At 39.0% G+C, this 72089-nt stretch overlaps 6 protein-coding genes and 1 pseudogene across 6 annotated transcripts; all 7 read left to right on the forward strand.

Annotated features, from left to right (window-relative positions):
- The first annotated feature begins 9006 nt into the window (after nucleotides 1-9006).
- On the forward strand, nucleotides 9007-9987 carry LOC102416669 (trace amine-associated receptor 2). The gene has a single exon (XM_006059316.4). The coding sequence runs from the start codon at nucleotides 9067-9069 to the stop codon at nucleotides 9985-9987; it is 921 nt and encodes a 306-aa protein (XP_006059378.3). The 5' UTR covers nucleotides 9007-9066.
- A 12477-nt stretch (nucleotides 9988-22464) lies between these two features.
- Nucleotides 22465-23569, forward strand: LOC102413695 (trace amine-associated receptor 3). Its single transcript, XM_006059310.4, has one exon. The coding sequence runs from the start codon at nucleotides 22538-22540 to the stop codon at nucleotides 23567-23569; it is 1032 nt and encodes a 343-aa protein (XP_006059372.3). The 5' UTR covers nucleotides 22465-22537.
- A 9227-nt stretch (nucleotides 23570-32796) lies between these two features.
- Nucleotides 32797-33912, forward strand: LOC102389223 (trace amine-associated receptor 4). Its single transcript, XM_006059317.4, has one exon. It carries the CDS (start codon nucleotides 32863-32865, stop codon nucleotides 33904-33906), a length of 1044 nt encoding a protein of 347 aa, XP_006059379.4. The 5' UTR covers nucleotides 32797-32862; the 3' UTR covers nucleotides 33907-33912.
- A 9411-nt stretch (nucleotides 33913-43323) lies between these two features.
- TAAR5 (trace amine associated receptor 5) lies at nucleotides 43324-44337 on the forward strand. Its single transcript, XM_006059311.3, has one exon. It carries the CDS (start codon nucleotides 43324-43326, stop codon nucleotides 44335-44337), a length of 1014 nt encoding a protein of 337 aa, XP_006059373.2.
- Nucleotides 44338-52867: 8530 nt separating this feature from the next.
- On the forward strand, nucleotides 52868-54185 carry LOC102389547 (annotated as a pseudogene).
- Nucleotides 54186-58485: 4300 nt separating this feature from the next.
- On the forward strand, nucleotides 58486-59570 carry LOC102399030 (trace amine-associated receptor 7a-like). Its single transcript, XM_006040862.4, has one exon. It carries the CDS (start codon nucleotides 58539-58541, stop codon nucleotides 59568-59570), a length of 1032 nt encoding a protein of 343 aa, XP_006040924.3. The 5' UTR covers nucleotides 58486-58538.
- Nucleotides 59571-64809: 5239 nt separating this feature from the next.
- On the forward strand, nucleotides 64810-65844 carry LOC102414343 (trace amine-associated receptor 6-like). Its single transcript, XM_006059312.4, has one exon. The coding sequence runs from the start codon at nucleotides 64810-64812 to the stop codon at nucleotides 65842-65844; it is 1035 nt and encodes a 344-aa protein (XP_006059374.3).
- Nucleotides 65845-72089: the final 6245 nt, after the last annotated feature.

Consider the following 72089-nt stretch of genomic DNA (forward strand, 5'->3'; position numbering starts at 1 on the left):
GCTTACTACTGACTCTACCCCTTCCCTCATTATCCTCTATGCACAACTTAAGGTATAAAAACTACTTTGGAAAATAAAGTGCGGGCCTTGTTCACCAAAACTTGGTCTCCCCATGTCGTTCTTTCTCTCACCTTCTGGCTGAATTCCCATCTGTAGCATGGAGGCGTCAAGCCTACTAATTATGCCTGGGCTTCTAAGATCTGACCGGGGAGGCCTTAGTGTCTCCTCTCCTTCAGGAGAACGGGAGGATGCCTGCGGCCTACATAGGTGACGCAAATTCCTTATTTTGGAATTTTATTAGCTTTCCACGTAAACCAAGTTATTCAGCCTCTTTTCTCCACTGAATTTTCCTGCTGAGCTATCCTTATTCGATTACTCTTTATATCTCTAATTAATATTTAATTAAAGCTATTGTATCCAGTTCGCTGATGCTGTCCCCACTTCGAATTCCCTGGATCCACCCGGGCTGGACCCCCGCAGGTATGCAAGACACATTTGTAGAATATTAGGAAAGTTTACTTAATAGAGCATTACAGAAGACCAGATAAATGTGGATCTAGCCCATCTCATGGATGAGATATAATAGTGAAGAGATATTAATGTTATTGCCTCAAAATCCAACATAATTTTTATGGATCTTGGAAAGATAATTAACATCTTTGAAGGAAGGAAGAAGAAGAAGGAGGAGGAGGAGGGGAAGAGGAGGGGGAAAGGGCTTATTCTATTAAACATCAAGAGTCATTACAAGCCATGATAACTAAGCCAATGTGGTATTTGTGCATTATTAAATGAATGAGTGGATGGCATTGTATGCAGAGCTCAGAGATATGTGTGGACTTTGATATACGACATCTGCATTGGGGAAGGGAAATTCTACTCAATAACTGGAGCTGGAAAAAGATGTGAAAAAAAATACGTTTTTGCTTACTTCACACCATACACAATTACAGATGGATTAAAAACTTAAATATTAAAAGCAAAATGTTTAAATTTTCACTAGAAAATTTAGATGGCATTTTTTCTGACTTGGAACTAGGGAAGGATTTTTTAAAATAAAGTTACAAAGCATAAATGATTGATAAATTTAGCTATTTGAAAGAACTTTCATTTAACAAAAAACTACCTGAAAGGAAAGGGCAAGTTATCCATGGGGAAAATATATTTGCTACATATATAATAACTGATAAAGGTTATTATTAAGGATATAAAAATAGCTTGTATAAATCAAGAAGAAAAGGAAAATGTAAATAAAAAGAAATGATAGGATTTCACAGAAGGGAAACAATAAACACACAAATAAATGCTGTCGCTCTTTGGAAATCAGGAAAATGCAAATCAAGTCTACAATAAAATACAACTCTTCACTCATTAAATTGTTGAACATTTAAGTGTGTTAATATCATGTGCTGCCTGTATTATAAGTCAATAGAATTTCTACATATTTATTGTGAGAATGTAGTACAGCCACTTTGGAATAAAATTTGTTCAGTGTTGTGAAACTGAATATTCACATTCTTTTACTCCTTAATTATTTTCTCATGTATACTTACAAGAAAATCTTTTGACTATTAGTATCAAGAAACTTACACAAGAATATTCAAAATAGCACCATTCATAATAGCAAAAGAGCTAGAAATAATTCAAATATCTTTTGATAGGAGAAAAGATTATTATATAACAATAAACATGAATGAACTACAGTTATATACAGTATAAAATTCAGTGAAAAAATAAGAGCAAAACAAATTCTAAAAGACAACAAATTGCATGATACCCATTTTATAAGAAATTCAAAAAACAAAACCCATCAATACTTTGATTTAATCATGAACCATAACATGATAAATCTATTAAAGGAATACAAAAACTGATAAACACAAAATTCAGTGTAGTAATCATCTGAGGTGGTAGAAAGCAGAATACAGAAATAAGGACACTATTGTCAAGCTAGTTCACAGTCATGGGTGTTCATTATGTTACAAACAAAGCAAAAAAGCAAGTAAGATGTATGGCATGATTGTGACCCGGGTCGTGTTAAGTTCCTTCAGTCGTGTCCGACTCTGTGCGACCCCATGGGCTGTAGACCGCCAGGCTCCTCTGTCTATGGGATTCTCCAGGCAAGAATACTGGAGTGAATAGCCATTTCCTTCTCCAGGGGATCTTCCGGACCCAGGGATTAAACAGGTGTCACTTATGCCTAAGCTGCACTGGCAGACGAGTTCTTTACCATTAGTGCCACCTGGCAGAGAAGGCAATGGCACCCCACTCCAGTACTCTTGCCTGGCAAATCCCATGGACGGAGGAGCCTGGTAGGCTGCAGTCCATGGGGTCGCTAAGAATTGGACACGACTGAGCGACTTCACTGTCACTTTTCACTTTCATGCATTGGAGAAGGAAATGGCAGCCCACTCCAGTGTTCTTGCCTGGAGAATCTCCGGGACGGGGGAGCCTGGTGGGCTGCCGTCTATGGGGTCGCACAGAGTCGGACACGACTGAAGCGACTTAGCAGCAGCAGCAGCAGCAGCAGCAGCAGTGCCACCTGGGAAGCCCCGTGGCATGATTAATTGTAATTAATTCTGTACTTCTGAGTTTCATTAAAAATGTGAACATATTAGTGATACATCCATTTTCTCCAGCTTGAGGTACAAAATAAGATCATATCCCTTTGTTTTCCTTAAATTAACCATCTTTCTTATATCCTTTCTGATCTTCTGATGCATTCTGTAAGGACTGAATCCGAAGATTCAGTTCTCCCAAGTTGCCACAAGGTGTCACTGTAGAAAGTATCACTAGGGAGCCAGTGTGGTGTCATTCTATCTGCAATGATGTAGATAATGGGGCTGCCAGGGGACAGTATAGATTCCAGGGGCTTAGAAAGGAGAGGACTGAGTTGACACTCGCTACACGTACATTCACCAAAGAGTTCTCTTTCAAATCTTTTCATTGGGATTAAAGAGGCTAGTTCAGAGGAGTTTTCAAAGATCAATTGTCTGTCTGCCCTCTGTCATGGTCAGTCCTGCTCAAGAAAGCCCTAATGTTCTTTCTTGCCAGCTGGTATATTAGGCTTGTTTATTAAGCTCGTGTATATTAAGATGATATACTTTAGTTTATTAGATATATTCTATCACAGTTCAGTTCAGTCACAATTGCACTCATCTCATAAGAGAACAAAACTCATTCCTTTTGCTCCTTAGCTCTTTAAAAGCAACAATTTATATTCTAACCTGCCTCTGCTACATGTCTCCCATCTACATAATTAAAAGAGAATGTTTAACTAATTCTTTACAGAATCAAGAAGATCTATCTAAAATGACTTACTGACTTCCCCCAGAAGACAGAGTAATTGCTGGCAACTTTGGAGTAGTAATGCCTTTTGCTTTTAAAATAAGTGCTACCTTCTTGGCAAGCAACTGTGCTAATATTTGTAAAGTTTTCTTTAAAAAATACCTTAATATACATTTTCTCAACTATCATAAATATGAATAGGCTCTGAAATAAGAGGGTTTTTTTTCTTATTTCTCTTCTTCAAGAAAAGCTCCCAAGAGAGATTGAGCAAGACCAGCTATATAATTTAGGGAACTCACAGCAAACCAAAAATGCCATTTAAAAAAAAAAATTTTATTTGTTCCTTTATTTTTAGTTGTGCTAGGTCTTTGATGCTGCACGTGGGCTTTCTCTGCTTTCAGGGAGGGAGGGATACTCTCTAGTTGTGATGTGCGGGCCTCTCATTGCAGCGGCTTCTCTTGTGGAGCATGTGCTCTGGATGTGTGGGCTCTGTAGGTGCAGGACCGGGGCTCAGTCATTGTGGCACGCACGCTCTAGAGCACAGGCTCAGTAGTTCTGCTACGCAGGCATAGTTGCCACATGACACGGACCTGGGATTGAACTCATCTCCCCTGCATTGTGCTGTGCTAAGTCTCTTCAGTCGTGTCCAACTCTGCAATTCTATGGATCGTAGCCCACCAGGCTCCTCAGTCCATGGGATTCTCCAGGCAAGAATACTGCATTGGCAAGCAGATTCTTGACCCACTGGACCACCAGGGAAGCCCTGCAGTTTCTTTCCTAAAATGTATTAAGCATTTCAAGAGGGCATTAGCGGAGCCATTGAGCCAAGAGTGGACCCTTTGAAGCTCAGGACTTCATGGGACCCCATGTGACTGCACAAGCGGCATATCCAAGCAACAGCCATACGCCAAGCTGACAAATCACAGACCAGATCAGACCAGATCAGTCGCTCAGTCGTGTCCGACTCTTTGCGACCCCATGAATCGCAGCATGCCAGGCCTCCCTGTCCATCACCAACTCCTGGAGTTCACCCAGACTCACGTCCATTGAGTCAGTGATGCCATCCAGCCATCTCATCCTCTGTCGTCCCCTTCTCCTCCTGCCCCCAATCCCTCCCAGCATCAAAGTCTTTTCCAATGAGTCAACTCTTCGCATGAGGTGGCCAAAGTACTGTAGTTTCAGCTTTAGCATCATTCCTTCCAAAGAAATCCCAGGGCTGGTCTCCTTCAGAATGGACTGGTTGGATCTCCTTGCAGTCCAAGGGACTCTCAAGAGTCTTCTCCATCACCACAGTTCAAAAGCATCAATTCTGCGGCGCTCAGCCTTCTTCACAGTCCAACTCTCACATCCATACATGACCACAGGAAAAACCATAGCCTTGACTACACGGACCTTTGTTGGCAAAGTAATGTCTCTGCTTTTCAATATGCTATCTAGGTTGATCATAACTTTCCTTCCAAGGAGTAAGCGTCTTCTAATTTCATGGCTGCAGTCACCATCTGCACTGATTTTGGAGCCCAGAAAAATAAAGTCTGACACTGTTTCCACTGTTTCCCCATCTATTTCCCATGAACTGGTGGGACTGGATGCCATGATCTTCATTTTCTGAATATCTATAATTTTAATTCAGGCAAGCAGACCCTGATTTTTTGTGTGTGTTTTCTTTTGAAGTTTTTATTTTGTATTGAGGTATAGCCAATTAACAATATCATGATAGTTTCAGGTGAACAGTAAAGGGACTCAGCCATACATACATTAATATATGTATCCATTCTCCCTCAAACTCCGCTCTCATCCAGGCTGCCACATAACATTGAGCAGACTTCCAACAAGGACAATAAGTCCTTGTTGACAGACCCTGATGCTTTTTAGTGACCAGTATTATAGTTTCTCTACATCTGGAGTGTGTTGCCTCCCAAAGTTGTCCCCAACAGTGCAAAAGGAGTTTTCACATTTTAAAAGAACAAAACAAAAAGGTAAGTTCTTCAACGTGTGAACAGATTTAAGTTGGTAACATCTGAGATTTTGGCATCATTACTTGAGTTCCTTAAAGAGGTAATAATTATGCTCCATTCCTCCAGATCTAAGAGGGTTGATGAGACTTGCTCTTTTAGTCACATTTAAACAAAGGAAAAAGACAAAAATGGTTAGGAGATAAGAGCCCTTAGTGACTGAAATGTGAGACACACATGGACTGTGACAGTTAGATTTTCCTAAAGAGATGGAGGACATAATACCATTCTTCTCTCAAACTACCAATCTCATTCATGTGTAATTGAATCAGGTTCCTTAGGGTCACCCATAACTGGAGGGTTTAGAGTTATTTTTACATTTGTTGTATAAGAGTGGATTTAAAGCTGTCAGTGCTGGAGGTGATGAAAACTTCGGAAAGCAGAGTCCTGAGAGGATGAAGGAATGGTTTAGGCTCATTTAGCTGTTAAACTTTAGAAAGGCAAGGTTTCGCTTTGCTTTTTTTTTTTTTTTTTCCAGACCCAATTCCCTTGAGACTAATTGTTAAGTTGCAGAACAGCGTAATGTACATAGTTCAGGTTGTTCAGGTCCATAAAAGCATTCACTAGATGGAAAAGAAACAAAGAAGTACAGTTCCTCTAGTAAGGAGTTTAATTAGCAATGTCATCTTCTGCAGTACATCAGGTATGTGGAGAAGAGATTGAGAAGGATGGATCTGCACTTTCTTTTCCTTGGGTTTTCTCAGGAAGCAAAGTGTTACTCTAGTAATACAGTGGTATTGCCGGTAGATTGATTCTCTCTCTCTCTCTCTCTTTTTTTTTTTTTTGCATTTTGGTCCAGTACAAAGAGACATGTAGGAATGCAGAAGATTATAGATGCAGGACTTAATATAAATTTGTAATAAAAGGCAGAGGTTTTTAAATATGCTAACAGGAAAATGTGCTGCCTTTTGGCAGGGCAGCATGTTTCCTAGGAAGAAGATTTAGAATTAGGGAAAGGGTTATTTGTTTATAAGCTGCTGAGCAAATCATTTACCACAAGTGTTCACTTGTGTGAGGCAGAGGATTAAGGCAGTTACCTGGGTTTTTACATACAGTCCCATTCTTTTGCTTTCTTGGGAGACATCTTTTCTGGTCAAATGTATCCTTGAATGTTGAATGCGGTGTTCATCCCAATCAGGAAAGAGGGAAGGAAGGAAAAGAGGAAGAACAAGAGGGCAGTCACCTTTGATAGTGTTCTTTATATATCAGGCATTGTGCTATGACTGTTCATGTGTATTATTTAATATGTTAAGATTCATTAACACAAGTTTTAGATAGAAATTAAGCAACTGAAAGAAACCAATTGCTTGGGTAAGGTCAAAATAATCCAAGGAAAGTAGAAAGAATGATTATCAGAGCAAAGTACTTTTAAAAGCCTCTTAAAATCCTTAAAGAGTGGGTTCTAAAGCAGTGGAATATTTAAAATGGAAGCACAAAAATTTAATGACAAGATAAAAAGAAATGAGATCATATTAGAACAATCAGAAAATTCTTTATTATTATGGTCTGCTCCTACAGCTTAATCACTTTCTAAGGGAATGCAGCAATCACTTTTAATTTAACACTTGAGTAGAAGACAGTTCAGACATAACTGCTTAAATATGAGAACCAAGTGGGAAAGCTCCTTTGACTGAATACAGACTAAGAACAGTGGCTTGAGGGAACTTGCCACTAGAAATTCTCCCTTCTCCATTCCAACCTCTCCTCCACACCCAATTTTCTCTGTCATGTTTCAGAGACCCTGAGAATGACTTTCAAAGGTCTCTGAATAACCTCATGCCACTTCTTCACCCTTCCTGCTTAAAATAGAGTTTTTGCTTTTCTGTTCAAATCTTACTCACCCAGTGAGAACCAGGCAAAAGTCTTATCCTCACTGGGGCATCTTGTTGACCCAGCCTGAAAGCCTCTTGTCCAATTTGATCTTTGAATGCATGTATTGCCTAGACTTTTCTTTGGTCAGTTCATCACCACAGTTGCTTTTAATCTGTGGTCCAAAATCATCTGGGTTTTAAGCGTTGATGTGTTTTGTCTTTTTAGCTGTTTTATAGACTCTCTACCGCCAGGGATTAGTTCATGCTTTCTCGTTCCTTTCGTTGTGTCTCATGGATTGTGGTCATGTATTTGTATTTAGATAGTGATTTTTTTCCCTAATGTACATTTAAAAAAGAAAGTTATCCTGAGACTTCTCTGGTGGTTCAGTGCCTGAGACTCCACAAGTCCAATGCAGGGGGCCCAAGTCGGATCCCTGATGGGGAACTGGATTCCACATGCTGCAACTAAGATCCAGCAAAGCAAAATAAATAAATAATATATTTTAGAAAAAAGACAAAAGTTATCCTTATTCATAAACATGTTCCACCCCTAGTATACATGTAAATGGTAACATGCAGATTTTTATATGCAAAATAAAGACACCAGGTCAATGCATGGAGAGCATGTGCTACTTAGAACTGGCTTTCTTTCCTAGAACTCACTAATGCCCAGCCCCTAGCTCTCTGTGTGACCAGCACACTGAAACTTGCCAGGCTGTTACCATTGCACGGGGCTTGAGGAGAGGTACTGCAGTGGTGCCCTTACTCTTCACAAAGAAGTGGGGGTGGTCGGCTTTGGCCTCTGCGCTCCTCTGATTTAGCTGTTCTGAGGGTGAGATGCTTATCAAAGTTCCATGACCAGCTGAAGAGGATGATTCTTCCAGACTGTTAGACTTCCTTAAGTGATTCTTCCTCTTTCAAATGAGGTTAGCATGAAAAAGATAGAAGCACAGTGAGAGTGATAGAACATATGCAGGAATCAGTTTTTCGCTTAGTAAACTCCTGGTCCCATAGCCAATAGACCCCAATCAAACAAAGTCTGGTTACCTGTTCCTGACTCATTTGAGGAAGAAGTGAGTGTATTGTCTAATAAGTATCAGTATCTATTCTTCCTATGTACACAGGGAAGAACAATTATATTAAGTTCAATAATAAACGTTTCTTCTTCTCCTTCTTTTCCCTCTACCCCCTCCTCTTTTATTTCTCCCCTCAATCTTTTCCCAATTCCCCCCTCCTCCTCCTCCTTCTAATTTCAGGCCCTGGCATAAATTAAGAGCTTACTGAATGTCAGTGGTATAATTTGAGTAAGTGAAAAGTGAAAGTCACTCAGTTGTGCCCGACTCTTTGCAACCCTGTGGACTATACAGTCCATGGAATTCTCCAGGTCAGAACACTCCAAGTCAGCGTGGGTAGCCTTTCCCTTCTTCAGGGGATCTTCCCAACTCAAGGATCGAACCCAGGTCTCCCACATTGCAGGCAGATTCTTTACCTGCTGGGCCACAAGGGAAGCCCAAGAACACTGGAGTGGGTAGCCTATTCCTTCTCCAGCAGATCTTCCCAACCCAGGAATTGAACCAGGGTCTCCTGCATTGCAGGTGGATTCTTCAACCGAGCTATCAGGGAAGCCTTAATTTGAATAAAGGCAAGAGTAAAGTAAATTATGATCACTTAAACTCATTAGGTTAGAATTCTATGAATTGCAAATTTACAGGATAAGATAAAATACAGATTAAGATAAATAATAAAAATTATAATAATTCATCATAAATTATCTTCCTTAAGCCTTCTATGTCTTTTTAAAATTTTTCTATGCAAGTATATAAAAAACGTGATATACTGTCTATTAACTGACACAATCCCATGTGTTCTTGCTTTTTCCTAAGAAACTATTGAATTGCTCTGAATATGGAAGTGGATCTTGCCCAGAAAACGAAAGGCCGGTAGGGGTCCGAGCTGCCATGTATTCCTTTATGGCTGGAGCCATATTCATCACAGTGTTTGGCAATCTTGCCATGATCCTTTCCATTTCCTACTTCAAACAGCTTCACACACCAACCAACTTCCTCATCCTCTCCATGGCGGTCACTGATTTCCTGCTGGGATTCACCATCATGCCATACAGTATGATAAGATCAGTGGAGAACTGCTGGTATTTTGGGCTTACTTTTTGCAAGATTCATTATAGCTTTGATCTGATGCTCAGCATAACATCCATTTTCCATCTTTGCTTGGTGGCCATTGATAGATTTTATGCTATCTGTTACCCTTTACAATATTCAACCAAAATGACGATTCCAGTCATTAAACAGTTGATAATTCTCTGCTGGTCAGTCCCCGGGACGTTTGCCTTTGGAGTGGTCTTCTCTGAGGCCTACGCTGATGGAATAGAAGGCTATGACATCTTGGTTACTTGCTCTAGTTCCTGCCCAGTGATGTTCAACAAGCTATGGGGCACCACGTTGTTCATGGCAGGTTTCTTTGCTCCTGGGTCTGTGATGGTTGGAATTTATGGCAAAATTTTTGCAGTATCCAGAAAGCATGCTCGTGCAATCAATAACTTACCAGAAAATCAAAATAATCAAATGAGGAAAGACAAGAAAGCAGCCAAGACTTTAGGGATAGTGATGGGTGCTTTTTTATTATGCTGGTTTCCCTGCTTTTTCAAGATTTTATTGGATCCCTTTCTGAGCTTCTCTACTCCTGTAGTTTTGTTTGATGCTTTGACATGGTTTGGCTATTTTAACTCCACATGTAATCCTTTAATATATGGTTTCTTTTATCCCTGGTTTCGCAGAGCCCTGAAGTACATTTTCCTGGGTAAAATTTTCAGCTCACATTTCCATAATACTAATTTGTTTACAGAAAAAGAAACTGAATAGAGTTATTTGTATGCGTGGATAGAAGCAAAGGACTGGAATTTAGAAGAATGAAGTTACTTAAACTCTGTGTGTGGTGTGTGTGTGTATGTGTGACTTTGGCTACCATGGAAAGTTTTTAGTTTCTAAAACTTGAGAGGAAAAAAGAATTTTTTCTTTGAACCCCAAATCCTGTCTTTTCAGAATAGTTCTTACTGCTTATAGGTAGAGAACAAAGAAGAAAGTCAGAAAGGTGAAGAGAAGGTAGAAAAAGCCAGGAAGGGGATGAAGGGAACACACACAAAGTTTTGTACTATTTGGAAGGGAGCAAAACACAAGCTGAGCTTGAGTATTGCTCTCCCCATTCTCACCATCACACACATTTTGTGTGATATTTTATTTACATTGTTTTCCTCAGAGTCTGATCAGAGGTATTTTGAAACATCGACTACTAAAAATTATAGGTAAGTAAATATGGAAATAACAATTTCAAGAAGTCATATGCTGTCAAGAATCAATCATTTGATAGCTGAAATGTAAGCCTTTATTAGATTTTACAGTTGTGAGATTGAACCTTTTTTTTTTTTTTAAATAAAATAAGAAGTGGAAACTGTGTAACTGAGGCCCCAGATTCCATCCGCATTTCCGTCCAAGTATCATCTTAATCATGCAGTTTGGCATTTTTTATTATTTCTGTTTTTCTATTTTACTAGCCAGAGAATTCCAGCCAGAGCCTTCCCTTCTTTCTCTGGCTCATTCACACTTCGTATGACTATTGGTGTTCTGATTTTTAATAAATGTGAAGTACATACCAAAAAAAGGTTGCATTTTGACTCAGTCACTCGTTTTTGCTTAATATATATACATATATCTTTGAATAATAGAGTAGCAGCAGGAGGAAGCAAAGAAGAAAGCTTCTATTTATGGTGGTGCTTCTGGGTACAAGAAATTTTATACAGTATGTGCTATTCAATGACTTTTAAACTATAAGTTGTGACCCATTAGTAATTTGTAAAGTCTACTTAGAAGTCTGCAACCAGTGGTGTGCTAGAAAATGTTTAACATCTGGCTCTGAAAAGGAAGAAAAAAGCCCATATTTGTAGAATTTGATTTTTTATTTTCATTGAACTGATTTCAAGCTATGAACATAATGTCAACAGGTTCTAAAATTCCTCAAAAGTTAACCTATTCCTGCACGTGGACATAAGAGGTTCTAATTTACCACTGACTGCAAAAAACATTTTTAATGAAAAGCAAACCAGAATAGAAGAAAGTAGATAATTTCAGAATACACTTGCATTCAGGGTAAAGATTGCCTTATGAAGTTTCACTTAAATGTATATACACAAGTATGTTTGTGGATGTATTTTGTGTGTGTGTGTACGGGCTCTGTACAATGTCATGAACCTCAGTCCATAGTTCATCAGGCACTCTATCAGATCTAGGCCCTTAAATCTATTTCTCACTTCCACTGTATAATCATAAGGGATTTGATTTAGGTCATACCTGAATGGTCTAGTGGTTTTCCCTACTTTCTTCAATTTAAGTCTGAATTTGGCAATAGGGAGTTCATGGTCTGAGCCACAGTCAGCTCCTGGTCTTGTTTTTGCTGACTGTATAGAGCTTCTCCATCTTTGGCTGCAAAGAATATAATCAATCTGATTTTGGTGTTGACCATCTGGTGATGTCCATGTATAGAGTCTTCTCTTGTGTTGTTGGAAGAGGGTGTTTGTTATGACCAGTGCATTTTCTTGGCAAAACTCTATCAGTCTTTGCCCTGCTTCATTCCGTATTCCAAGGCCAAATTTGCCTATTACTCCAGGTGTTTCTTGACTTCCTACTTTTGCATTCCAGTCCCCTATAATGAAAAGGACATCTTTTTTGGGTGTTAGTTCTAAAAGGTCTTATAGGTCTTCATAGAACTGTTCAACTTCAGCTTCTTCAGCGTTACTGGTTGGGGCATAGACTTGGATTACTGTGATATTGAATGGTTTGCCTTGGAAACGAACAGAGATCATTCTGTCGTTTTTGAGATTGCATCCAAGTACTGCATTTTGGACTCTTTCGTGACATTGTACAGGAGACAGGGATCAAGACCATTCCCATAGAAAAGAAATGCAAAAAAGCAAAATGGCTGTCTGGAGAGGCCTTACAAATAGCTGTGAAAAGAAGAGGAGGGAGGAGGGTTCAGGATGGGGAACACATGTATACCTGTTGCGGATTCATTTTGATATTTGGCAAAACTAATACAGTTATGTAAAGTTTAAAAATAAAATAAAATTTAAAAAATAAAAAAATTAAAAAAAAATTAAAAAAAAAAGAAGAGAAGTGAAAAGCAAAGGAGCAAAGGAAAGATATAAACATCTGAATGCAGAGTTCCAAAGAATAGCAAGGAGAGATAAGAAAGCCTTCTTCAGTGATCAATGCAAAGAAATAGAGGAAAACAACAGAATGGGAAAGACTAGGGATCTCTTCAAGAAAATCAGAGATACCAAAGGAACATTTCATGCAAAGATGAGCTCGATAAAGGACAGAAATGGTGTGGACCTAACAGAAGCAGTAGATATTAAGAAGAGATGGCAAGAATACACAGAAGAACTATACAAAAAAGATCTTCACGACCCAGATAATAACGATGGTGTGATCACTCACCTAGAGCCAGACATCCTGGAATGTGAAGTCAAGTGGGCCTTAGAAAGCATCACTATGAACAAAGCTAGTGGAGGTGATGGAATTCCAGTTGAGCTATTCCAAATCCTGAAAGATGATGCTGTGAATGTGCTGCACTGAATATGCCAGCAAATTTGGAAAGCTCAGCAGTGGCCACAGGACTGGAAAAGGGCAGTTTTCATTCCAATCCCAAAGAAAGGCAATGCCAAAGAATGCTCAAACTACCACACAATTGCACTCATCTCACACACTAGTAAAGTAATGCTCAAAATTCTCCAAGCCAGGCTTCAGCAATATGTGAACCGTGAACTTCCTGATGTTCAAGCTGGTTTTAGAAAAGGCAGAGGAACCAGAGATCAAATTGCCAACAGGCACTGGATCATGGAAAAAGCATGAGTTCCAGCAAAACATCTATTTCTGCTTTATTGACTATGCCAAAGCCTTTGACTGTGTGGATCACAATAAATTGTGGAAAATTCTGAAAGATATAGGAATACCAGACCACCTGACTTGCCTTTTGAGAAACCTATATGCAGGTCAGGAAGCAACAGTTAGAACTGGATATGGAACAACAGACTGGTTCCAAATAGGAAAAGGTGTTCGTCAAGGCTGTATATTGTCACCCTGTTTATTTAACTTATATGCAGAGTACATCATGAGAAACATTGGGCTGGAAGAAGCACAAGCTGGAATCAAGATTGCTGGGAGAAATATCAATAACCTCAGATATGCAGATGACACCACCCTTATGGCAGAAAGTGAAGAGGAACTCAAAAGCCTCTTGATGAAAGTGAAAGAGGGGAGTGAAAAAGTTGGCTTAAAGCTCAACATTCAGAAAACGAAGATCATGGCATCTGGTCCCACCACTTCATGGGAAATAGATGGGGAAACAGTGAAAACAGTGTCAGACTTTATTTTTCTGGGCTCCAAAATCACTGCAGATGGTGACTGCAGTCATGAAATTAAAAGACGCTTGCTCCTTGGAAGAAAAGTTATGACCAACCTAGATAGCATATTCAAAAGCAGAGACATTACTTTGCCAACAAAGGTTCGTCTAGTCAAGGCTATGGTTTTTCCAGTGGTCATGTATGGATGTGAGAGTTGGACTGTGAAGAAGGCTGAGCGTGGCAGAATTGGTGCTTTTGAACTGTGGTGTTGGAGAAGACTCTTGAGAGTCCCTTGGAGTGCAAGGAGATCCAACCAGTCCATTCTGAAGGCGATCAGTCCTGGGTGTTCATTGGAAGGACTGATGCTGAGGCTGAAACTCCAAAACTTTGGCCACCTCATGCGAAGAGTTGAAAAAGACTCATTGGAAAAGACTCTGATGCTGGGAGGGATTGGGGGCAGGAAGAGAAGGGGACGACAGAGGATGAGATGGCTGGATGGCATCACTGACTCGATGGGCATGAGTGTGGGTGAACTCCAGGAGTTGGTGATGGACAGGGAGGCCTGGCATGCTGCAATTCATGGGGTCGAAAAGAGTCGGACACGACTGAGCGACTGATCTGATCTGCTCTGATCTGACGGGCTCTGTATTTCACTGAAATTTTTTTTGTATAATTTTTCCATTACATTATTTTAATGAGCAATTTTTTTCTCTTTTTGGAAATATTTACATCAGTTCAGTTCAGTCGCTCAGTCATGTCCGACTTTTTGCGACCCCAAGAATTGCAGCACGCCAGGCCTCCCTGTCCATCGCCATCTCCCGGAGTTCACTCAGACTCATGTCCATCAAGTCAGTGATGCCATCCAGCCATCTCATCCTCTGTCATCCCCTTCTCCTCCTGCCCCCAATCCCTCCCAGCATCAGAATTTTTTCCAATGAGTCAACTCTTCGCATGAGGTGGCCAAAAAGTACTGGAGTTTCAGCTTTAGCATCATTCCTTTCAAAGAACACCCAGGGCTGATCTCCTTTAGAATGCACTGGTTGGATCTCCTTGCAGTCCAAGGGACTCTCAGGAGTCTTCTCCAACACCACAGTTCAAAAGCATCAGTTCTTTGGTGCTCAGCTTTCTTCACAGTCCAACTCTCACATCCATACATGACCACTGGAAAAACCATAGCCTTGACTAGACAAACCTTTGTTGGCAAAGTAATGTGTCTGCTTTTGAATATTGTATCTAGGTCGGTCATAACTTTTCTTCCAAGGAGCAAGCGTCTTTTAATTTCATGGCTGCAGTCACCATCTGCAGTAATTTTGGAGCCCAGAAAAATAAAGTCTGACACTGTTTTCACTGTTTCCCCATCTATTTCCCATGAAGTGGTGGGACCAGATGCCATGATCTTCGTTTTCTGAATGTTGAGCTTTAAGCCAACTTTTTCACTCTCCTCTTTCACTTTCATCAAGAGGCTTTTGAGTTCCTCTTCACTTTCTGCCATAAGGGTGGTGTCATCTGCATATCTGAGGTTATTGATATTTCTCCCAGCAATCTTGATTCCAGCTTGTGCTTCTTCCAGCCCAATGTTTCTCATGATGTACTCTGCATATAAGTTAAATAAGCAGGGTGACAATATACAGCCTTGAGGTACTCCTTTTCCTATTTGGAACCAGTCTGTTGTTCCATATCCAGTTCTAACTGTTGCTTCCTGACCTGCATATAGGTTTCTCAAGAGGCCCCACAAATGTGCTTTAATCTTAGTTCATTGCACAGATGACAATGAAACAGTGACTACCCAGCAGTTAGCTTAAGTGGTAGTCTTGCCTGGCTGCCTGAAAACGGGCTGACCCATGTTCTCCAGACCTTGTATGTCCCTTCCATCCTTGCTGTCCTAATGATAGGCTGGTCTCACCAAATAGCCTATGAGGTAGAGGTGGAACAGTGCATCTTCTTTGAAATGGTGTTCTTTTTACAGAATGATAGTGTTTGTGATGGTGGTTGTTGTTTATTATGGTGTTTATGGATGTAATAACAATTTGTCAGTCCTATCTGGTCCAAAAGTTTCTCATGATGCTTCTCTCTATTAGAATCCTCCTCATATTTTAAAAATCATTCAAGTAGCTTAACATTCTACTCATTTATTCCCATTTCACTGAAACATAATTTTCTTTGCACTTTAAAAAAAATTATTTTAACCATATTTAAATGTACAGTTCAGAGGCACTAAGTACATTCACATTGTTGTGCAAGTCTCACCACCATCCATCTCTCAAATTTTTCACCTTCTTCAACCAGATTTTGTTCCCATTAAAAACTCCCCATCCCCCTTCCCCACCTTACTACCCTCTACTCCCCAACCCTTGGCAGCTACCAGAGTACTTTATGACTCTATGGATTTGACTCTTCTAGGTATCTCATAGAAGTGGAATCATATACAGTAGGCCCTCACCAGCCATCTACTTCATACATAGAAGTGTATACATGTCAATCCCTATTTTCCCACCCCCTCCCTCCCCTCTTGGTGTCCGTACATTTGTTCTCTAAGTCTGTGTCTCTATGAGGCACTTTTTAGTTTCAGAATGTGGTCATCCTGGCTTGTTCACTAGTTGAAAAACAGTAACCCAGCATCCTATCTGCTTTCCTCCTTTCACTGTTCACCCTGCATTCATCCCCAAAGTCAGTACTGTTTCCCCTCACACTCAGAATTTTATAGGTCATTATAGAAGAGAATGGAGAAGGCAATGGCACCCCACTCCAGTACTCTTGCCTGGAAAATCCCATGGACTGAGGAGCCTGGTAGACTGCAGTCCATGGGGTCGCTAGGAGTCGGACACGACTGTATAACTTTCAAGTAGACAACCTGAGCGACCTCACTTTCACTTTTCACTTTCATGCATTGGAGAAGGAAATGGCAACCCACTCCAGTGTTCTTGCCTGGAGAATCCCAGGGACGGGGGAGCCTGGTAGGCTGCTGTCTCTGGGGTCGCACAGAGTCGGACATGACTGAAGCAACTTAGCAGCAGTAGCAGCAGCATAGAAAAGAAAGCAGAATTCAAGGGAGATTGAATGATTTGCCCCCAGATTATACAATTTTCTATTGTATTGAAGTTGAAGCTCCAATACTTTGGCCACCTGATGCAAAGAACTGACTCACTGGAAAAGACTCTGATGCTGGGAAGATTGAAGGCAGGAGGAGGATGAGACGACAGAGGAGGAGATGGTTGGATGGCACCACCGACTCGATGGATATGGGTTTGAGCAGCCTCTGGGTGTTGGTGATGGACAGGGAAGCCTGGCGTGCTACAGTCCATGGGGTCGCAAAGAGTCAGACACGACTGAGCAACTGAATGGAACTGAACTGATACAATTTTCTTTAGAAGCAGAACTAGAACTTAGCTTTCTGGACTTGTTGTTCAGTGTTCCTGATATACTACACTAGTTTTTATCAAGATTTAATGGGATCGTCCACTTTTATTTTTTTAACTAAGAGTCTATTAAACTGGAACAAATCACTGAAGCAAAAATAAATAATTTTCTCCCATCCCAATATTTTCTCATTTCATCCAGGAATCAAAGTGTAAACTGAGGTCTTTTATGATTTGGACAATTATTTCTACTTTGGATATCAGCCAACATTTAATTTAGCTACATAAGTCTATATGTTTTTAAGATACAGAAATTTTACTACCTTATTTTACCAGAATGAAGCCCAAATGACCATGAAATTGATATGAAATTGTCATCCTTTATTCGGAAAAAAAAAAGCACTGAAAACTATCTGGGATATTTAAAATAGACAGAATAGGTTGATATCCCTCAGGAAAGAGAGGTAAAAGAGCAATTCCACTGGGGCTGTGCATTTAGTTTCCCTCTAGGATCTCCTGAATCTGTGTTCTTCACTCCAGTCCTCTGGAGAGAAGAGATAAACTTTTATGAGTCAGATATCTCAGTCCTTGACACTACACTCTGTATAATCCTGACCCGATGCCTGCAAAGCCACCAGAAGAGACACAATGATTCACAACTAACTTATCAAGAGAGGGAAGGTACTGAGTCAATAAAAAGAATTAGAAATGTACTATCCTAGTTTTTTTAAATCTGATTTATTCTCTTCTCCAAAATAACTGAATAACAGTAACTAAATTTTACAAAGAACCCAAAATTGTTACAAATAGCATGCAAGAGAGAAGGCAGGATTTTTTTCTAACTGCAAAATAATTATTATGAAAAATGTCTTAAATTTTACATCAAAATGATAAGGTTTAAAGTCTCTATGTAGAGGGATTTTTTAAATGTTTTTGCAGACAACAGAACTATGCAAGATATGATTTATAGTAAATGTAAGTTACATATGTGTTTTAATAATGTTAAAATGCACTCTCCTCTTTGGTAATATATCTAAATTAAAAAACTCTTGGTATACACTATTTAATTCACTGCCAGACACTGCACATTTCACTTCTGATATTTTTTCTCTTGCAAGCAGCATTTACTTGAGTTAGTCTGTCATTCTTTATTCCTCAAGATTATCCACCCATTTCATACTCAGAGTGTCTAAACTAAAAGTACAGCTTCTTTATTGTCTAGAACCATTCTTCCAGAATTCAATGGTCATGTAAATAACATATTATCCTGCCAAAATGTGCACTGGGAGAGGGGTCTGGGATTTTTCATTTCCAAAATGTTCCCAGGAGATGATGTCATCCATAGCTGATTACGGGCCATAATTTAATTAGCAAGGACTGTATGAAAGAAATATGAACAGATGAAGCTATAGACTTTCTTATTGATATTATTTCCCATTCTTAGAGAGTAAACAATCGTGGGAAGCTTATTGCAGCAGGAACCAAAAGACCTGGATTGCAATGTTAGTTACAGCATTTAGTAATAACTTCTCCCTCAAGACCTTGGTTACATTCTATACATCAAAAAGTTGGGAGAAGGCAGTGGAAATGTGCCTTTCAAGTAATTTTAAAACTTTAAAATATCCAAATTTTGTTGGTTGGGTTTCATTTGGAATATTGTTTATTTAGGGAGAGGATTTATTAGGTACTTTCTAAATAAGCCATAAAAAAGAACAAATTTGAGTAAGCTCTAGTGAGGTGGATGAAGTAATCAGAAGGAGAAAAACAAATACAGTGTATTAACGCATATATATGGAATCTAGAAAAATTATATTGATGAACCTATTTGCAGTGAGGAAATGGAGATGCAGATGTAGAGATTGGACGCAGACATAGAGATTGGACTTGTGGACACAGTGCAGGAGGGAGAGAGCAGGACGAATGGAGAAAGTAGCATCAGCTACTTTATGTATACACTATAAGGTGTAAGATGGATAGCTGGTGAGAAGGTGCTGTTTAGCACATGGAGCCCAGCCTGCTGCTCTGTGATGACCTGGAGGGATGGGATGAGGGGAGGGAAGGGAGGTTAGGGAGGAAGGGAAAGTATGTATAATTATGGCTGATCTGAGCTGTTGTATGGCAGAAACCAACACATCATAAAAGTTTTTTAAAAAATATTTAAATAAACAAGATTTACTATTTCCCTAATGACTTAATCTTTCTCAAACCAAATGTCTCTAATACCATGAGACAAAGTGCCTATTATGTAGGTTTCTTAATGTGTTAAAATTAATTTCTTTCCATTTAATTCAGCAAGCCATTACTGCTTACGTGAGATGAACACAGCTCTGTACTAAGTGTTGCCAGGCTTAGACAGTTAAGGGCATTTTATCTCATTAACTGTAAACTTCTCAAAAAATTGAATTGTAAATTAACATAATGCATATTTTTAAAGTGTTGTGCTAGGAAAAGGATAAAATAAAAGGCATTTGAAATCAAAGTCAGCTGTAAAACGAGGAAGACAATATAACTCTTAAGATCTTTAGTCATCCCAATAGTCCAACTGGGAGAGTGAAAAAAGGTTTCTAGAAGGAAATGATATTTGAGCTGACCCTTCAGATTTTCAAGAGATGAAGGGTCAGGTGGAGAAAAGGGGACTGGCCAAACCATAGGTCTTTGCAGGGAACATAGAGACTACATGACCAAAGGTTGCTGGAGTATTGTAGACTGAAGGAAGGAAGGGTTACAACCGGGGTTTCCATGCCAACAGATGGTGAAAAGATTATCATTTATCACAGGCAAACTAGTGCTCCAATGTTCCAGCCAAGGCATGTTTTTCCAGACCGTTTCCGTGTATCCACCAAAAAAAGTACATATAGACTTGATAAAACATTTATTTAGATCAATTTCCATTGGACCTCATACTTCTTTGATAGTTGTAGACAAGATTTTTCTCTTCTGTTTTCAATAATGCTTTATATTTATGAGGAAGATATTTACTATGGTTTTAATCTTCACTCTCCTTTCTCTCCCTGCTCTCTGACATGGAGGTCTCTCTGCCTGTTTCTGGTATGTATTTACTGTCAGCTAAAATATTTTTCCTGCTCCCAGATGTTTTTAAGAAGACTGTTTTCAAGGTGTTATCTCTGCCCATTGCCAACTGCCATGTGGTTTTATGAAACTTACTTACAGACTGCGATTCCATTTATTTGCAATAAATTAATCATTTGTCATAGAAATCAGTCACAGAAAAAAAATTTTTTCTTCTCCTTATCTTAGTTTTCAGCACAGCATTTGAATCCAGTCAACTTATTGTCATCCCTGGAATGGTTTCCAAGCAGTTTCTGTTATTGTAGTCTTCAAATAATCATTATGGTCTATGTAAGATGTTAGAGAACTTACAGAAAAGATCCAACATCATGGATTTTTGCAAATTTTAAACTTTTCCTTATCTTTCCTGTTATACTACGTGTACTATTTACACTGTTGCAATATAGATACTGTTCAAATTTTGAAATTACTCATAAAATCATACTTTTATCTTTATTTAATAAAAATATTAACACAAATCTGCTGTTTGAATGGCATCTACTTTTTAGGCTAAGAATGATTTTGGAGATTTAAAAAATAGAATTTATGTTTGAGACTTGGAGTTTAAGATCTTTTTTTTTTTTAATAGATACTATAAAAATTGACATTACTTTCTGACCGATGGAGACAGAAATGAAACAGTTATTACTGGTGTTGGTTCCAGGTCTTTACATTGGTCCTAGTTTCAGTAAAAAGTCTCTTCCTCCTAACTGAAAGACATAAACAGAGACATTCAGAAAAGTCTACATTTTGAGAAGTGGATTTGAAAATTTATATAGTTCTCTTAAGCAGTTTCCTAACAGCTGAAATATTTTAAGCTTCAGCCTTAGATGCCAGGAAGCATGGAACAATCAAAATTTAAAGGAGAAAGTGAAAGCACATTATTTATCAACCTTATCTAAGTTCAAACAAATAAAAAATTAAACATTTAATTTTAGTTAGTATATTAAAGAACTAATAACACTAATGTTTATTTTCCATTGCTAATCCATCTGATATGAATTTTTTCAACAGATAAAAAGGAAGAAAAACTAAATTTGGATAATAGTGTACTTTGCCTGATGTTCATGGACTTAGAAGTATGTAAGTATAGTTGTAAGTTGTAAGTCTCCCACATAATATTTTCTTTAATTTTTCAGAGTATCTAAATCAGCAGGAAGAACACTTCCAACTCTGCAAAGGTAAGGCACCAAACAATGCATAAGGGACGTTAAAGCCAGTATAACCCCATCCTGGCTTCCCTGATGACTTAGCGGGTAAGGAATCCACCAGCAACGCAGAAGACACAGAAGATGTAAGTTCAATCCCTGGGTCGGGATGATCCCCTGGAGCAGGAAATGACAATTCACTCCAGTATGCCTGCCTGGAAAATCCCATGGGCAGAGCAGCCTGGCGGGCTGCAGTCCATAGGGTTGCAAAGAGTTGGACATGACTGAGAACACATATAACTCCATCCTAACAGGGTCATGGAGCACTGAGTGGGTTCTTACGCCACCACTGCCACCATCTCCCAAAGGCATTTAGCTGAAACCCCTGCAGCGGTTTTTTCTTTTTTTCCTTTTACTAATACCTTCATATCCGTATCTGGACTCAAAATCCTTAGGTCTTATCTCACTAGCCTAAAGGATCAGTAAAATATGTTCAGAGAAAATCTCTCAGGTCTGCCTCTCTAAATGCTACTCTGGGAGTGATTCTTTTATAGCAGTATCAGAAGCAATTTAATATAGAAAGATACTTTCATGAACTGAGCTCCTGAAATTATTCGATTCTTTTCAGCAAAATTATAAGTGTATTGAAACAGTTGCTTTTATTGGAACAATGCAAGTATTTTAAAACAGCCATAATTTCACATTTATGTATATACTTATTCATTCATAAACATGCATCTAGTGCCTGCTACAAGCATTAACTTAAGTACCGAGAATTCAGGGAAAACAAGATAGACTAGTTCTTTGCCTCCCAGTAGAACAGGAGACGGAGAAGGCAATGGCAACCCACTCCAGTACTCTTGCCTGGAAAATCCCATGGGCGGAGGAGCCTGGTAAGCTGCAGTCCATGGGGTCGCAAAGAGTCGGACACGACTGAGCGACTTCACTTTCACTTTTCACTTTCATGCATTGGAGAAGGAAATGGCAACCCACTCCAGTATTCTTGCCTGGAGAATCCCAGAGACGGGGGAGCCTGGCGGGCTGCCATCTCTGTGGTCGCACAGAGTCGGACACGACTTAGCAGCAGCAGCAGCAGAATAGGAGAAAGACATGCCTATGATCAGTATGAGTCATGCGAGATTTGATTGGCCAAAGTGTGAATAAAGAAGGATGAAATGAATAAAGAGAAGGATGAAATAGAATATAATTGGCTAAAACAGGAAAGAGCGAGCAGTTGAGGTTTTTCACTTTCAAATGCAGCAAACAACTCAGAAAGTAAGCACCATTGATATAATTTTAAATATTTAAATATATTATAATTGAAATTAATTAATGACAGGCGACTTCATTGTACTTTCAGGGCTGAAATTTCCTGGAATCATTTTAAGAGGAGAAGAAACATTGACTTACCTTCCAAAAAAGGAGCTTAAAGAGATAAAGCACCATGGATCTAACTTATATTCCTGAAGATTTATCTAGTTGTCCAAAATTTGGAAATAAATCCTGTCCTCCCACCAACCGCCATTTTCATCTTCGAGTAATAATGTACTCAATTATGATTGGAGCCATGTTCATCACTGTCTTTGGAAACTTGGTTATAATCATTTCCATATCACATTTCAAGCAGCTTCACTCTCCCACAAATTTTCTGATCCTCTCCATGGCAACCACAGACTTTCTGCTGGGTTTGGTCATTATGCCATATAGCATGGTGCGATCAGTAGAGAGCTGCTGGTATTTTGGGGATGGCTTTTGTAAATTCCACACAAGCTTTGACATGATGCTAAGTCTGGCCTCCATTTTCCACCTCTGCTCCATTGCTATTGATAGATTTTATGCTGTGTGTTACCCTCTACACTACACAACCACGATGACCATCTCCATGATAAAGTGGCTGCTGGCATTTTGCTGGTCAGCCCCTGCTCTTTTTTCTTTTGGTTTAGTTCTATCCAAGGCCAATGTTTCTGGTATGCAGAACTATGAGATTCTTGTTGCTTGCTTCAATTTCTGTGCACTTGCTTTCAACAAATTTTGGGGGACAATATTGTTCACTACATGTTTTTTTACTCCTGGCTCCGTTATGGTTGGTATTTATGGCAAAATCTTTATTGTTTGCAAACGACATGCTCGAGTTATAGACAACATGCCTGAAAACACAAAGGGGGAAGTGAGAAGAAACTTATCCAAGAGAAAGGATCGCAAAGCAGCCAAGACCCTGGGCATAGTAATGGGAGTGTTTCTAGCTTGCTGGTTGCCTTGTTTTCTTGCTGTTTTGATTGACCCATATCTAGGCTACTCCACTCCCATGATAGTACTTGATCTTTTAGTGTGGCTTGGGTACTTCAACTCCACTTGCAATCCTCTCATTCATGGCTTCTTTTATCCATGGTTTCGGAAAGCTCTTAAATATATAGTGTCAGGAAAAATATTTAGCTCCCATTCAGAAAGTGCAAATCTGTTTCCTGAAGCACATTAATAAAAAGGCCATTACAAGTGAATGGAGTATTGAAAGTGAGATTATTATTATTTTGACCTGAAGCATGTACGTTACATCCCCAGGTCACTGCAAATATTATTTTATTAAATTTCAATAATTCTAGATCCAAGAATAATTTAATAATATAATTCAGATATATAGGTTCAAATTGTGTCTTGAAGCATAATATTCAGTAAGGACTACTTCATTCATTACAGTTTTTATTCCCTGTACTTGTTACATGCACCATGAAATTAAGACATTTGTTCTTTGAAGGAAAGCTATGACAAACCTAGGGAGCGTATTAAAAAGCAGAGACATCACTTTGCTGACAAAAATCCGTATAGTCAAAGCTATGGTTTTTCCAGTAATCATGTATGGATGTGAGAATTGGATCATAAAGAAAGCTAAATGCCAAAGAATTGATGCTTTTGAACTGTGGTGTTGGAGAAGACTCTTGAAAATCTCTTGGATTGCAAGCAGATGAAACCAGTCAATCCTAAAAGAAATCAATCCTGAATATTCATCAGAAGGACTGGTGCTGAAACTGAAGCTCCAATACTTTGGCTACCTGATGGGAAGAGCTGACTCACTGCACTCATTAGAAAAGACGCTGATGCTGGGAAAGATTGAGGGGGCAGGAGGAGAAGGGTTGGCAGAGGATGAGAAGGCCAGATAGCATCACTGATGCAATCAACATGAATTTGAGCAAACTCTGGGAGATAGTGGAGGACAGAGGAGCCTGGTGTGCTGCAGTCCATGGGGTCACAAAGAAGCGGACACAACTTAGTAACTGAACAACTATTTGTTGGTAGAAAAGCAAGTGTGCATAATAAATGTATAATTGGTAGCCAATGAATATTTTTATGTTTACCAAAGAGTATTTATTGACCCAATCTGACTGCTGGTCTTGAAGTGAATATTTTAGGCTCTGTCCAGGAAGAGACATGTTAGGTTGTGAGAGCAAGGCCAGGATCCTTCTTCCTGAGAGTCTCAGAAGACCAAGGACATGATCCTATTATGCCACTCCCTTCACAGATGAGGACATTAAAACAGACTTGAATCCCTTCAGTAGTAGATACACTTCGCATCCAGTGATTGGGCTGCTCTGTTTGGCTTCCTTCAACTTTTAAAACTTTCATCTGTTTCTCTATTTTTGAACAATTTCTTTACTCTTAAAAACTTCATGCTCTGTGTGTTAGAGATAAGAAATTATTCATGATATTTGTTAAAGACTGTAAGGCAGACTTTATTCAAGGAAAGCTTCTACAATAGGGTTTTTGTAGTAAAGTAGAGAGATCGAATTCAACTCTAACAGGGTGCAGTGGGGATTTGTTCCCATGGGACTGGGTTGTGAGTAGTGGATGGAAAATTATTAAGAGGAAACATCAAGGAGCATTCTTGCTAGACTGACTCATCAGAATTCTTGCTGAACGTAGGGCAGAGTGATAAGATAGGCTAGTCAGATACCAAGAGTGGGGGAGTTTTTGCTAAACTGACTTAGCAGGATTCTTGCTCAATCTAGAGTCTACCACAGCAAAGAGGGAAGTCCAAGTTTGGCTTAGGCAAAGAGGAGTCATAGGAGCTTGATTAAAATTTGGTCAAAGGAGAGAATCTTTGTCCTCTGTTTGTGTGTCTGTGTGTGTGTGTCTGTGTCTGTATGTTTATGCCCATGTGCTTCTCAGGGAAGCAGGATTAGGAATTTTCAAAGTGGGAAGGGAGCAGTGTAGGGATGGGCAGCTTTAGTATGTACAACATTAGCATGTGATTATTAGACTGAATATATAAATCTATCTAAATATAAATGGGACAATCTATTAGAATGGACTTAGCTAGTTTCATGAAATATATAGCCAAGAGGCTACAGGAAAATTGTCTGCATTCACTGAGATAGATATTGGATACTCAGTAAAGGATAAGAATATTTACTTAGAATTGATTCTCAGCATACACCTCTTCTCTCACCATGTTAGCTAGTGTTCTTGCCTCCCATTTTACAGCTTTGCAATCTACTCTGCACAATTATCCCAAGTTGACACTTTCCTCTTAAATATCTTACATGGTTTCCAAGCTAAATCCCTTCTGCTTGTCCAAGCCTTCTCCATGAACTCTGTGTAGAAAGCACAGATTCGAATTAGGATGTACAAGGTCTCTTGCCCTGGAGTGTCTGATGGATGGCATTTTACCAACAGGAAACACTGACAGGAGATGTGAGGATGGAAGGAGGGGCAATCGGGGTGCTTAGGCCACCTCCCTGCCAAGTTACCCTGGGGCTGGCTGACTCCTTCAGGAAAGGCCATTCAGACTCTTTTTCCATACAGCCATCCTCTAGTGCTCCTGGTACCATCCTCATCTTCTGTCAATTCCAGCCAAGGTAATGCTCCTGTGCTCAGTCGTGTCTGCCTCTTTGTGACTTGATGGCCTATAGCCCACGAGGCTCCTCTGTCCATAGAATTTTCCTACTATTGCTGCCCTGGGTGCTAGAATTTTCTGGCTGGTTTCCTTAAACACTGCCCACATCTTTGTAAATAGTTTCTTTCTTTCTTTTTTTTAAATTAAACTCTCCTCAATCATACAGGTTGATTGTGCCATCTGTTTCCTGCTGGACCAAGAACGAATGTAGCTTTTCATTGTTTTGAGATAAAATTTTGAAACTCCCCTCAAAGACATCAGGTCTGTATAGGCCTGACTTGGCCTTTCTTTGTGTTTCTACACAAAGTCACTCTTTGTGTAGAAACTAAGTTTCTATACTTAGTCACTCTTCTGAAGTCTACCCTCCTCTAAAGGAATCACTGGCCCCCTAATAAGTCATCCCCCCTTTGTTGGCCCTACCTGAGGGTGATTCACCCTCCTCCACTTGGCAAACTTCTTTTTCTTTTGAAGATCAGTTGTCATCTTGAGATTTCTGGTGTCCTTTTGTGTATAAAAAAGAGTATTTAAGATAATTTTGGCTTTAAGAATTAATATTTTATTCAGAAAATAATATTGAAGAAATTAGCTCTTCTTTTAAAATTTAACTTATAATTTCTACTGAACTTTATTTAACTTAGAATATAAGTTATTCTACACTTAGTAAATTTTCACAACATCTTTTAAGAAGCAGTTAGAAACTTAGGTAATTGAATTCCTTCAATATTTTTATTTACATTTACCAAATTAAAATTTCAAGGTCACTTTTTGAAAATTTAATTGTCAAATATACATAAAACATTCCCCAGTACCTAGCTCTTGCAAATGTAATGACTTACAAATATGGTAAATTTAAAAATCTTAACAATTATAATAACTTTAGTAAACTTAGCAAACTTTACTTCTTCCTCTCAACTTAAAAATCATGGCTAAATCAATGATTTAATGACGTATTTTTAAGTGGGAATCATAAAGCTTTTGTAGTAAATGCTAAATTCCCTTAAACATTGCAAATACTGAAAATGACAAATGTACAAAGATTACTTTTAAACTGAGCACAAACTCTATTAATATTATGTGGTTAATTTGCTTCATCTACCTGGGAAGAAATTTCTAAAGAGAAGTTTTGTAAAACCAGATGAATGTGTAAAGAAAACAGTATTTTCCTGTCATTCCTATTCATTTTATGATGAAAATCCTTAGAGGCTGTAAAAGTTAATTTTGACCAGTTAATTTAAACATGGATAATTTGATTCTATTTTTTATAAATAAGCTTTGATACCCTCTAAACATTTTGGGCTCCAAAATCACTGCAGATGGTAACTGCAGCCATGAAATTAAAAGACGCTTACTCCCTGGAAGGAAAGTTATGACCAACCTAGATAGCATATTCAAAAGCAGAGACATTACTTTGCCAACAAAGGTCCGTCTAGTCAAGGCTATGGTTTTTCCAGTGGTCATGTATGGATGTGAGAGTTGGACTGTGAAGAAAGCTGAGCGCCGAAGGATTGATGCTTTTCAACTGTGGTGTTGGAGAAGACTCTTGAGAGTCCCTTGGAGTGCAAGGAGATCCAACCAGTCTATTCTAAAGGAGGTCAGTCCTGGGTGTTCATTGGAAGGACTGATGCTGAGGCTGAAACTCCAAAACTTTGGCCACCTCATGTGAAGAGTTGAAAAAGACTCATTGGAAAAGACTCTGATGCTGGGAGGGATTGGGGGCAGGAAGAGAAGGGGACGACAGAGGATGAGATGGCTGGATGGCATCACCGACTCGATGGACATGAGTTTGGGTGAACTCCAGGAACTGGTGATGGACAGGGAGGCCTGGCGTGCTGCAATTCATGGGGTCACAAAGAGTCGGACATGACTGAGCAACTGAACTGAATTGAACTGAACTGAAACATTAGGTATTTAAAATATAACAGTTCTGTGGTTGGTAACAATAACCCTGTGTACGAGGCAGCAAAAGAGACACTGATGTATAGAACAGTCTTATAGACTCTGTGAGAGAGGGAGAGGGTGGGAAGATTTGGGAGAATGGCATTGAAACATGTAAAATATCATGTATGAAACGAGTTGCCAGTCCAGGTTCGAAGCACGATACTGGATGCTTGGGGCTGGTGCACTGGGACGACCCAGAGGGATGGAATGGGGAGGGAGGAGGGAGGAGGGTTCAGGATGGGGAACACATGTATACCTGTGGCAGATTCATTTTGATATTTGGCAAAACTAATACAGTTATGTAAAGTTTAAAAATAAAATAAAATAAAATAAAAAATATAACAGTTCTGTGGTTTGATGGACACCAATACAGTATACTAATGCATATATATGGAATTTAGAATGATCGTAACAATAACCCTGTATACGAGACAGCAAAAGAGTCACTGATGTATAGAACAGTCCTTTGGACTCTGTGGGAGAGGGAGAGGGTGGGATGATTCTGGAGAATGGCATTGAAACACGTATAATATCATATATGAAATGAGTTGCCAGTCCAGGCTCAATGCACAATACTGGATGCTTGGGGCTGGTGCTCTGGGATGACCCAGAGGGATGGTCCAGGGAGGGAGGAGGGAGGAGGGTTCAGGATGGGGAACATGTGTATACCTGTGGTGGATTCATGTTGATATATGGCAAAACCAATGCAATATTGTAAATTTAAATAATAAAATAAAAATTTAAAAAATTATTGTCATAAACTCCCTGAAGCTTAGCACACCATTGGAACTATGGTGCACTAGTGGATACACCTTCTCCCAGTGACTATGAAAATACCCACATGATGATGGAAGTTTCCCCTTTTCCTTTGGTTGGTTTGAAGCATGGTTCTTATTGCCTTTTGTTTGGGCTCAGGAAATTATAGACAAAGCACTGCAGTGTGAATGAGTATCACTGATTTGTACATGGCAGCAAATGGAAAAGATATATAAATTAGTCAAATTTTCACAAGAATTAAAAAATTCACTATTTGAAAACATCTAGCATTTGGAGAAGGCAATGGCAACCCACTCCAGTACTCTTGCCTGGAGAATCCCATGGACGGAGGAGCCTGGTGGGCTGCAGTCCATGAGGTTGCTAAGAGTCGGACACGACTGAGCCATTTCGCTTTCACTTTCATGCATTGGAGAGGGAAATGGCAACCCACTCCAGTGTTCTTGCCTGGAGAATCCCAGGGACAGGGCATCCTGGTGGGCTGCCGTCTATGGGGTCGCACAGAGTCGGACACGACTGAAGCGACTTAGCAGCAGCAGCAGCAGCAGCAGCAGCATTTGGTAATAAGTATAGTGAGCATTTGTTGGATTTTAACTCCTTCCTTCGTTCCTCCTTCCCACCTTTCCTCTCCCCCTTTCAATTTTCTCCACTTTTGCCTTGTGTGAGGCTAGTTCTTGGTGCCCCTTTGAAATCATGGAGATGATAGCACAAAACTTTTATTCTCCCAGAACCAATTCTCTGGTGACTCGATATAGCATTTCTGCTGACAACATGCTGAAGTTGTTAAAAAACACTCCTGTTAATAGCACAACCCAGGTAATGCAGCCACAGGAGGCATATTTTGTGTATAAATACTGATGACAACACAGACCGCCAGGAGCCTACCAATAAGATCTCAGGCCTAAGTGTATTTTCTGGGGGAAAATCATCAGGGAAGAGAGTGGTGAAGCATAAGGCTCATTTGCATGGTAAGAAACCTTAGCACAACAAATAAATCACTTTTCAACCATGTTAGCTCCAAATTACCAACTTAGCCAAACAAATTCTGATACGCAAAAGAAGAGTATCTTGAAAGAAAAGATCAGATATATGTATTTATGTTTGTATGTATGTGTTTATTTATTTCAAGTAAAATAAATATTACCAAACTTAAAATATTAATCTATAAATTCTACAAAGCATAAGATCTATAAAAATAGATTTGGATCATTTTTTTAAAATTACTGGAATTCTAAAGAGGCAATTCTAAAGATCCACAACAGTCATTTCTCACATCTAATTCACAAGTAATCTCTCTTACCTAGGAAATTATTGTTTGAGTGAGATACAGCAAAGCAAGACAAAATCATTGTTTTCAAAAAAACAGCCTCAGAGGTGGAGTGTTTAAGCCTCATAACCAGTAAGAGGAGAAAAATCATTCCTGATAAAGCAAATGTAAATTCTCTCCTTATTTCTTCCATTTCATTTGCAATATATTATTGAACTTGTTGGATATTTTCCTTCTTATTTGAGGAAAATACATATATATTAATAGACTTTTAAATATTTAATACTTGAGGAAAATTATTATATAATTTCTTTTTCATATTTTCCTTGAAATCCTGAGAAAGTTTTACATTTTTCAAAATTATTATTTCAGTGTCCTTGAGTCTGTTTATCCATTCTGTAATTTTTTACCTGAAAGAATGAAATTGAACTAAAAAGTAATACAGTTTTTGCTTCTCTCCAGAACTGCTAGTAAATATTTCTTTCTACCTTCTGGTAAAATTAACAATTTTCTGTACTTTCCTTAGGCCATTCTTTGCAGCGTTGTCATTAATTTGATCTTTTTTGAAATGTCAGTAATAAAAAAAAAAAATTGGTGTAACAACAATGTCCCATGATAAAAGTCAGATGCCATAGAGGATTTAACTTTACATTATTAAAAATTACTGTTATTAAAAAATTCTTTCCTGGAGGTGAATCTTCAGTGAAAAGGAATCTTTACTTTGTTAAGGTTTTAAATAAAATCCTGTGCACTTAATAATTTCCTTCTTTTTCTTCTGGACTATTTTCTTTTTTAACAAAGCAGTAGACTAGTAGTTACACTTGCATTTGCTTATTTATTTTGCAACTTTTAACTAAGGCGATAAAAGCTTAATTATCTTTGATATTCTCTTAACAAATCTTCCATGTATTAACTTTTAAAATACACGTGTTTTATTCTATCCTTTTGTCTTAATATGATACTTAAATGTTGAAATATTTCTCTAATATACACAACCATTCATCAGAAGCATGAAATAATACTATTAATTTCTAGCAGCTGTTTCATAACTTGTCTTCCAAAATAAAACAAACAAAATTCACTTTACAAACCTAGGAGGTTAAATTACATCAATCCTTTGTCCACGGACTTTTCCAGGCAAGAATACTGGAATGAGTTGCCATTCTTTACCAGGAGGGAAGCCTATTAGTGACAAATGTATAAGTTATTTTGTGGTAATTGTTAGATATCTTTCAAAGTAATTTTTAAAATAATTAAAAAAAATTTTTAATTCACAAGAGTAAAAGGATAAAAATAATTTTAAAAGTTCATTTATTAAAGAAGGTGATTAGGTATTTAAGATTTTATTATATGAATATCAGAGTTTAGGAACCAAAATGATAAGTAATCAAATAATTAGTGCTGGATACTCTGCAGTTTAAAAAACAGTTGAATAAATCTTTGTCTCTCATATGTTACTCTCTACATTTTGGTTTCTCAAGTTTAACTCAGTTGCATAATATTGGAATGGTTTAGTTAAAATATATCTTAAGAAAAATACTAGTCTAAGAAATTAATTCACTAGACCCAGAGCAAATAAAATGTGCCATAATGTTAAGGTTTCAAATAATGCACATTGGAAAAAATTGTTAACCTATGGTTGTAAGTATTGTAAATGTAAATATTATCTTCAAAGTTACATGTATTCTCACTAGTATCTTTTCCAAGTAAATCTGGCAAGGACTTGCTGGTGGGTTCATTTTCCTAATGGACCAGTGAGTCTTAATCTAGTCTCAGGCTAAACTCCATTCTCCAACCTGACCTTAGATCTTATGAATGCTTGTCATTGGTCATCAGAGTTACACATCCAGTCCTAGCTCTGGAAAAACAAGTCAAACCCTTGTCATACTCCAGATGAGTCAGTCCCATTATTTTCACATTTTAAGTACAACAGCGTAAATTACATAAAGTAAAATCAATGAGCACCCTATATGTCAAATTTGTTACCAATGTGAAACTTAAAGTCTGTGGACGAGATGACATCAACTTGAATGTGAGTTTATAAATGAATGTGGCTGCCAAATGGAAGGAGACAACCCAGAGAATTTCACAATCTATCATTTAAGATATTTCCCACCCCTCTTTGGAGGCAATTTCTGTATAATCTTGTAGGCTTTAGAGTATTTTTAGTTACATATATTGTTCTAAACTCTGAAATCTATATTGACCACATTGAAGAGAACAATATTTTCTTAATTGAAGAGTATGTGTTAAATGGCAGGATCCAAAACATTTGCAAATATTCACAAGAGAAATTTAAAAAAAAGAAGAAGAAGATGCATAATCTTTAGATCACAATTATTGTTTAACTCAGCATTAAAGAATAGTTCCCGAGGTCCTGGTAATTCTTGAGGGGAATTATCCAGTAAATCAAATTGATTAATAAAAATGGGACAGGGAAAAATTCTTGATCTGCCCATGTCTTCAGAATCCTGAATAAGGACAACATATTGGTACAAACAGAACATGCATTTACCTGGATTACTTAGGTGGTTTTAACTGGGTTATTTAGGTGTTGGGTGACAATATTCATTTAGTTGTATTTAGTCCCTTTCTAATCAAGGGATGGTCCTTAGACTAATAGCACTGGCATTTCCCAAGAGCTGGTGAGAAAAGCAGATTCTTAGTCCCCACCCCAGAACTAGAATCTGTGTTTTGAAAAGATCTCTAACTGATTCATATGCACATTAAAGTTGGAAGCAGCACTCACGGTCAGTAGGGAGCTTATCCCAGGATTGAAAGTGCAATTAGTTGGACTTTTCTGAAAAGATGCACTATTTTTATTGTTTTTCCTCTTTCTTTCACAGGAAAGAGAGGAACAGTATTTCTGCAAAAGACTCATAGTACCCACAAGACAAAGACAATGAATTCACTGGACCTTTGGAACCCTTCAGAAGTACAATTCTGCTTTGCTCTGGTGAACAATTCATGCCCTAGAAACATGAGGTCTGGGCTGAGTGCCTGTGCCTTGTATGTTGTCATGATCGGTGCCATAGTAATGACCATGCTGGGCAACCTGGTTGTGATCATTTCCATTGCCCACTTCAAGCAGCTCCACTCCCCCACCAACTTCCTGATCCTCTCCATGGCCACCACTGACTTCTTGCTGAGCTGTGTGGTCATGCCCTTCAGTATGATCCGGTCCATTGAGTCCTGCTGGTACTTTGGCGATCTCTTTTGCAAAGTCCACAGCTGCTGTGACATCATGCTCTGTACCACCTCCATTTTTCACCTTTGCTTCATCTCAGTGGACCGCTACTATGCTGTTTGTGACCCTTTGCATTATGTCACCAAAATTACCATCTCTCTTGTAGGAGTCTTTCTACTCATCAGTTGGTCTATTCCCATCTTTTTTGCTTTTGGCCTGGTATTCTCAGAATTAAACATAATTGGTGCAGAAGACTTTGTTGCAGCCACTGACTGTACAGGTTTATGTGTGCTGATATTTAACAAGCTCTGGGGGGTGCTGGCCTCCTTTATAGCCTTCTTTCTCCCTGGGACGGTAATGGTGGGAATTTACATACATATTTTCACAGTAGCCAGGAAGCACGCTAATCAAATTGGCACAGGTTCTATGATGAAACACATTGGGTCGGAAAGCAAAATGAAGGCATCAACCAAAACAGAAAGCAAGGCCACCAAGACTTTGAGCATCGTCATGGGAGTATTTGTGTTGTGTTGGCTGCCCTTTTTTGTCTTGACAATCACAGACCCTTTCATTAATTTTACAACGCCTGAAGATTTGTACAATGTCTTTCTCTGGTTGGGCTATTTTAATTCCACTTTCAATCCCATTATATATGGTATGTTTTATCCTTGGTTTCGCAAGGCGTTGAGGACATTTGTCTCAGGGATGATCTTCCACCCTGACTCTTCCAACCTAAGCATATTTCCTGCATGTGCTTAGGCAATGCTCTCCATTTTCTACAATTCTTTCCTACTAGGGAAACTGGATGTTATTTCTCCCTAGAGGTAAGGGAGTGGATTGACTAGACAAGGATATTCTTCCATTTGGTGTAATAGACACCCGTGTATTAGTTACTAAGTTGTGTCAGACTCTTTGTGACACCATAGATTATAGCCTGCCAGGCTCCTCCGTCCATGGAATTCTCCAGGCAAGGATACTGAAGTGGGTTTCCATTCCCTTCTCCAGGAGATCTTCCTGACCCAGGAATCAAACCCTGCATTGCAAGTGGATTCTTTACCATCTGAGCCACCAGCTGATGTAATAGACACCTAGGTAGAATCAATAGATCTAGCCTTCTGGTTATACCAGAGTTCCCAAAGTGGTCAATTTCTGGGGTTCTGGGGGAGACACCTCCAGTAAAAAGACACTCTTTCCCAAGACTTGTTAACTCCAGAATTTCCAAAATTAGAGATTTAGATTTCACTCCTTTGGCATGTCAGATGGGGATCTTCTTTTTATCCTGTAAACTTTAAAAGAGGAGACAGTTGGACTTCACACTTTTAATAGCCATGTAGAGTTTATCTAAGTCTTTCCTGAGATTATTACATTTTGGGAGAGTGGGGAGAGCTTGAGAATACTGTGAGGCTGAAGTACAGAGCATGTGAGGACATGGAAAGGGAGAAGGAAGCAGCTGCGGCTGCCTCCAGTTTTACTGATTCTGATTTAATCTCTTAAAAAAGATTTCAAGTGACCTTTGCAATAGTTTGATAAAATTGGACTGTCTCATTAAATGAGCAGAATGGTTAAAGAAGGATTTTAGGAATGTATTCTTTCTCTAACACATGTTTTTGATCTATATAGTCACATGGCCTACGTGTATACATACAAGTGTTGTGGACATCTCTTTGGCTATGTGTGCACATTTTATTCACCAAGATTAAGCTTCATTCACAAAACTGAAGTTCTTTCCCTCCCCCAGTGTTTTGGTTAATATTTACTGCCAATAATATTTACTGTTACTATTTAATATATTTGGTTATATATTTTTGGTTAATCATTTACCTCATTGATTGTCTTTTCTCCATGTTGTTTTGGTTTTCTCCTCCTTCTCCTACCCTAGAAATCTATTTCATCAAGTTTTGTCCTTTGTGATCTTTTCACCCTTCACACTATTACTCTGTCTCTCTCACCAAGTGGTCCTTAGCCTGGGACAGTTCTGCCCCTTGAGTGCATTTGGCAAAGTCTAGAGACATATTGGGTTGTTAGAGCCAGTGAGGGGGTTCTACTGGCAGTTCAAGGGTAGAGGTAAAGGATATTGACAAAAATCATACAATGCATGGAACAGCCTCCCTGACAACAAAGGATTATCTGGCCCCAAACTTCAAAAGTGCCATGGTTGAGAAATTCTGCTCTAACCTTATTTAGCCTCACAGCTTCAGTTACTACCTCTCCATGTATTTCTCTCAAATATATTTATTTTCAGTCTTATTGTTTCCCTCAAGTTTGAGTTTCTTATTTCTTACTACCAGAGGAGGATCTTTTTGAGTGTCCCAATAAGATCATAAATTCAATGTAGCTGACATCTTTCTTCTATGTTCCCTGCCCCACTTCACTGCCCCAATCCTGTCTCTTCTGCCTCCTGCTTTGTACTGGAGTCGCATGCTTAGTCATTCAATTCAGTTCAGTTCAGTTAAGTCACTCAGTCATGTCTAACTCTTTGCAACCCCATGGACTGCAGCATGCCAGGCCTCTCTGTCCATCACCAACTCCTGGAGCCCACCCAAACTCATTTCCATGGAGTCAGTGATGCCATCCAACCATATCATCCTCTATCATCCCCTTCTCCTCCTGCCTTCAATCTTTCCCAGCATCAGGGTCTTTTCAAATGAGTCAGCTCTTCACATCAGGTGGCCAAAATATTGGAGTTTCAGCTTCAACATCAGTCCTTCCAAAGAACACCCAGGACTGATCTCCTTTAGGATGGACTGGTTGGATCTCCTTACAGTCCAAGGGACTCTCAAGAGTCTTCTCCAACACCACAGTTCAAAAGCATCAATTCTTTGGCACTCGGCTTTCTGTATAGTCCAACTCTCACATCTATACATGACTACTGGAAAAACCATAGCCTTGACAAGATGGATCTTTGTTGGCAAAGTAATGTCTCTGCTTTTTAATTCATTCAGTCATGTCCAACTCTTTGTGACCCCTTGGACTGTAGCTTGCCATGCATCTCTGTCCATGGGGTTTTCCAGGCAAGAGTACTGGAGAGGGTAGCCTTTTCCTTCTCTTGGGGGTCTTCTTGACCCAGGGATCAAACCTGGGTCTCTTGCACCAGAGGTGGATTCTTTACCATCTGAGCCACCAGTACTGGAGTTAAGTGTGCACAAATGTGTTGGTTGTTCATGTAGATTATGAGCTTCTTGTGTGCAAGACTCTTTATATTATTCATCTTTGTATCCCACAGTGATTGGTATAGTTCCTTTCCAATAAACATCTTTGGATGCATTCATTGGATAACCAAAACAGAAACTTTGAGGAAAATGGGAGGGAGTTCCTCAAATTCACAGAAAGAAACAATGATAAAGGATATTGGACAGTGGTGGCTCCTTCTCCTGGCAAGGAAGATGGGGAAAAAGTCCACTTGTAAAGAAGGAATTGAACTGAATTTAAAACATGCTCTAATGGGCTTTGGTCATATCTGTACAATGTTGTGCTGGGAAACTTGAGGACAAGGCCAGAAGAGGCACACAGTGGAAAATGACTGACCAGCTCAGAAACACTTGCAACATTCAGACTACAATGATCATGTTCATACAGTGAACTTCCTGAGGATAGAAACTAAGTCTCTCCTTTCCTAATGCCTCAGTAGTACAAGTGCTCTATAGAAAGGTGTGGTTGTACAGAAATATTGTTCACTATTCTATGTATTAACAGATTGAGGTTTTCAGATTTATTTATTTTTAATTGAAGGATAATTGCTTTACTATATTGTGTTGGTTTCTACCATACATCAACTTGAATCAGCCACAGCAGACTGAGATTTTTTTTAATGTAAATCATTAATAGGCTCATTCTTCCAGCCTAAATGGAATATAGTCACAAACTTAGAATCTGTTCACATGTAGTTAGAGCAAAATATTCATCAACCTTAGGTGTGATTTTTTTTTTTTTTTTGCAGAAAGTAAGGTTGTTTTTCATAACAATAACCAAAAGTCACTGGCAAATTGCAAAGAGAAAACTTGTTACCTTAAGCATGTATGTATTGGCTACAAATAAGTGTGTATTTGATTGTAGTAATTCTTACAGTGATATCAGAATATTTGGTTAACCAATCCCCTCCCCCCCATTCTCTGACCTGGTAAAATGACATCACACGTCTATGCAGTACAGCTAATCCTAAAGTTTCCAATATTTATACAGGTAAATCCTAAGGCTTTTGTGAAACTTTTTACTCTTTTTTTTAATCTACCCTTGCTTCAGTGTATCTACTGAGGAAACTACTCATTATTTTAAAACACCTTTAACAACATCTCTATTCAGTTGGAGATCCCCAATACCCTCTTGATCTATGTGTTCTATTGAACATTCATAGCTCCCCAAAGTTAGTACTTGTAATTCAGTAATTTGAATATAACATATTTAAGTACTGAGATGTTTCAGCAAATTACTGTTATCACAGTACAATATATGAAATCAAAACTGGACATTAAGATGCTTAATAGAGAATTTGTTTATTCTCTTCTGAGAGCAGTAATGTAGTCCTTCAGGAGGAGATTTTCTCCACCCATAATCCTGAAGGCAGTATTTGGAGGGTAAGGCACTTCTTTTGGAAAATCAAAAGAACAGGAATAGTTCCTCAGGCTTCAGGCCAAGTTAGACCTCCTTCCAGGGCCTGATGGGCAATAGACCACTTTATGATAACACGAGCACTTTATAATCTGCTTCCCATGATGAGCCTCTTTTCCTCTTTGGGAATTTAGCACAGATGTTTAGGTTGCTGATTCTGAGGGGCTGAATAGGAAGGGCAGCCATTCATTCAGCACATACTTCTTTTCTCCTTAAGATCACATAAAATGTGTTACTTAACATCAAGAAACTGGGGTCTGAGACCATGGGGTGGTCCTTTTTGTAGACCACCTAGCTTTTTTTTTTTTTTTTGCCCACTAGGAGCCAAGCTAAATAGAGAAGAAATGAAGGAGCAGGTAGAAGCTTCTACTGCAGTCACAATCATTTCTTACCTCAATGGAGGACTTTTGTAATTTTGAAAGGGTGTCCCATGAATGTTAGTTCAGTTGTTTCACAAAACAGCTTCACATGCTTTTCTCAGGCCAGTTCATATAAAAAGTGAATCATCCCATCCTTATTCCTAATCCAAAATAGATCTTCTATCTAGGTATTATCTAGGATGAACAGAGGTAGTCATTGTCTCAAGAGCATGGTGACTGCATGGACACTTTGCTCTCTTTACTAAAAACCACTCAGTTCATTAAACATTTATTGGCCATCTACTATGTGCCAAGTGCTGCTCTGAATGCTTGTGGTTCCGAGATGAATAAAACAAATCCTGGCCTTAAGAAGCTTATGATCTGTCACCACTCAATTATACTGCAGGAAGCTAAGGAAGTATGGAAGAGGAAAATTTAGCCAGGTTTGGGATTTAGAGAAGACTGCCTGCATTTTGGAAAAGGAAATGGCAACCCACTCCAGCATTCTTGCCTGGAGATCTCATGGATAGAGGAGCCTTCTGGGCTATAGTCCATAGGGTCACAAAGAGTTGGACATGACTGAAGTGACTTAGCAGCAGGAGCAGCAGCCTGAGTTTTAGGCCAAAGGATTGTTATCATCAGGCTCATTAAAGAACTCACTTCCAATCACTGACTGCTGCTGCTGCTGCTGCTAAGTTGCTTCAGTCACGTCCGATTCTGTGTGACCCCATAGATGGCAGCCCACCAGGCTCTTCTTTCCCTGGGATTCTCCAAGCAAGAATACTGGACTGGGCTACCATTCCTTCTCCAATGCATGAATGCATGCTAAGTTGCTTCAGTCGTGTCTGACTCTGTGCAACCCCATGGACAGCAGCCCACCAGGCTCCTCTGTCCACGAGATTCTCCAGGCAAGAATGCTGGAGTGGATTGCTATTTCCTTCTCCACCAATCACTGACACAGGACTGCAAAGTTTGAGCTTATAGAGAGTCAATGGTTAGCTGTTGTCTCTGGCTGACTGCTGCCTCGGTGCATCCTTCCAGGAATTTGGTGGGAGACCTGAGGCTACCATTGGTCAGCAGTGCCAGCAGACAGGAGTGAGGCCAAGCTGGAACCTGTTACCTCTGTCTATCCACCACTGTTGTTGTTTAGTCACTAAGTCATGTCTGACTCTTTGTGACCCCTTGGACTGCAGCACGCCAGGCTGCCCTGTCCTTCACCAGCTCCTGGAGTTTGCTCAGACTCATGTCCATTGAGCTGGTGATGCCATCCAAATATCTCATCCTCTGTGTCTTCCAGGAAAAACCAGCAGAATAATGACTGCAGCTTCATTTCTGCTTTCCAAATCTCCCCAAAGTTCCTCTAACTTGGAATCATATACATAAAGAGATTCTGGGAAACGTATTTCTCAGGCTGGCAGAGCATAATTCATCACAAGGACTAAAACAAGCGAAAGAAAAGAGCAGCCAGATATTTGTGTAAGAATAGGACAAGTTTGGTCACGTGACGTAGGGAGATGAAACTGCAGAGATGTTGGGAGTGAACTGGGAGCACCTTCTGTGCCTATTAAAGGCTGAATTTCACCCATTAGGTGAGGGGGAGGCATTGAAATAGATTGAAATTTCCAATACTAGATTTTAACTGTTTCCTCCCCATCATATTATGCTTTGGTTTTAATATACATAGGAATGAAAGGATGCAAATTAGAGACAATTCAGTATAAGTATTATGTATAATACCACCTTTCCAGGATTATTGCTGAGCTAGGAAGTGGCTACATATAAGCTGTGTTAGCTGCTCCTGTCTCTCTTTACACAATAGTCAAAATAATCCATGTGGACTCTTGAATGGCCTTTGGGATACCAGATGTGGCTTGTTTAGAAGAAGGAGATGGAAGAAAAGATGTAAAACTAGGAGCTGGTATTCCTGAACAGTCTGTTTTGTGGTCTCGGTTCAGGAGAAATTGTAGGATCTACTTCATGGAAATACTTGTCCCTAAATCTGTATTGACTAGGAAAAGCTTATTTTTTTCTAATGTGCATTGTTTAAGAGGTGAGTGTATTCATATGATGTTAATAGTTGAACCTCCAATTCGGAGGACAAATGGATTGTGCATCTTCTTGTGCTTGTCTTTTACGTCTTAGTCCATCACCTTAAAACCACGCACAAGGCAAGTTTCTGACAGTCAACACTGGGTGTGTCCCTGACTTTGCAGAGAAGGGGGAGGTACATGCCAAATTCCTTTCTTTCTTTTTGGACTTCCCACCTTGTCCTACAGGCCCTGCTGCTAGATATAATCCATTGAATTCTATCATTTTTGTGACATCAGTTTAATTTGCACTGTGGAATGATTTCTCCAAGGCTGTAAAGAGACATTCCATCCTCTGGATGTTTGGTACCAAGAAACAGAAATAGCAGAGTATGATTTAACATGTTATTTTCCTCGATATTGTTTCTGTGATATACAGACATATGAGTCTAATTATAGATAGTCTTATCAATGGGGAAACAAAGGGAGGAAGAGGATCGGTGATGACCTAGAAAGTGGCAGAACAGGAATCTAACTTTTCTATGTCCAGGTGAACTGTTTCACCTTCTGTGATTTCTTTAACCAGCACAAAATGGAGAGCTTAAAAAGAATCCATGATGAATCCAATGTAGGAGTCACAAACCAAAGGGCTTATGATCAATTATTCTCAATTATTTCTCATGCTGGGAGAAAAATACATAATCTTAAAGCAGAAGGGATATACAGAACATACTTAAAGTAAAATTAAGGCAAATGTAAATCCAGTCTCTTTAAATTTCATCTCTAATTAATTAGCAGGATAAATGATCCTATATTGAGAAGGAGCCTTAAACTACTGAGACTTGTGAACTGTGCAAAGTAGGTCCCTGGGTACTCCTTCAGTACTAATTTGTTTCACATGCTGAAATAGAGGAGCAGCTTCTATTTGGAGTATAAAACCATTACCTGCTTGTACATCTGCCATCTTTGCTAAAGGAAGTGAATGCTATGTACCTTATGTCACCTGCTAAAAGAAGAACTCCTTTCCATGAAGTGATTCTGACTCTTCTGTAAGTAGCTTAAAAGCTCAGAATACAATTTTATTAGACTTTGTTTAAAATTTCACAGACTGGTGACTACAAGATAGATAAAATGCTTTTTTTATTTGTGACACTTCCCCCAGGATGTGTAAACATTGTGTTATCTTCAGAATTTGTGTAGCACGTGAAACTAAAATAGGGCAATTCTATTCATTTAATTATTTGTATGCTGAATTCTTTTCCTGAGGAGAGTTGACATGTAAGTCAACAAGCTTACTCTTTGCAGGGAAGGGATGGAGACACAGATGTTGAGAACAGACTTGCAGATGTAGCAGGGGATGGTGAGGATGGAACAAACTGAGAAAGTATCATTGACATGTATCCACTATCATAACCAGTGGGAGGTTGCTGTATACCACAGGGAGCCCAGCCTGGTGCTCTATGATGACCTAGAGGGGCAGGAAGGTGAGAGGTATAAGGGAGCTTCAAGAGGGACGGAGTTATAGTTATGACTGATTTGCGGTGTTGTACAGCAGAAACCAATGCAAAATTTGATATTTGGCAAAACTAATACAATTATGTAAAGTTTAAAAAAAAATAAAAAAATAAAAATAAAAAATCATTCACAAAAAAAAAATTGTAAAGCAATTACCCTCCAATTAAAAATAAATAATAAATTAAATGGGATATATTTTAGTAATAAAAAATTCAGTCTTGCAATCTGAGACAACATTGATGGACCTTGAGGGCATTATGCTAAGTGAAATAAATCAGAGAAAAATAAATACTGTGTGATCTCACTTATATGTAGAATTTAAAAAAACAAGCTCATAGATACAGAGAACAGATTGGAAGTTGCCAGAGACTGGGATTGAGTGAATGGGTGAAGGGTGTCAAAACATTCAAACATCCATTTATAAAATAATTAAGTCATGGAGATGATGACTGAAGTTAATATTACTGTACTACATATTTGAAAGTTGCTAAGAGAGTAGATCTTAAAAGTTTTCATCATAAGAAAAATTCTGTAACTATGTGCAATGTTGAATGCTAACTAAACTTAGTGTGCAGATCATTTCATAATATAAATATATAAAAATATCAAAACATTATGTTGTTCTTGAAACTAAGTTAAGGTTACATGTCATTATGTGTGTGTTAGTTGCTCAAGCATACTTGACTCTTTGTGACCCCATGGACTGCAGCCCACCAGTCTCCTCTGTCCACGGGATTTTCAGGCAAAGATACTGGAGTGGTTTGTCATTTCCTTTTCCAGGGGATCTTCCTGACCCAGGGGATCAAACCTGGGTCTCCTGCAGTGCAGGAGATTCTTTACTGACTGAGCAACCAGGGAAGTCCCATATGTCATTATACCTCAATATAAATAAATAAATTAAAAACAGCTTACTCAGTTGATTTTATTGACAGTTTATTAAATTCTTAGAAGGAGGAGCCAGAAGTTACATCTTCCCAAATAATGATTTATTAGCAAGAATTAATTCTTCCCTGGTTCAGACTCAAAAATAATTTTATTTTTTCCCCAGTTTTATTTAGATATAATTGACCTACAGTGCTGTATAAGTTGAAGTACTGTATAATTTTAAAATTTCTCCTTGTGAGGAGAACTCTTAGGCTTTGCTCTCCTAAGAATTTCCATGTATAACATACAGCAGTGTTAATTACATTTATCATGTTGTATTTTATATCCCAGGTACTTATTCATCTTATAACTGAAAGTTTGTATCTTTTTGACTATTTGCATCCAATTCTCCCTCATCATTTTAATCTCACTTTACATTTGACAGCAGGTATGTTTTCAAAATGGAAGAGACACCTCTCAATAATTTTATACTCCCTACTGTGGTATAATTAACTTTTTATTTGAGGAAATATGTACTTACATCCTTCTTCTCTATCCTTAAGGATATTCTCTCTGGTAGTTTTAAAAGTGCTTAGTCAGAAAAACCAGGGCTAACAGAAGTAACTCTTCTGGAACCTTGAGTCCCATGCTGTATTTGATTTTCAAGGCACAGTTGATTCAAATCTTCCTTTAGTTCTTCCTGCAGATCTCACTTTCTAGTCGTTTATTAGATAAATTTTGTTGTCGTTGCTGTTGTTGGGGACAGGCAACTCTTCCCAGAAAGAGAAGAGGAGGAGAAACCATAAATGAGTGTGGTCCTCGACCAAGATGCTGAAGAACGCCCCAAGACTTTCTGCTACCAGGTGAATGGGTCTTGCCCCAGGACAGTCCATCCCCTGGGCATCCAGCTGGCCATCTACCTGTCCTGTGCAGCAGGCGTGCTGATTACAGTCCTAGGAAATTTGTTTGTGGTGTTCGCTGTGTCCTACTTCAAAGCACTTCACACTCCCACCAATTTCTTGCTGCTTTCCCTGGCCCTGGCTGACATGTTTCTGGGTCTGCTGGTGCTGCCCTTCAGTACCATCCGCTCCGTGGAGAGCTGCTGGTTCTTTGGAGACTCTCTCTGCCACTTGCATACCTACCTGGACACCCTCTTCTGCCTCACCTCCATCTTCCATCTCTGTTTCATTTCTATTGACCGCCACTGCGCTATCTGTGAGCCCCTACTCTATCCCTCTAAGTTCACGGTCAGGGTGGCTCTCAGGTATATCCTGGCAGGCTGGGGGCTGCCAGCAACTTACACCGCCTTCTTGCTCTACACAGACATGGCAGAGAGAGGGCTCCACCTGTGGCTGGAAAAGATGCCCTGTGTGGGCAGTTGCCAGCTGCTTTTCAATAAGTTTTGGGGCTGGCTAAACTTCCCTGTGTTCTTTTTCCCCTGCTTCATCATGATCAGCTTATATGTGAAGATCTTTGTGGTTGCAACCAGGCAGGCTCAGCAGATCAACAACTTAAGCAAAAGCCTGGCTGGAGCTGCCAAACGTGAAAGAAAAGCTGCCAAGACCCTGGGCATTGCCGTGGGTGTGTACCTTTTGTGCTGGCTTCCCTTCACTGTCGACACGATGGTTGACAGTCTCCTTAACTTCATCACACCACCACTGGTCTTCGACACATTTATCTGGCTTGCTTATTTCAACTCGGCCTGCAACCCCATCATCTATGTCTTTTCCTACCGGTGGTTCAGGAAGGCGCTGAAACTTCTCCTGAGTTGGGAGATTTTCTTGCCACGGACTTCCACAATTGATTTGTACCAAGATTGACTGAATGCAGGCTTGTTGTTTTTCAGCCACTAAGTCATGTCTGACTCTTTGTGACCCCATGAACTGCAGCACCCCAGGCTTCCCTGTCCTCTACTATCTCTCAGAGTTTGCTCAAACTCATGTCCATTGAGTCAGTGATGCTATCTAACCATCTAGGGATAGGGTTTTGCAAAAAGCACGAGTGGAACAGTGAAGGTGAGCTGTGTGGTGTTGGCAGTTTGTGGGCAGGCTTCCAGGGCAGCATGGTTTGAGCAGTGGGGAAAAAGACAAACTTCTTATTCTGGGAAGAGATACAGCATTCTTCTCCTTCGATGTTTCTACAGAATGTAGGGAAAGGAGAAAGTGCCATCCTCTAAATGTTTATTGGATATTTCAAAACTCTGTGCAAATATTAATCTCCTCATTTATTACTTCCTTGGAGACAACTAAGATGCAGAAGTGAAGGGAAAGAAATACAGAGGGCAGTTTTCTGAGCTCCTGTCCTGATGCTGCAACCTGGCAGCGCCAGGTCAGGCTATTTTGACAATATCTTACCCCTCTCCTCACGAGTTTCTCCATCAGAAAAAATTAAGGGTTTATACTCTTTGCTCTCTAAGATGTCCTTAAGTTCTAATAATTGAGCTTTGTATAACTGAACTTTGGGAAAGATTGTTTGCATCCTAATTTCGCATCACTTTTCATAATCATGGTCAAGTGTTCAGACTGTCTCTTTTTAAAAATGGTCCCTTTAAAAATGCTGTCTCCTTGGAACCGAGTTGCTAAACAGGTTAATGATAAGCCAGGTTTGTTTCAATGTCTGTCTCAATGCTCATTGAGTAAATGTATTATATTCTTGAAGGAATGTTTTCTTCTTTTTTCTTTAATAATTGAAAAATGAAAATGTGTGGCATATTTGTAAAGTGATGATGCTCCACATCTCACCATTTTAATATTTTCTCCTTTTAAAAAGTCATACAAGTTAGACCTATTTTTCCAGAGACACTGGTATGTGGATTTTTTTCAGAAAAATAAGTTATTTATGCCACATGCTTGCTCAGAAATGAATCATTCTTTACAGGAGCTATTATTAGGAAGGATGTGTCTTTTATGTTCATATTGTTTCTGTTTTCTTCCTAAATATTTCCCTAAAGGTCTCTAGTCAGTCTAATTCCATATTTCTTAGTGACTTTTTCAGATTAATAATTATGTACTTGGAAAACTATTTGTAAATTAATTTTAAGTGTCTGGTGTACAGATATATAGATGATATTATAGATGCAGATGCAGACATAGACATAGCAATCAATAAATAAAGAAACAAAAGTCATATTTTGGCAATGAAGTTAGCTAAAATGGATTTCTTTCTTTTAATTTTTGATGGAAGGATAGCTCTTACTGATCCCACTTTTTCATAATTAAAAAATACATTTGTTGTAAAAATATTTTCCAATATATTTTTAATGTTTTTAATTTTATTTTTTAACAGCAAAAACATTTTGTATTGAGGTATAGCCAATTATTGTATTAACAATATTAATAATAATGTATTAACAGCATTATATTAACAGTGTTGTGATAGTTTCAGGTGAACAGTGAAGGAACTCAGCTATACATATACATGTATCCATTCTCCCCAAAATCCCCTTCCCATCCAGGCTGGCAAATAACAATGAACAGAGTTCCATGTGCTATACAATAGGTTTTTGTTGGTTATCCATTTAAACTATAGCAGTGTTCATGTACACACTTCTATATTCAATGTATTTTTTAACACTTAATACTTCTTTGAAAGTAATTATTCTTTCTTTTGCATTTAACTCAAGCATTATGAGATAAATTACAAATGAATTACAAATTCAAATTATCTTAGTACTACAGTTTTGAAACTTTAAGGAGCTTGGAACACTGTGTCTTAGATGTAACAATAAATATAATTTGCAAAGTATGTCAGTCATTATTTTTAAAAACACATTTCCTCTTCCCTTCCTAGAATACATCCATACCCATTCCCAATCCATTAGGTATGGTGCTGTCTGTCCTGAAAGTAAGAATACTTAGCAGCTTCACAAGGTGGAACTCTACAAGTCAATCACACCCACACAGCAGGAAATGATTCTGCTTTTGTATGAACCTGACCATTATTTTTCCTCTAAATATCTCTCAATTTAATTACCTTGTTTTCTTACAATTTAATCAAATCAGGTTATAGCTCATCCCAGCAGGTAGCATCTGAGAATATAGAAAACACATGAATGTATATGTGCTCAGTCGCTTCAGTCACGTCTATTTGCAACCTCATGGACTGTAGCCTGCCAGGCTCTTCTATCCATGGAATTCTCCAGGCAAAAATACTGGAGTGGGTTGCTGGGCCCTCCTAAAGGGAATCTTTCCAACCCAGGGATCGAACCCAGGTCTCCCTCATTGAAGTCAGATTCTTTACTGCTGAGCCACCTGGGAAGCCCATGAATGTATATGTGTATGAGTATAAACATGAAACTTATATGTCTTATACATGATCAAAGGTTTTGAGCAGGGCAATTTCCATAGCAAGATCCCCTTTGTATTGCTTCTGAATAGCTCTGTTCTGTAAAGTTAGTTCTGCAGAAGGCATTGGGAACCAAAAGGTCACACAAACAGTGGCCTACAAAGTGTGTGAAAGAAGCTGGTCCTTCCCCCACAGACATTTACAGTTTGCAAGGATTTCCTCTGCAACTCTGATGGCTGAAAATTTGGAATTGTAGGGAAAGGTTTTGAGAATCAAAGAGAAGGAATACATCATCCTCAGTCTTGGCCCTTGGCACCTATCACAGGATGGCACTGAGACTTTGTCTTCTCTACTTCCACCTCTATTTCATGCTTCTTTCTCACTGCAGTCTCCCCTGTTCCCTAATCCCTGGGAAGTAGCAAATGTTCCGGGTCCACTGATGTTAGGCTTGGCCATATATGTTATGATAATTAAAATATGGGTTAATGTGGTGTTCAGTTCAGTTCAGTCGCTCAGTCATGTCTGCCTATTTGCGACCCCATGGACTGCAGCACGCCAGTTTTCCCTGTCCGTCACCAACTCCCAGAGCTTATTCAAACTTATGTCCGTAGAGTCGGTGATACCATGCAACCATCTCATCCTCTGTCGTCCCCTTCTCCTCCTGCCTTCAATCTTTCCCAACATCAGGGTCTTTTCAAATGAGTCAATTCTTCATATCAGGTGGCCAAAGTATTGGAGTTTCAGCTTCAGCATCAGTCCTTCCAACGAATATTCAGGACTGATTTCCTTTTGGATGGACTGATTGGGTTCAAATTTTGATACATACACTTAAGAACATGAAAAAAACAAGGTAAATAACAGAATAAAAAAGCAGTACCAACTGAGACAGTACCAATTAGCCGAGACAGTGATTTTTCTAAGGAAGTCATTTTAAAGCTGAGGCTGAAGAATGAGAAAGAACCTGTGAAAATCCGAGGAAAGAGTGATGCAGGCAGATGAGAGTCTGTGCTAAGGCTCTGTGGCTTCCTGCTGGGGTAATGAGGGCATAGGTGTAGAAGCTCAGAGCATGGAGGCTCAGAACATAGAATCTGGAGCTAAATGGCTTAGATACAAATGCCCAAGGTCATCATTTACTAGAAGTGTAACCTTAGGCAAGTTATTAGCTTCTCAGTTTATCAGTTTTTTCATTTTTAAAATAAGGATAATAATACTTTTGACTTCATTTTTTTTTGCACATAACCATTTTATGACTTAATACATGTAAACCAAACCACTTATATATACTGTTTGCTGCTTGCTACCATCATAATGATGGTTGCATTAAAGTAACATGTCTTGCACACCTTAATCTATTCTCTGTGAGTCACAGAAGATACTTGTGGGTGTGTCTGGAATATCCATCATGTTTTAGGATGCACACATCTGTATGCCTACTGATTAAAAGTTGTAAGCCAAGGGCTGTGACTCAAATTCTAAGAAAACTGGTGTGAAGATAGATGTACAGTAGGCTTTCTGAAGTTATATTCAGTTCAGAAATTACAAGTGACAGTGATGAGAGAATTTGAAAAAGAACTTCAGAATATTTCCACATTTCTGGACATGCACAGGGTAATTATCAAGAGACTAAGAGAGAAGGAGAGATGGAAGAAGGAAGATAAAAAAAAAACAGAAAACTGACCGAGTACTCTGACATAACTAAAATCTTGGAGTCCTGGCTGAAGACATTAAAAAGGAAGGGGTTTCAAAAGGAGAACTAGACCCCCTGATAAGTCTATAATTTCTTTAAAAGTGTTTAAAAATTAAAAGTGTTTAAAAATTTAAAAGAAAAATAATTTCTTTAAAAATCTTCCCACAGATAGAGGGAAAATTGATTATGATACTTTAGCTCTGAAATCTAAAAAAGCCAAAGCAAGATACTACATCATGAGCCATACATGGATGGTCTGAAGCACATACAGACAGGGTCACCAGATTCACAGATCTCGAGTGGATTATTGTTATTCAAGCTTAGGGTAATGTGAACATTTTTTTTCCCATTATGAGAAATGTCCATCTCTCACCAGATAGAATATACAAAGACATCCCAATGTGCTCACATGGAAACCAGGTCATCTGCTTAGCATCCTGGAATGCTGATGCAATTATGCGAGAAAAAGAGTGGGGAAAAAAATGAGTGCTATTGTTGCATTTAGTAAAATAATCACAAAATTCTAACTTGATAATATGGTGAATTATATCAATTGATTAGATGGGGAAACAGTGGAAACAGTGTCAGACTTTATGTTTGGGGGCTCCAAAATCACTGCAGATGGTGATTGCAGCCATGAAATTAAAAGACGCTTACTCCTTGGAAGGAAAGTTATGACAACCTAGATAGCATATTAAAAAGCAGAGACATTACTTTGTCAACAAAGGTCCGTCTAGTCAAGGCTATGGTTTTTCCAGTGGTCATGTATGGATTTGGACTGTGAGAGTTGGACTGTAAGGAAGGCTGAGCGCAGAAGAATTAATGCTTTTTGCCAGGAGCCAGCACGGGAGTTCCCACCCATGACAAAGGTCATGCGGAGAGGCCTGACATGCAAAGGCGAGTCAGGACTCGAGGGCCCCCCTGGATCTGCCTGAGCGTCTACCCCAAAACCAGAATCTGTCTGTTTTACTATTTTACGACTTTCACCAACTCCTCTGACATTAATGGGGAGCTATCCATGATCACCTTTCTCTGAAGGAAATCAACTTAGACCTCTAGTTAAGTAGCCTCCTGGGCATATTAGGAGTGTTTCAATGCAAACCCCTCAGATGGCTCTCTAACTTGCCTGACAGGTTTACCCGGACTCATACAGCTACACATACGATTGTTTACAGCTTCCCAACCTTGAGAGGCATGGGAAGCTTAAGATATTCAAATAGTATAGAGCCTCTTGGAGAGTTAGAAATTGTTAGAATAGAACTAGTAGAAGATTTCATTGTTGAGCCAATGCTTGCTGCCAAGTTTCCATATCCCCTGTATTGTGTCCTTGGGAATATATTAATTAATATAGTTGGTATATAGAAAAAATAAGTAGTGGCCTTGGTGCTAACAACTTTAGACCCTTAAGGTAATAAATTCTTTCTTTGTTGTAAACCCATTGCACCTCTGCCCTATAGGAATGAAACTTTATCTAACACCTTCAGAGGATGGCGCCAAACTTTAAAGTAATTCCTCTTAGAGAAAATAAGTCTTATGGTTGACAAAACTTTATCAGAGTCATAAAATGTTAACAAGCCTTCTGGCCAGAAGATGATGTAAATCACGTAAACCATTTGTATACAATAAGTGCAGAAAAGAAAGCCTGGTCTCGATAAGGATAAAAGACTGCTGACTTTGCATGATTTTACACCCCCTATTATCCTCTATGCACAACTTAAGGTATATAAGCTCTCTTTGAAAATAAAGCTATGGACCTTGCTCAAAGCTCGGTCTCCCCGTGTCATTCTTTCTTGCTTCCTTTTCTCTCCTTTTCTTCCCTGTTCTTCCTTCAGGACAAATAATTGGAGCGCGGGGGCCCTCTGAGACCACTTATTTGCACGGGCTTCTAAGACCCACTCGAGATGGTGCCTAAGGTGGGGCACCTTCCGCTATTTGAGAGGGCACCTGCAGCCTCCATGGTCAGTGCAAACCTGGTGTCACAGGTTTTATTGGCTTTCCGCGTAAACCAGTTATATTGAACCTCTGATCTTTCTCCTTTTATCTATCCTTTTAATCACCAATGCCGTCCTCCTGAGGGAATCCCTGGATCCAACTGGGGTTGGACCCTGGTAGCTTTTGAACTGTGGTGTTGGAGAAGACTCTTGAGAGTCCCTTGGACTGAAAGGAGATCCAACCAGTCCATTCTAAAGGAGATCAGTCCTGGGTGTTCTTTGGAAGGACTGATGCTGAAGCTGAAACTCCAGTACTTTGGCCACTTCATGCGAAGAGTTGACTCACTGCAAAAGACTCTGATGCTGGTAGGGATTGGGGGCAGGAGGAGAAGGGGATGACAGAATATGAGATGGCTGGATGGCATCACCAACTCAAAGGACACGAGTTTGGGTGGACTCTGGGAGTTAGTGATGGACAGGGAAGCCTGGCATGCTGCAATTCATGGGGTCTCAAAGAGTCGGACATGACTGAGCGACTGAACTGAACTGAACTGAACTGAATGTTAACACAATTTCCATTCTTGGCATTGATTGAATCAAATGTATCATCTTTTTATATGTTGATATATTTGGTTTACAAACATTCTGTTTAGAATATTTGCATCTTTGTATATGAGTGAGATATCCTCTCATTTTCATTTTTCATGTGATCCCTGGTGTGAGGTCATTCTACATCACATAATGCATTTTAACTGGAGATTATTAAATATAAGTTTCTTCTCTCTGTTCACACCTTGCACTACAGGGACTTCACTGTACATATTTTGATATGGGCTTTGGGTGCTTTATTGACTATGCCAAAGCCTTTGACCATGTGGATCACAATAAACTGTGGAAAGTTCTGAAAGAAATGGGAATACCAGACCACCTTATCTGCCTCTTGAGAAACCTATATGCAGGTCAGGAAGCAACAGTTAGATCTGGACGTGGAACAATAGACTGGTTTCAAATAGGAAAAGGAGTACATCAAGGCTGTATGTTGTCACCCTGCTTATTTAACTTCTATGCAGAGTACATCATGAGAAATGCTGGGCTGGAAGAAGCACAAGCTGGAATCAAGATTGCTGAAAGAAATATCAATAACCTCAGATATGCAGATGACACCACCCATATGGCAGAAAGTGAAGAGGAACTAAGAAGCCTCTTGATGAAAGTGAAAGAGGAGAGTGAAAAAGTTGGCTTAAAGCTCAATATTCAGAAAACTAAGATCATGGCATCTGGTCCCATCACTTCATGGCAAACAGATAGGGAAACATTGGAAAGAGTGTCACACTTTATTTTGTGGGGCTCCAAAATCACTGCAGATGGTGATTGTAGCCATGAAATTAAAAGACGCTTACTCCTTGGAAGGAAAGTTATGACCAACCTAGATAGCATATTAAAAAGCAGAGACATTACTTTGTCAACAAAGGTCCGTCTAGTCATGGCTATAGCTTTTCCTGTGGTCATGTTTGGATGTGAGAGTTGGACTGTGAAGAAAGCTGAGCGCTGAAAAATTAATGCTTTTGAACTGTGGTATTGGAGAAGACTCTTGAGAGTCCCTTGGACTGCAAGGAGATCCAACCAGTCCATTCTGAAGGAGATCAACCCTGGGTGTTCTTTGAAAGGACTGATGTTGAAGCTGAAACTCCAATACTTTGGCCACTTCATGCGAAGAGTTGACTCATTGGAAAAGACTCTGATGCTGGGACGGATTGTGGGCAGGAGGAGAAGGGGACGACAGAAGATGAGATGGCTGGATGGCATCACTGACTCGATGGACATGAGTTTGAATGAACTCCAGAAGTTGGTGATGGACAGGGAGGCCTGGTGTGCTGTGATTCATGGGGTCGCAAAGAGTCGGACATGACTGAGCGACTGAATTGAAGTGAACTTAGGTGTTTCCTGGGGGTTTTTGTCATTAACTCCTCAGACATTCTTGAGGGGTTGGGGGTAGTAAAGGTAACTAATAAATAACAAATCACATGTATCTCACTAACTTTGACAATGAGGAATAAATCCAATATCCAGTTCAGGAAAAAATTTTTTCATAAATTACAAGGCAAGACATTTATTGTGGCAAAAGCAAATTTGCCACAGATTTGCTTAAATTCTTATTGGATATGGAAAGTTGTTTTCAACTATATTCTAAAGAATAAAAATAAAATAGTAATTATTAATAGTAGTATTTATTGAGAACTTAACTTGCATATATTATTATTTTATATGTTCTGAGCTTAAAATTAAAATAGATATATGACAGGGCATTATGATAATACCTGATAGCTGTAACATGGGTATTTAGTTAAGAGACTCCTCTCTCTTCAGAAGATAGAAAACTGCTCTATTTTATGTGATTGAAAAGGGCAGAACATCTCCAGGTGTTTACATGCTATTAACAGCAGCATTATGAATAGCAGTTCATCCACCCCTGCAGCTGTGCAGCTCTGCTACAAGCACCTGAATGGATCCTGTGTGAAAACCTCCTGCTGCTGCTGCTGCTGCTAAGTCGTGTCAGTCATGTACGACTCTGTACGACCCCATAGACGGCAGCCCAACAGGGTCCTCTGTCCCTGGGATTCTCCAGGCAAAAATACTGGAGTGGGTTGCCATTTCCTTATCCAATCACTTCTCCAAAGTGAAAAGTGATAGTGAAGTCATTCAGTCGTGTCTGACTCTTCGTCACCCCATGGACTGCAGCCTACTGGGCTCCTCCGTCCATGGGATTTGCCAGGCGAGAGTACTGGAGTGGGTTGCCATTGCCTTCTCCGAAAACCCCCTACTCACCTGCATCCCGGGTGATTCTCTACTTGGTGTTTGGGCTGTCCTGGCCATGTTTGGAAACCTCCTGGTGATGACTGCCATCCTTCATTTCAAGCAGCTTCACTCACCAACTAGTTTTCTCATCACCTCTCTGGCCTATGCAGACTTTCTGGTGGGAGTGACCGTGATGCCCTTCAGCATGGTCGTGGAGAGCTGCTGGTACTTTGGAGCCCGATTTTATGCCCTCACAGTTCCTGTGATGTGGCATTTTGTTACTCTTCTCTCTTCCGCTTGTGCTTCATCTCCATTGACAGGTACGTTGCTGTTACTGACCCCCTGGTCTATCCCACCAAGTTCATGGTGTCTGTGTCAGGGGAATGCATCAGCATCTCCTGGATCCTGCCCATTGGGTACAGTGGACCTGTGTTCTTCACAGGTGTTCACGAGAACAGGATAAAGGAATTAGTAAGTGCCCTCAGCTGCACTGGAAATTGTCAGCTTGTTATAAATCAATTTTGGATTTTGATAGACTATTATTTTTGTATCTACTTTTGTTATGATAATTCTGTATAGTAATATATTTCTTGTGGCTAGACAACAGGCTATAAAGATTGAACATATTCCTAGCAAAGTAGAAGGATTATCAGGCATATACAAAACCAGAGTGACTAAGAGAGAGAGAAAAGCTGCTAAAACTCCAAGTATAGCATTTTTGGTGATACCATTTTTGATCTCATGGTTACTGTATATGATTGATTCATTTATTGATTTTTTGGGGGGGTTTATAACACCTTCATATGTTTATGAGCAATTTTGCTGGTTTGTTTATTATAATTCTGCTCTAAATCCTTTGATTTATGCTTTATTTTACTCTTGGTTTAGGAAAGCAATAAAAGTTATCGTAACAGGCCAAGTGTTAACAGACAGCTCATCAACCATAAACTTATTTTCTAAAGAGAGCTAATTTTCAAACCTAGGAATTTAATGATTTATTTGGAATTTCTCAGTACCTGTGGCATGCAATACATTGCATAAAATTGTTCCATTCAGTTGGGGAGGAGAAACGATACCTCAATTTCAGCAGCATCACCTTCATGCTCTTACTTTTTTGATGAGTGAACATTTTTAATCATTTGACAGAAATATATTCAATAAAAATATTTGACACAAGTTGATATTTTCTAGTTTCCTCAAATCTGCATGCTTCCTTGCTTCGTTGTTAATGATTTTCCTTTTCTGGGCCTCTCTTTCAGGCTGACCTTTGCTTCACTTTCTTTTTTTTTTAAATTAATTAATTAATTTATTTATTTTTACTTTGCAATATTGTATTAGTTTTGCCATACATCAACATGCATCTGCCACGGGTTACACATGTTCCCCATCCTGAACCCCCCTCCCACCTCCCTCCCTGTACCATCCCTCTGGGTCATCCCAGTGCACCAGCCCCAAGCTTCCTGTATCCTGCATCGAACCTGGACTGGCGATTCGTTTCTTATATGATATTATACATGTTTTAATGCCATTCTCCCAAATCATCCCCTCCTCCCTTTCCCAAAGAGTCCAAAAGACTGTTCTATACATCTGTGTCTCTTTTGCTGTCTCACATACAGGGTTGTCATTATCAACTTTCTAAATTCCATATATATGCATTATATATAATACCAAAACACTGTATTGGTGTTTTTCTTCCTTCACTCTCAAAAGTTTCTTAGTTCCAGGTCCCATGAACGTCTTGTATTCCCAGTCTTTTTTTCTGAACTCAGTTAACTTTGTTCCCATTTTCAGAGGCTTGTATCTTGGAGAAAGGTCTTTTGGTCCTTGAGTGAAGTCAGGGACCTGAACAGCTCCCTGAGTCATATACATCAGCCATTTCGGACTCAGGGCTGGACTTATATAATTTGGGGATTTCTGTAAATGTGGGAATAGCCATGAGCAGGTGGTGCTATTTCTGCAACAGTGATTGTCTTTCCATATTTGACCTGTGATGTTATTCCGTATTTGACCTGATTCTATTCTCTTGATACTTGTTTCTCGTTATATTTTGTTTCTCTATTGTTTCTTTCTTTTTTTTTTTAATTTTGCTAAAATAATACTTTTAGTTTGGTTTTTTTCCTCTTTTGGCTTCTTAACCATGGAAAGACAAAATATGCATTTGGCAGGGTAGGCTCAATATTATTAAGATGTACAATCCTTCAATGTTAGGGAACTATAGCAATTCAAAATTTAGAGGCTTTGCAGCTATTTGCAAAGCATCTAAATTCATAAATCATTGTGGTTGTTGTTGTTCAGGCACTAAGTCACGTCCAACTCTTTGCAACCCCATGGACTACAGCACACCAGGCTTCCCTGTCCTTCACCATCTTCTGGAGTTTGCTCAAACCTATGATCCATGGAGTCAGTGATGCCATCCAACCATATCATCCTCTGTCACCCCCTCTCCTCCTGCCCTCAATCTTTTCCAGCATCAGGGTCTTTTCTAATGAGTTAGAAAACCATACATGATGTAATTAAATGGGGAAATGAGAAAATTTACTGTCCCGATCAAATATTCCAGTACCCCTCTTCATAATTGTTTTAAAGACTCAATTTTATAACAATGAACACTGCTTGTTTTTTTTTTTCTTTTTTGACAAGATGGTTTTAAGTTTTATAAAAAATAAAGGCATAAGATGGCCAAAACAATTTTGGAAAAGACAAAAAAGTAAAAGGTTTACACAACTTTGCTTTAAGACTTAAGGTAAAGTTTCAGTCAAGACAAAAGGGTATTGACCTAAATATAGAAATAGAGATCAACAGAATAGAAGAGAATCTAGAAATAAATCCACACACATATGGTTGATTGATTTTTGATATGAACAAACATGGATCACTGGAGAAAGATAGTGGTTTCAAGAAACGCTGCTGGAATTACTGAATATCCTTATAGTACTACTCATTCTCCTAATAAACCTCAGACCCCTCCTCATAACATATTTAAAATTAATATTATGTGAGTCATAAAACGCTAGCAGTAAAATTATAAAGATTCTAGAAGAAGCATAGAAGAAAATAGTTGTGACTGCGTTAGATTATTTTCTTAGGCAAGGGGAAAAAAAAAAAAACACTAGCCATTAGAAAAATAGTAAGTTGGACTTCATTAAAAATAAAATCTTCTATTCTTCAAAAGACACTCTCAGGAAACTATTCAGGAAACTAAAGTCAAATATTCAGTCAAATATTTAGAAGATACATGCCAAAGGAACTCGTACCCAGTGAACTCAATAATAAGAAATTTTAGAACTCAAGTAAAAAATGGGAAAAATTTTTTAATGGACATGTCACCAAAAGTGGATACATTAATGGCCAATAATAACATGAACAGGTTTTCAATACCACCATTCATTAAATTAAAAGCATGAGATGTGACTATACACCATCTAGAATGGTTAAATTTAAAAACATGTCAATAGCAAGTGTTGAGGAAGACTTGAAGCATTTAGAACACTCATAAATTGCTGGTGGGAGTATAAAATGCTACGGTTACTTTAGAAGATAGTTTGTATTTTCTTGTACAGTTAAACATATATTTTCCATTAGGGCCAGCAATTTACCCAAAAGAAATGAAACACATGTCTATGCAGACAATTATATATGAGTGTTCTTAGCAACACCTAATAACAGCCCTAATGTGAACAAGAGTCCAAATGAATATCAAAATATATATGAATAAAACAATTGTGGTATGTTCCCACAATAGATCACTCTTTATCAGATAATTGGGAAAGCATTCCTTATGTACCAAATAAATGGATGAATATTGCACAGACAGTGAACTGAGGTGTTGGAAACAGTCTATTCTATACCTTGATTGCAGGGGTGGTTACATGGGTGGATACAGTTACCATAATTCCACAACCTGTTCACTTTAAAAGTGTGAAAATTTCAAATATAAACTACACCTCAGATTTAGAAAGCTGATTTGGTAAAATGACCAGAAGTCACTCATCAGAAAAAATTTTTTTCAAGTCTAAGTTGAGTTCTGTTCTAGAGCTCTAAGAGGAGAATTTGTCAATGGTAAAATTCATAGTATAATATAGGAATATTCACATTCCAAAAATACATTTTTCATATTATTTTCTTTAATATATTCCCAACAGTTCCCATTTAGAAACAACAAAATTCCTCCCTCTCCAAAATAAAAACCTTAGCAGGAACTGCCTTTAAGATGTACTTACTCTTCCTTCATGTATTTCTATGAGGAAACGTTTTGGATTCTCCACGTTCAGTTTTCCAAATCAATTATTAAAACTAAACCTGAAACAGTCTAGATTTTAGTATAATTCTGTACTTAATCTCTTTACCCAAACTAGAACTGTAAGAGCTTAACAACTTCTCTGAAAGACTTTTAGTGACAAATGGGAATCAACAACCAGTGGTCCTTACAAAATGAAAATTGAGTCACCCATAATTAGTAAGAATAAACAATATGGCTTTCAAATCTTGAGCAAGTTTTTAAGGAGACTATTCCCATTTCTATTTCATGAAAAGGTCAAATGTCATCAGAAAATTAGTAGGGCATAAAATTATTTTTAGCATAAACACAATCATGATTTAAAATTTCCTTTATTTCTACACCTTCCACTATGGGGATACAATCTTAAGTGTTTTGGGTATTGGAATCATTTGGCTCCTTTCCTGAGGGGATAGAGTGTTTGGGGCATTATCCTTGTTCTGATAAATTAGGAAAAGGGTCCTATAAAATGTAGCATTTGAACAAGCATCATATAACAGCTTCTTGAAGATCAGCACTTCTCAGACATGAAGTACCAGGTAATGCAAAGGAATACTTTTTTTTAATTTAAATAATTTAATGATTTAAGTTAACTGTTAATGCATTCATAAGTGAATTATTTTACAAGACATGAATCACTTTCTAAACATGAAAGTAAGGATTTGGGGACTTCCCTAGTGGTCCAGTGTTTAAAATCTGTCTTGCAAGGCAGGCAATATGGGTTTGATCCCTAGTGGGAGAACTAAGATCCCACATGCTGCAGCGCAACTAAACCCACACACTGCAAGTACTGAGTCCACAAGCCACAACTAGAGAGTCTCTGCCATGCAACGAAAGATCCCACATGATGCAACTAAGATGCAACACAGCAAACAAATATATTTTTAAAAAAGAAAATAAAGATTGGCACTTACAAAGAAATGGAGACAGAATATGCTGGTAATTACTAACATATTGTATTTATTTTTTTTTTAAGGACTTTGAAAACTGGAGTGACATCCTGGGCCACAGAGGGTGACAGGTTTCCAAGTATCAAATCAAAGAATCATGAGCAGTGCGTCTCCTTCTGCTGCAGCTGTGCAGCTCTGCTATGAGCACCTGAACGGATCCTGTGTGAAAACCCCCTACTCACCAGGTCCCCGCCTCATCCTATACACAGTGTTCATCTTTGGAGCTGTGCTGACTGTATTTGGAAACCTCTTGGTAATGATTTCCATTCTGCACTTCAAGCAGCTGCATTCTCCAGCCAATTTCTTGATCACCTCCCTGGCCTGTGCAGACTTCTTGGTGGGAGTGACTGTGATGCCCTTCAGCACAGTGAGGTCCGTGGAGAGCTGCTGGTACTTTGGGGAGAGTTATTGTCAACTCCACTCTTGTTTTGAAGGCTCATTCTGTTACGCTTCCATCTACCACTTGTGCTTTATCTCTCTGGACAGGTACATTGCCGTCACTGACCCCCTGGTCTATCCAACAAAGTTCACTGTGTCTGTTTCTGGCATGTGTATTGTCTTCTCTTGGCTCTTTCCCATTATTTATACTTTTTCCCTTCTTGGCACAGGAGCGAACGAAGTGGGGTTGGAGGATCTAGTAAGTGCTCTCACCTGTGTGGGAGGTTGTCAAATTGCAGTGAGTCAAAACTGGGTATTGGTGAATTTTCTATTATTTTTCATCCCCACCCTTGTGATGATAGTTCTTTACTCCAATATTTTCCTCATTGCTAAACAACAGGCTAGAAAAATTGAGAGTCTGAGCAATAAGACTGGGCGATGCTCAGACAGCTTCCAAGACAGAGTGGCCAAGAGGGAGAGAAAGGCAGCGAGAACACTGGGCGTCGCAGTGCTAGCGTTTCTGGTCTCCTGGCTGCCTTACTTCCTGGATTCCATCATTGATGCCTTCCTAGGTTTCATCACTCCCACATATGTTTATGAAATATTGGTTTGGATTGCTTATTATAACTCAGCTATGAACCCCTTGATTTATGCTTTCTTTTATCCTTGGTTTCGAAAAGCCATCAAACTCATCGTCACAGGCAAAGTCTTGAGAGAGAATTCCTCAACAATAAATTTGTTTTCTGAGTAGGTTCTGGTCTTAGTTTGGGAGAACTGAAAATAGACTCACATTAGATGGATAATGAAGAGAAAAAAGTTGATTGTAAAAGTGCAATTTTTGTAATGTAAAATAACTAAATTGTAGTTCAACCCTGACCCAGATGCTTAAATTCAAGCTCATAATTCTTTGGTAAATATAACATCAAAATCTATCTGTAATGAGGACAGCACAGCTTTGGAGCCAGAAATGCCTGGATGGCAATATTCATTCTGCTGTTGAACACCTGGGTGATCTTAGGTGATCTTGAGTGGCTTGGCTCTTTCTGAAATTCATGGTATTTCTCTGGATAATAACCTCTCCATTGTAGTAGTCATGACCAAATTTAGGAGAATACAAGTGAAGGATTAATATATATTTGTTAATATAAATCCTTCTTTCAATTACTTTATATTAGTTCAATCTCTGCCTAAATCTTCTGTTTCTTCCTTTGTATAATTTTTCTATTAAAATGTAAATACAACCACTTAGTGATGGGGCGCCTCCTTGCTCGGGGAGGGCAAAGCAGTGGGTCTGCACTGTTAGGTGTTGAGATTTATGATTCCCGCATTGTGGTTTCAGAGTCAGGGAATATAAATCAAGTGATCACTCTGTTAACTATAATATCAATTCAGTTGTGTACAATGGGAAAGATAATTTGCATCATAGCATTTATTTATTCAGTGAGCTTCTTCCTTATTAGTAAGTCTGCTCATAAAATTATTTTAGAGTTTAGAGCCAGTTAGCAGATGTTTAAAGCAGGGTTTTAAGACTATCATTCATTATGTTACTTTATTTTCAGATTAATTTATTCCATATTCATTTAGTTGTACAGTGTTCTAAAAGTAATTTACAGTGGATTTTGAGGATACACTTGAAAGCATAGCTTAAAAGTATGCTCAAAAGAAGAAAGAAAACTGAAGTGAAGGGCATAGAATGAAGCCAAGACAGAGGCTGTGAAAGGCATTTTCTTATGTCCCACAAACTCAGTTCTAAGGCAAAAAAAAAAAAAAAAAAAAGGAAATGAATTAGTTCTGCAACTAACAGTGGATAAATCAAGCCAATTATTTCAGAGAATTATTCTTGATACTAAGACTGGAGGGTTCTGTGTGTGAATTAGACATCAAGATTTTAAAATCAGATTATGATATCTTTGGGGCAGGAGAGAATATACATCAAAGTATTCTTGCTATATTTTAAAAATTTCTAGCTTGATGTAAATCAACATTATCTATTAGCACATTATTTCTGACTACCATTACACAAATACTTTGAATTGGTAAACATTTCTAGAAATAGTGTATTATTCCTAATTATACTGTTTCTGGAGAAGGAGATGGCAACCCACTCCAGTATTCTTGCCTAGGAAATACCATGGACAGAGGACCCTGGCGGGCTCCATGGGGTCACAAAGGGTTGGACATGACTTAGTGACTGAGCATACCATTTCTATCAGATTTTACAGATAATTAAAGGCACCCTAGCCTGCATGGTATCAGTTTATACATAATTTTCACTTCTAACACAGGGTAATGAATTTATTTTGATTCCTGTGGTTTCAATATAGTAATTTTCCTATACAATCTTGTTTTGCAAGCTACTGATGGAATGCAATTTATGTTTCAATGCAGGAGAAGAAAATTTAAGCATAACATACTCCCTGCCTGTTTTGTTGTTCAGTCACATTGGCAGGCAGATTCTTTACCACTGAGCCATCTGGGAAGTCCATTTTACATATAGAAATTATGTGTATGTCAATCTCAGTCTTCCAGTTTATCCCTCCACCACTTATATCCAGGTATTATAAGTTGTTTTCTATGTCTGTAACTTCATAAAATACCACTTTTACTATTAAAAAGACTAATGTATCAGGATGGTGGTTCTTAGAAACATGGGGTTCAGAAATAATAAAGATGGTGAAAAATTCAAGGAACCCACAGATAATTTCTGAGTGTTAACCCTGCCAACCAAGGACATCGCAAAAAGCCACAACAGCAGCAAGGACAATCATATATACGTTGCAATAATTTCATAAAAGAAAAGTGTGCTTTACTTTGGGAGGAATCTAACTCCTCACTTTATGGAGATCTAGAGGTCTGATCAGGTTTTACACAGAAGAAGCTTCAGGTCTCCCACCCCATCCTGCTTCTGACCACAGCCAGACTTCTATCTCTCCCTCTTTCCCTCTTTCTATACTTTTGGTGTAATATCTCTTTCTCATTAAGTTTCTCTATGCTAAAAAAAGGTCTGAAAACCCCAACTATAGTTTCATTCATTTCTTATTTTCTTTCTCTGAGTATATATTCTATTTGCTGCTATTGTTTTTAGTTGTAAGTCGTGTCCAACACTTTTACAACCGCATGCACTATAGCCCACCAGGCTCCTCTGTCTAAGGGATTTCTCAGGTAAGAACACTGGAGGGGGTTGCCATTTCTTTCTCCAGGGGATCTTCTTATCCCAGGGATAGAACCCACATCTCCTGCATTAGCAGGCAGATTCTTTTCCACTGAGCCACCAAGGAAGCCCATATATTACATTAAAAGTCTACAATATTGTAGCAGCATTTTGGGTTTACTCTGTTGGTAGGAACTTTCCTGTCTCCACCTGGCTGTCTAGGTGGTCACTACTCTCTCACACAATACTGTCTTTCATCTTTGTAATACTTCTCACAATTTTTATTCATACATCCATTTATCTGCTTACTTGTTGAAGGTTTGTTCTCCTTTCAAGACTGAAAGTTTCATGAACAAAGGGGTCATATCTGTTTTGTTCATTTCTTTGTACCCAGCTCCTGGCACTCAGTAAATATGCCTTGGATTTAAGAATTAATTATTGAATAAATTTAAAATAATGGAGGGAGATAAAGTTATTTCTGTACCCCAAATGACAAGTGATACTTGTAATACTTGTAATCGTATGATACTTTTTTTTGCCTAGAATCATGGTTCTAAGTAAGGCAGATCCACTGATATATTGGGTTCAGACAGTAAAGAATCCATCTGCAATGAGGAAGAACTGGGTTCAATCCCAGGGTTGGGAAGATCCCCTGGAGAAGGAAACGGCTACCCACTGCAGTATTCTGGCCTGGAGAATTCCATGGACAGAGGGGCCTGGCATGGACAGAGGTGTCCATGGGGTTACCAAGAGTCAGACACGACTGCGCTCATTTCACTCATTCCCTCTCTGATACATTTGCCCCTCAGAGGACACTTCTCAGTGTCTGGAGATATTTTTGGCTTTCACAATTAAGGGGATTTTACTGGCATCTAGTAGCAGGGATGCTGCTAGATGTCCTTCGATGTACAGGACAGATCCCACATCAAAACTTATCAGAACTCAAATGTCAATAGTGCTGAAGCTGAGAAAGCCTGCTGCTGCTGCTGCTGCTGCTACTGCTGCTAAGTCACTTCAGTTGTGGCTGACTCCGTGCGACCCCATAGACAGCAGCCCACCAGGCTCCGCTGTCCCTGGGATTTTCCAGGCAAGAGAACTGGAGTGGGTTGCCATTGCCTTCTCCAATGCATAAAAGTGAAAAGTGAAAGTGAAGTCGCTCAGTCGTGTCCGACTCTTTGCGACCCCATGGACTGCAGCCTACCAGGCTCCTCCGTCCGTGGGATTTCCAGGCAAGAGTACTCGAGTGGGTTGCCATTGCCTTCTCCATGAGAAAGCCTAGCCTACACCTTTATCGCTTTAAGTAGCTGATTATTTTACAAAATCAAACTCTCAGAATACATTAGGAAGAATCTAAGGGATCATTAAGAATATTTTGTGTGTGTGTGATTAGGAGTCAGATGGCCAGATGAATTAATAATAATTCCTATGGCACAATTCAAAAGAACAAGTCCAGATATATCTTCAAAATCAGTGGCCCTACAGTCCAGATATATCTTCAAAATCAGTGGCTCCTCTGTCCCTGGAATTCTCCAGGCCAGAATACTTGAGTGGGTAGCAGTTTCCTTCTCTAGGGGATCTTCCCAACCCTGGGATTGAACCCAGGTCTCCCACATTGCAGATGGATTCTTTACTGTCTGAACCCAATATATCAGTGGATCTGCCTTACTTAGAACCATGATTCTAGGCAAAAAAAAGTATCATATGATCGAGTTTGGAATCCTGCTTGAAGAAGGCTAGATAATACTTTCTTTTGCTCTGCTCTGTCCCAACATTCCAAGGGTGGGAAATTACCAAGAAATGTATTGCTATGTTTCTGTTTTCTGTTCATTATTCGTTAGTTGACATTTTTTAGCACAAGGGACAGAAATCACTTGGATTCACAAACGAATGTGAATCATTCGGAGGGTTTATGTGTGGACTTCTCACGTGGATGAGGAGACATTACAGATCCACTTCCAATGATGTCTTGAGAAGAGAACACATCTTTTCTCTAAGAGCACTGACAGTCATAGTAGTTCAGAAATGTGGACAAGTCTAAATACCCTGGTGTTTTTTTTTAATGTTTTCCTGAAATGTAATTAATCCAAGTCAAGTTGCTCACACTGTATGCTACCTTTTCTGCCTGTTAGTAGCCAGTGCACAGGCAAAAATTAATTCTTATTGGGAGAGCAAGGCTAAGTATTGACTCGCAGTGCCTGTACCTTATGATACCTCTGTAACAAAAATCCAATAAGGCGGTCACAGCAGGACTAAAAATAGGGGAAAAGTCCAAGTGTGAGAAGAAAAAAAATCTTGAGCTCAAGAAACATAATGACCTAATTAAAACAGTTGTTTGTACAGTAGCTTTATTAACACTCACTACTGAAAATAAACTTCCAAGTTCACACCTTGCACTACAGGGATTCCATCTAGGGATTTTCCTATTGATGGCATTTATATATCTGGAAGGGCTGTATGCTTTAGGTGGTAAGGCAGATAAACCTAACAGGAGGTGATGCTATAATTACTTCCCATATCAGTGCCTGTTGCAAAGAGGAACTCTGAAGGTAAAAATTTTTTAAAGATATTTAGGACCAAAAGGGAATTTCATCAAATTCAAGGACCTAAGTTTTAGTTGAAATTCATTCCCAATGACTTTGTCCAATGTAAATTTTTTGCATTTTATTCTGTTACTGAACTTATTTAAGATTTATGATAAAAAAGGAAAATTGAAAAAACAATAGTACTAATGTCTGATAATTTCCTCAGGCATCTTACTGTATGTATGATTTCCTCCAGAAGCATTGAAAGTCCGTGGAAATCAAGAAGGACAGAATTCTCTGAATGTAAAGGACAAATCATGAGCAACTCTTCCCCCAGTGCAGCTGTGCAGCTCTGCTATGAGCACCTGAACGGATCCTGTGTGAAAACCCCCTTCTTGCCCACATCCCGGGTGATTCTGTACACGGTGTATGGCTTTGGGGCTGTCCTGGCCGTGTTTGGAAACCTCCTGGTGATGACTGCCATCCTTCATTTCAAGCAGCTGCACTCACCAACCAATTTTCTCATCGCCTCTCTGGCCTGTACGGACTTTCTAGTAGGAGTGACTGTGATGCCCTTCAGCATGGTCAGGTCCGTGGAGAGCTGCTGGTACTTTGGGCACAGTTTCTGTGCTTTGCACACATGCTGTGATGTGGCGTTTTGTTACTCTTCTCTCTTCCACCTGTCCTTCATCTCCATCGACAGGTACATTGCTGTTACTGACCCTCTGGTCTATCCCACCAAGTTCACGGTGTCTGTATCATGCATATGCATCAGCATCTCCTGGATCCTACCCATTACTTACAGTGGTGCTGTGTTCTACACAGGTGCCAATGAGAATGGGCTAGAGGAATTGTCTCGTGCCCTCAACTGTGTAGGAGGTTGTCAGATAGTTATAAATCAAAACTGGGTGTTGGTACATTTTCTATCCTTCTTTATACCTACCTTTGTTATGCTAATTCTCTATTGTAATATTTTCCTTGTGGCCAGACAACAGGCTAAAAAGATTGAAAATACTGGTAGTAAAAGAGAGTCATCATCAGACAGTTACAGATCCAGAGTAGCCAAGAGAGAGAGAAAAGCAGCTAAAACCCTGGGTATCACAGTCATAGCATTCATGATCTCGTGGTTACCATACAGTATTGACTCATTAATTGATGCCTTTATGGGCTTCATAACCCCAGCCTATATTTATGAGATTTGCTGTTGGTGTACTTATTACAACTCAGCCATGAACCCCTTGATCTATGCTTTATTTTACCCTTGGTTTAGGAAAGCCATAAAAGTCATTGTGAGTGGTCAGGTTTTCAAGGATAGTTCTGCAAGCATGAATTTGTTCTCTGAACAAATGTAAGTCATTGGGTTGAGGAAGTTGAAGGTATCTTCACATTTTACAAATGAATGAATTTTTAAAAAATCAAGTAAGACTGTTACTGCAGAGAAAACAAATTGCTTTTCCAGTTTAATTGGATAAATCAGGGTCTCAGTCTGTTAGGATGTGCATTTCCCTTTTGCTTCTCCAAAAATATTTATTTGACTAATAAATGTTAAGCTCATTATTGTTAACTGCTGTAGAACGCACCATTTCCTGTTCCCTGCAGTCATTCCCCACCTTTTCTCTCTTATTCCATTGACTCTTCGCTTTGTAACCTGTAAACACATCTTTTATTTCTTTTTTTCCGTACAAACTGATCTACTCTTTCCCAATCTATCAAAAATTTCTCTGTGATTAACTTTCTCCAGTTTGCTGCTTTTCTTGCTGTGATTATTTTCCCAGGAAATTTTTTTGGGATGCAGTTAAGAGTATTATGTTTAAGTCTGCATGGTGTCTGTGTCAGGAATTGGCTTCAGCATCTTCTCCATCCTGCCCCTGGAGTACAGTGGTGCCAAGCTGTACACAGATGTCAGAGTTGATGGGATGGAGGGATTAGTAAGTGCTGTCTGTGTAATAAGTGATTTTCAACCTGTTTAAATCAGTTTTGGATATTGATAGAATTTCTATTATTTTTCACACCTGGCTTTGTTAAGATGCTACTGTACAGAAACATTATTCTTATGGTTAGGAAGCAGACTAAAAAGATGGAAAATATTACTAGAAAATAAATTTATTACCAGGGACTCGCAAGATCAGAGTGGTTAAGAGACAGAGAAAACCAGTTAAAACCCTGGGCTTCACAATGTAGCACTTTTGGTCTCATGATTACTCGATGTATCTGATTCATTCATTGATTCTTCTTTAAGTTTTATCACACTTCATATGCTTATGAGATACTTTGTTGGTTCAGTTATTGCAAATTGCCCTAAATCATTTGATTTATGCTTCATTTACCATCGGTTTGGGAGAGCAATAAGCCTTATTAAACTGGCAATATTAAAAGACAGTTTATGAATTATAAAACTAACTTCTAAAGCCTAAGTTCCATATCGATGATTTGAAAAATTTTAAGTTGACCTGGTGATATATTGGAAATTTCTGTAGTGATTATTGCATGAAATATAGACTTGACAATGATCATTCAGTTGAGGAGGAGACATGGTACCTCGACTTTGGCAGCTTCACTTTTATACGTTTACGTATTTTGAAAAGTGAGCATCCTTTGAGCATTTGATAGAACCCTGTTATCTAGTAGTTGTCGACACAGTGGCCATAATTTCTAGTTTCCTCAAATCTTTACACCAGCCTGCTCTGTCAGTTGTTATTTTCTTCTTTCAAGCCTGTTGCTGTTTTACCTTTCCTACCACTTAACTTTTTTCATTTTCACGTTTCTTCCTTCTCTGTTCCTTGTTAATGTCAGGTTGTTCTGTGGACTCCGTTCGCATTTATTTTGAGCAAATCGATTCTTGGGGTCCAGTCTTCTAGAGCTCCTAAAGGTCTCTGAGACGTATCCATTAGCCATTTCAGACTCAGGATGAGATTCATGTTTTATTTTTTTAGGAGATATTTTGTAAATGTAGGAATAACCGTTAGCCAAATGGAAGCCCAGTTTCTATCATAGTTGCATCCCTTTATGTAACCGTTTTCTCATTTCATGAAGTTTGTTGTTTTACCTTCCAGCTCATGATGGAGAGCAATTGTTGGTTATTTTTCCTTCTATAGGTACTATTTGGAGCTTATACACTGTTCATGATAAAAAAAATACCACTATTATCTATGTTATTGAAAAAAGTGTAATTTAGAAATGTTGTTCTATAAAACTTTTTGAAAAATTCTTAAGGATCTTGCTTCATGTATTTCACAAAATCAAAACTGATTTCTTCCCCATGTTAAAAAACCAGAAGAAAACATATATATTTTTTTAACTTTATTGGTGGAATCATGACAGAAAATCCATATGGATTCAGGCACTTAATTTTTAAACTTCAAAGAAAAAGAACGCCATGTTAAGGAAAACAGACAAACTTAGAAAAACTATTGGTAGCATGCATGATGAAGAATTAGTAGATTTTAAAATGTGAAAGCAATTTACACAATAGAAAGACAGAGATAAATGTCCCACTAAACAAATAAATAGGAAATTTTACAGAGGTATGGTAATAAATACATTAAAATGTCCAATGTCCAAGTAATTTTAAAAGTTAGTTAAAATGTAATAAAGTTTCATATCTCGAATTGGAAGGACAGCATTGAAAGGATCATTAATATCAGATTAATTAGATTCTGAGAAGTTGAGCACACTGCTGAGAGTTGGGCATTTCATATAGGAAAAACACAATTTAATATCTCTTGTCTTAGAGGAAAATGAAGACATTTATATAAAATTTCAAATCACATGTCACTTGGCTCTGTAGTTCCATTTCTGCCAAGCAAGCCTAAGAAGATAGAGTCAGGCAAGGAAGGAAACATGACAAGGACATTCATTGTGTATCTCTCAATTATAGATTGAAATAAACTAGGATTGATATGGTGTAAATTAAATCAATTATGTTCTACTTTTGAAATGGAACATTATAAAACCATTTAAAAGAACAAATGCCTTGTAACAATTAACAAGGTAAGACAACCACAATATATTTTTTTCACTAAAATCAAAAGAAAACAGAAGCAAAAAAATCTGACCTAGATTATAAAACAATATATGGACTAGGTCCCCATATTACACTTTTAAAATACGTAATTTTATGTATAACAGACTGTGTCTATGTTTGGGGAGGGGAATTTACTTTGTAATTTTGCTTTATCATTTTAATGTTTGTGATTAAAATACATAGGTTAAAATTGATACTAATAATACCACCTTTATTTTTATCTAAGCATCATTAGCTTTATCTGTGTGCTTGCTTGTTTTATTTGGCAGGGGAGGAATATCTTTTGAGAATATACCTTTGGTATATTTTTGTCTTATCTAATGAAACTATGACATAGGTACATTAGTATATTTTAGAAACTGCACCTTATATAGATAAATATCTAAGGAATTATATCTTAATATTTTGAAGTATTTTTATGGTTTTCTTTCAGCAGATCTTTAACATGCTCCAACTCTTCTTGTCTATATTAATTATGTGCTGTCTTTAGGAGCAATGGAAGCTACCAAGAGTCATGGTTCAACGTTCCACTTGTGCTTTATTTCTACTCTTCAGGTCATTTTCTTGAAAAGTGATAAACAGTAGATGTGTTGAGTAGACGCACATATTCTGAGAAGAGACTTCACCTCCCAGCGAGGCTGGAAGGAGCATTTCCCCTCTAGAAGGGAAATGTTGCCCAGTCTGCCCTTTGTTGTTTAGTCACGAAGTCTTGTCTTTTCTTTTGTGACCCCGTGGACAGAGGAGCATGGCGGGCTAGAGTACCTGGGATTTCCCAGGCAAGAATACTGGTGTGGGTTACCATTTCCTTCTCCAAGGAATCTTCCTGACCCAGGGATCAACCCGCATCCCTTGCATTGGCAGGCGAATTCTTTGGTAAAGCGTCTGCCTACAATGAGGGAGACCCGGGTTCGATCCCTGGGTCAGGAAGATCCCCTGGAGAAGGAAATGGCAACCCACTTCAGTACTCTTGCCTGGAAAATTCCATGGACAGAGCCACCAGGAAAAATTATAAGTCTGTCCCTTACGGCAGGAAAATGCATTCCTCAGAAGACAGACCTCAAAGAACACCCAGAGATACTAATGTGAGACCAAGCTCTCCGAAGACGGAGGACACTGTGGGGATAAAGGTCACAATCCCTATATTTACTGAGGTATTTTTCTTGTACCTGGTGCAGTGTGAGACTATAAGTAGATTTAAGAGTATTGAAGAAAAATAAATCCTATCTAGCATCCCTGAGCAGGTGAAGCGAAGATTTGTATCTGTTACCATGGGTATTTCATGTCCTCTCCCCTCCTACCCACTGACTTCTGCAGAAATCCAAATAGCTTGGCAAAATGAGGAGGGTGGGGTCAGGTTGTGTGCAGGTCTCCTTGAACTCATGCCGCTCCCCACACTGCGCCTGCTCTACAGCCGCTCTCAGCCCTGCGAATGCGTCCAGCCCCCATCTCGGAGCCTCAAAACATACTGCCCTCTTGCCCTGGGAAACCCCTGTCTGTTTTTACCTTAAATATCTCCTTGACCCTCTCAACCTATCTTTATAGTTACCTGCTTGGTAACTTTGCCTGTGGATACGGTTCCCTTGCTTCATTGTGGTGACCTCCACCGCACTCTGTGTATCCCAGCCGTCACCACACTGAGTTGTCATTACTTGTTCACATGTGGGCCTCTCACGTGGAGTTAGAGAAGTAATATAAAGTATGATGGATAAGCTTTGATTTATTCCAAAATCTTTTAAGTCGATAGACAATCCACCAGGAGGAAAGAAAGATTTGGAGCAAACTGGAACACTCATAGCTTGCTGATGGGAGTATAAAATGGTCCAGTTACTTTAGAAGATGGTGTATACTTCCTTGCAGAGCTAAACCTACACTTTCCAATATGACAACCCCAAGCTGAACAGTCTGAATATTTATTAACTGATCAGACATGACTGAGCAACTGGACAACAACAAAATATGGATAAAATAATTGTGGTATATTCAGACAATGGAATTACATTTAGCAACAATAAGGAATGAGCTGAAAATGTACTCAGACATGGATGAAACTCACATTCATTGACCTGAGTGAAATAAGCCAGACACCAAAGAGGACAAACTTTGTAACGCTTTTCATAAAAGATTTTTAGGCCTTGAAAATTAATCTCTAGCCATAGAATGGAGATCAGCGTTTTCCCTAGGAAATGTGGGGTGAGATTAACTATAAAAGGGCCTGAGGAGAATTGCCAGGGTGTTGCTTTCTACTTTGGTTGTGGTGCTGAATATAAGGGTGGATACATTTATCATTTAAATACCACTGGGCATACACACCAAGGAAACCAGAATTGAAAGAAACACGTGTACCCCAATGTTCATCGCAGCACTGCTTATAATAGCCAGGACATGGAAGCAACCTAGATCAGCAGATGAATGGATAAGAAAGCTGTGGTACATATACACAATGGAGTATTACTCAGCCATTAAAAGAATACATTTGAATCAGTTCTAATGAGGTGGATGAAACTGGAGCCTATTATACAGAGTGAAGTAAGCCAGAAAGAAAAACATCAATACAGTATACTAACGCATATATATGGAATTTAGAAAGATGGTAACGATAACCCTGTATGCGATACAGCAAAAGAGACACAGATGTATAGAACAGTCTTTTGGACTCTATGGGAGAGGGAGAGGGTGGGATGATTTGGGGGAATGGCACAGAAACATGTACAATATCATATAAGAAACAAATCACCAGTCCAGGTTCAATACAGGATGCTTGGGGCTGGTGAACTGGGATGACTTGGAATGATGGTACAGGGAGCGAGGTGGGAGGGGGGTTCAGGATAGGGAACATGTGTACGCCCGTGGCGGATTCATATTGATGTGTGGCAGAACCAATACAATATTGTAAAATAAAAAAAAAAACTAAAAAAATAAAAATGGTACCCACACAAAAAATAATAATTTTCTTTGTTCAGGTTTTGGCTGTGCTGGGTCTCGTTGCTGCGCAGGCTTTTCTCCAGTTGCTGCTGCTGCTGCCTAGTCGCTTCAGTCGTGTCCGACTCTGTGTGACCCACAGATGGCAGCCCATGACTGAAGTGCCTTAGCAGCAGCAGCAGCAGGGGCTGTTCTGCAGCTGCAGAGCACCGCCTTCCATCCCCGTGGCTTCTCTTGCTGTGAGCACGTGGTGCGTGAGCTGCAGTAGCTGCAGCTCGGGCCTCAGTGGTTGCGGCTCCGGGCTCTAGAGCACAGGCTCGGTAGTTGTGGTGCAGGGCCTCAGTTGCTCCATGGCCTATGGGATCTTCCCCGATCAGGGATCGAACCTGTGTCTCCTGCACTGGTAGGCAAATTCTTTACCACGGAGCCACCAGGGAAGCCGCAAAAACCACTTTTGGAAAAACTAAGGTGAGATCTGTTGTGGAATGCTGAGAGAAAAAGGAAATTTGTCAGTGGTATAATCCAGCGTATAACATAGGAATATCCACATTCCAAAAGTCCTTTCAATATTTTATTTTTTAAGTATCTTCCACGCTGCTCCCACTACAACTCCAACAACAACAGGAGCAGAAACGATGTTCTGTTTGTCCTTAC

This window comes from Bubalus bubalis, chromosome 10 (assembly GCF_019923935.1).
Source record: "Bubalus bubalis isolate 160015118507 breed Murrah chromosome 10, NDDB_SH_1, whole genome shotgun sequence".
Taxonomy (NCBI): domain Eukaryota; kingdom Metazoa; phylum Chordata; class Mammalia; order Artiodactyla; family Bovidae; genus Bubalus; species Bubalus bubalis.

What these genes read in the sequence shown, in the direction of transcription:
- LOC102416669 (XM_006059316.4), top strand. Translation starts at nt 9,067, where the DNA reads ATGTATTCCTTTATGGCTGGAGCCATATTCATCACAGTGTTTGGCAAT.
- LOC102399030 (XM_006040862.4), top strand. Translation starts at nt 58,539, where the DNA reads ATGAGCAGTGCGTCTCCTTCTGCTGCAGCTGTGCAGCTCTGCTATGAG.
- TAAR5 (XM_006059311.3), top strand. Translation starts at nt 43,324, where the DNA reads ATGAGTGTGGTCCTCGACCAAGATGCTGAAGAACGCCCCAAGACTTTC.
- LOC102414343 (XM_006059312.4), top strand. Translation starts at nt 64,810, where the DNA reads ATGAGCAACTCTTCCCCCAGTGCAGCTGTGCAGCTCTGCTATGAGCAC.
- LOC102389223 (XM_006059317.4), top strand. Translation starts at nt 32,863, where the DNA reads ATGAATTCACTGGACCTTTGGAACCCTTCAGAAGTACAATTCTGCTTT.
- LOC102413695 (XM_006059310.4), top strand. Translation starts at nt 22,538, where the DNA reads ATGGATCTAACTTATATTCCTGAAGATTTATCTAGTTGTCCAAAATTT.